Source organism: Balaenoptera borealis (assembly GCF_965194805.1).
Source record: "Balaenoptera borealis genome assembly, chromosome: 7".
In the NCBI taxonomy this organism is placed as follows: Eukaryota; Metazoa; Chordata; class Mammalia; order Artiodactyla; family Balaenopteridae; genus Balaenoptera; species Balaenoptera borealis.
Window position 1 is genome coordinate 124,600,343 of NC_138864.1, and position 72,089 is coordinate 124,672,431.

Genomic DNA, 72,089 nt, shown 5'->3' on the forward strand with positions numbered 1-72,089 from the left:
CACTCCAGTCTCTGCCTCTGTCCTCATATGGCGTTCTTCCTTCTGTGTATCTGTCTCTCTGAGTCCAGATTTCCGCTTTTTATAAGGACACTAGTCATTGGCTCAGGACCCACACTACTCTAGTATGACCTCATCCTAACTACGTCTCCAAAGACCCTATTTCCAGATGAGGTCACATTCACAGGTGCTGGGGATCAGCTACAACATAGATTTTGAGAGGACAGAATTCAATGCCCCTCAAGTCCCAGGCAAACCGGGGCGGTTGGTCACTCAGCATGCTCTCAAGTCCTGTAGTCATAGAACTCCTACCTGTGGTCCCCCCTCACTCTTAGGTATCATTGCCTAAGCGGTTCTCAAAATGTGGTCCCTGAACCACTAGTAATAGCAGCCCTGGAACTTGCCAGAAATCCAGATGTCTTCGCGGAATCAGAAACTCTGGGCGTGAACCCCCCACCCCACCCCTTGTGCCTTCCAGGTGGCTCTGGAACGTGTCAGAGTTTGAGAACCAGTGGCCAGCAGATGAGCCGGCCCCGCAGGCATCACAGGGGAGTCGGTGGCCGACTTGGAGCCGTTTCCATCCTTTTACAACGTCACGCAACGCTCCAGTTACAGGCACAGAAAAGGTTGTGCCTCTGAATGATTTCTGCTCTGGGATAATACAAATCCACACGTCAGGGCCTAGGAATGTAACCTTTCCAGCTGCACCAGCTGTCAACACCAGGCTGGCACTCTGCTTAAGCCTTTTAGGGTAAAGTTCAGGACGTGTCAACCTCGCAGCGATGCCTATAGAAAAGCCAGAGATTACCGTATGGATTCACTTGGATTCTGCGTTGATCTGGTAATGATGGGAGAAGGAGGAGGGGCTAAAATGATGAAACACTAGGAAGCCAGCGACTCTTGCAGAGGGCGGCTCTCCCTGTGGGAGCAGCAGCCGGGAAAGGGCTGCTTTGTTTTTGGAAGAAATAAATCAAAGCTCTGCCTGGGCCTTTCTTGGGCAGCAGTAAGAACTGGGTGAAAGGTCTTGACTGCTGAGGCCATAATATTTCCAGGATCCTATGCTATTTCTTGAGAAAATTCATAACTTAAAAAGATGAGCTGGGAATTCCCTGGCGGTCCAGTGGTTAGGACTCCGTGCTTTCGCTGCCGAGAGCGTGGGTTCGATCCCTGGCTGGTGAACTAAGATCCTGCAAGCTGCATGGCGCAGCCAAAAAAAAAAAGAAAAAAAATGAGCCAAGGCCATTTCCCAGGTTGTACTAGAACGTGGGAGCTGGAGGGGCCTTTGAGCGTGATGACGACCTCAGAGGAAGGACCGAGGTCCCCACTCGGAATCTGAAGGAACAAGCTGTCTGTCCCCCGACCAGGGCTCATCCACTGCACGGCCACAGGGTTCGACGGGACGTGTGTGGGACTGAGCCCTGCAGGTCCAGAGGGACCTTCAGTGCATGTGACCATGAACTGTGGCAGACCCGCATGTCTTTTATTATCATGTGTTCTTGATACCTCGGGCCAGACTGGAAGGAAACTTTTTTTTTTTTGGTGTGGTAAACTTGCTTGTGGAAGTAATTTGTGATTCTCCATCTTGCCTTTTTGGATGTGCAGCCCCGTGATGATACGGCAGCACTGCCGGAATTCGGAGTCACCGACTATGGCAGGGGACGCACAGTTGGGGACCTCGGGAGCTTCAGAAAGCAGTGGAGGCCCTGCCGTCAGGTGGAAAACTCAGGCCGGGGGTCTGGGTCAGCTCGTCATCCGCAGGGCAATGGTCTGCACTTGTATTTGGGCTTTGGGAACAGCGAAGGTTTTCATACTTGGGTCCATTACAACAATCCCTGACAAAGGGAGGTTTCCTAGGTGCAGGAATCAAGGCCAGAGACTATAAAGAAGTGACCCAAAGATACGCACTAGCTGCAGAGATGGGACCACAACGGCTACATTCTTAGTCCGAGGCTCCATTTATTTGGGGTTCCCTGTGGGTATTGGGGTTGTGTTCACACGTGGAGTAGTGCGAACAATGAACTAAGAGTTGGGGGGTCTCTCTGGGATCAGGCCCCTCCTCTGAAAACAGATGCTAAGTTAGCTCTCAGCATCTTTGCAGTCCTAACTCCAGAGCCGACTTCCCCAAGTCATTCTAGGAAGCTATCAAAGGTACGGAAAGGTAATAAGGATGGGTAACACAAAAATGTTACTCAATGTAAAGTTTTTCTGGCTTAATGTAAAACTGTCCCCTCTTGGGGAGGTGAAGGAGTGGGGTGATTCTGGAATTTTCTGAGAATGCTTCTGAAGGCGCCCTGGTTTCCTGCTGGCACAGCCTCCATGGCAGCCTCTGTTCACCTGCACAACAGTCTCGGTCAACTGGAGTCACCAGGGCAGCCAGAAGCCTTCTGCAAGCAAGGCTCTCACATGTGGCTGCAGCCCGCAGGAGCTGGAGACATTTTTCTCTGGAGTCTAGACTTCTCCAAGAATTGTTAAACCTTGTTTCCATTTAGCCGATCATCTAAAAGGCAGCGGGCATGGGGCTTCCCTGGTGGCGCAGTGGTTAAGAATCCGCCTGCCAATGCAGGGGACACCGGTTCAAGCCCTGGCCCAGGAAGATCCCACATGCCGTGGAGCAGCTAAGCCCGTGCGCCACAACTACTGAGCCTGCGCTCTAGAGCCCACAAGCCACAACTACTGAGCCTGCATGCCACAACTACTGAAGCCCACGCGCCTAGAGCCCGTGCTCCGCAACAAGAGAAGCCACCGCAATGAGAAGCCCGCGCACCACAACAAAGAGTAGCCCCCGCTCGCCGCAGCTAAAGCCCACGTGCAGCAACGAAGACCCAACGCAGCCAAAACTAAATAAATAAATCAAAAAATAAAAAATAAAAGGCAGCGGCATGTTCTGCATCCTGACTTACCGTTAACGAAGACTGCTGCCGTCTGAGTCCGAGGCTGGCTGCACCAACAATGGTAGGGGCGCCCGGTAGCTGCACTCTTTCCTTGTTAGGAGCCGATAAGGGGTGGACCCAAGATTAAAGGCCATCCCGGGGCACTGTGTGAATGGTGAGGATTTCCTCTACCTGCAGCAGACACAGGCCAAGTTCCACGGAACCCGTCTAGGAAGCGGCCCATGCGAGGGCTCAGCTACTCATCCATTCAACAGACAAACAGCTACTGCGGAGACCCTGGGGGGTCGCCATCGGGGAGAGCGCAGGAAGACCCTTCAAGAACTCGGTGAGAACCCTGGCAAAAAACTGTCCAAATATATCACTTTTTCATAGGTCTGGAAATTAAAGGCTTGCACCAATCCAAGGGTGTTTAAGGAAACTGGCTGATTCTCAGCACAGCGAGATTTGTGGCACTGTCACTTGCCCTATTGCCAGACCCCTCCTTAGCAGCTGCATGCAGGGTCAGGATGGGGTTGGTGCTTTCTCAGCCCCCTGATCAGAAAACTGTCATCATCTGCAGTGTCTGGTAGTTCCCTGGAAAACCCCATCTGCAAGGCTTGTCTTTGACCTGACTGCCTTTTCCCTGAGGGTGTTTGTCAAAAACAATCAGTGGCAATTTATTTGACATTGAGGCAATGACAAACTAACAAAAAACCTCTTCTTTTTTTAACAAGAAAAGCTGGAGAATGAGATGCCCTAGAGACCCTGAGCAGGCACAATTATTACTAAAGGATTTTAAGCAAGGGGGTAACACAAAACAATTTATGTTTTAAACAAGTTGACTTGGGGAATTCCCTGGTGGTCCAGGGGTTAAGACTTGGGCTTTCACTGCCATGGACCCAGGTTTGACCCCTGGTCGGGGAACTAAGATCCCACAAGTGATGCGGTGTGGCAAAAAAAAAAAAAAAAAAAGTTGACTTGGGCTGCAGTAAATGATTTGGAGGGTGTGCTGTTAGAGACTAGTATGCAGTGAAGATGGAGAAAAGTGGACAAAATATAAGATTTTTGAAGGCAGGGCCCTTAGGATTTGTTGATGGATTGGCTGGGAGGGGACACAAGGGAAGAGGTAGAGGATGGCTCCCAAACTCCTACCTTTAGTATCTAGTGGATAATGGTGCCATTTCCCGAAACAGGGTCCAGGGGAGACCACGTTTTTAGGGAAAATCAAGAATTTGGGCATGATAAATTTCAGATGCCTATGAGACATCTAAGAGAAGACAAGCCTGGAGCCCACAGAGGTCAGGGTGGGAGAAATGAATTTTGGTCTTCAGGAAACACGGCAGTGAGAGCTATGTGACAGGATGAAGTCAAGGAAGGGGAGAAGGAAAAATGGCCCATTGAGAGGTTAACGGAGGAGGAAACAGCCAAGGAGACTAAGGCAGCAACAGTGAGCTGGGAGGAAGACCAGAAGGCGGAAACAGAGACCTTCAAAGAGAAGTCACCAACCGCGTGCAATGCTGCTGGAGGGTCAGGAAAGAGGCCAGGAAACACCTACTGGATTTGGTGACAAGGAGGTGATGAGCAATTCCGGCAAGAGCACCATCAGTGACACGGCGGGGACACATGGCAGTCTAGAGAGGGCGGGGAGTGAACAGACAATTTAGTTTTAGCAAAATTCCATCACATTAATTTGAATTTGTCCTGTGATTTTACACTTTGCATCATGAGCTGCAAAATAGCCTTGGATATACACCGAGTTTAGTATTCGCACCTACTGTACTTCAATGAATCTAAGACTGCATTGTATGTCCCACTAAGAAAAATGCTAAAATGGTGGAGGTGACAAGACCTCTGCTGGCCCCAGTGACGATGGCATTGTTTCATGATGAGATGGAGATCAAGGACTTCCAATATGATGAGGGCTCGGAGACGTACTTCTACCCCTGCCCGTGTGGGGATAACTTCTGCATCACCAAGGAAGATACGGAGAATGGGGAAGATGCGGCAACGCGCCCTGGCTGCTCTCTCATTATAAAAGTGATTTATGACAAAGATCAGTTTACGTGTGGAGGGACAGTCCCAGCCCCTTCCCCCAGCAAAGAACTAGTTAAATGCTGAAGACTTAGGACTCCAGAGCCTGAACTTTGGGGAATGAGCCAAGCTGGAAAAATCAAATGCAAAGTCACTGTCGTCTTCACGGGGACAATCATTTTGCAGTTTGCCGTTTGTTAGAGTGTGGATTCTTTCCATCAGCTGCCAAGTTCACCTCCAGTTGAAGCAAGTCCACCGCGTGACATACCTGAATTTTGTGCTTAGAACTTTGAATTGGAAGTGTTTTTAAGTTTTTTTATAGTTTTCTTTAGAAGGATATTTATTTATTTATTTATTTATTTTTGGCTGCGTTGGGTCTTCGTTGCTGCGCGCGGGCTTTCTCTAGTTGCGGCGAGCGGGGGCTACTCTTCGTCACGGTGTGCGGGCTTCTCATCGCGGTGGCTTCTCTTGTTGCGGAGCACGGGCTCTAGGCCCGCGGGCTTCAGCAGCTGTGGCACGTGTACTCAGTAGTTGTGGCGCACGGGCCCAGTTGCTCCGCGGCATGTGGGATCTTCCCGGACCAGGGATCGAACCCGTGTTCCCCTGCATTGGCTGGCGGACTCTTAACCACTGCGCCACCAGGGAAGTTCCGGAAGTGTTCTTAATTTTCCGTCCGAACTTAAAAGAAAATTTCAAATCAGAAAAAAAAAAGAAAAATGCTAAAATGTAAGGAAAGGTCTTAGGAGTGATGAAATACACTATAAAATAACGACATTTAAGTCAAACCTGGCGGTTCTAGGAATTTCTTCAGAAGGCTCAGATAACACATCATTAGCATCACTGACACAGTGAACGTGGTTACTGACTGTCGCTGACGCCTCTAAGGCAGTTTCCTCCCTGTAAATAGGGCGGCACCTGCTTCACAGGGTGGATGTAAAGCAAACCAGAAGAGGTACTGCTGACCGCCTTCCAACACCACCTCCAGGTCACGTGCCTCCCATCACTGGAGAGTACCTCTCGGCAACATCACACTCGGAACACATCACAAGCTCAGCCCATCAGATAATCCAATCAACCGTCCTGTGGACGGGTCACCGCACTGGGAAGCGGGACTGCCCGCCCTGTGCTATTCAAGGGGCAAGGTCAGACGTAAGTTCTACAGGGTGCAGACTTCTGTTGTGTTCATGGCACTTAGAACGGTGTGTAGCACACAGCAGGTGCTCAGAAAACATCTGAATGAACAGCTGAGCCACACCATGTAAAGAGATCCACGTCACCCCCAAACAGGGCAGCTAGGCCTAGAGGACATTCCATGAGAGTCAAACTGTAGTTGCCGGTAAGAACAGGCTGTCCCAAGATTCCATTTACACAGAAATAACTTCTCAGATGTAAAATGTTGCCTGGAGGAACTGAATCCGGATTTAATATGGTTCCATCCAGTGAGTACTGACACATATTAGGCCTAAGAATAAACCCTGTTAATAAGGAATGATACTACATTGCTAAAACTTACTTTTATTTAAAAAGTATTTGGTGGAGGTCTTCTAAGGCTCAAATTTCATCCTGGAATGATAAGACACAAACACTACAAAGATTCAAAATAATGGCATATTCTTTTTCTTAAAATTAATTAATTGTTGGCCATGTTGGGCCTTCGTTGCTGCACGCAGGCTTTCTCTAGTTGCGGCGAGCAGGGGCTATTCTTGGTTGCGGTGTGCTGGCTTCTCATTGCGGTGGTTTCTCTTGTTGCGGAGCACGGGCTCTAGGCGCACGGGCTTCGGTAGTTGTGGCATGCAGGCTCAGTAGTTGTGGCTCGCGTGCTCTAGAGCGCAGGCTCAGTAGCTGTGGCACACGGGCTTAGTTGCTCCGCGGCTTGTGGGATCTTCCCGGACCAGGGCTCGAACCGGTGTCCCCTGCATTGGCAGGTGGATTCTCAAACCACTGTGCCACCAGGGAAGTCCATAATGGCATATTCTAAAAACATAATTTTTCATTAAAAAATCAGTTACAAAGCAATATTATTTTATCAGTGGACTCAATAACATTTCCCTAAATGTTAGAAATGGCCCTGTGAAATTTTAACTGGGAAGGGACATCATTTAAAAAACTTTGTTCTGGACCGAGATGTGAGTCCTCTGGCCTTCCTCTCCACCTCCCACCTTGCTGTCTCAAATACTGGGCGGATTTCCAGCTTGAAGGATTGCATCCGGCTGGGGGCTACATGGGCCTGTCAAAGACGTGTGCATCCTGCGTTCCTGGCTTCCCTTGTTCGGAGACTGCCCTTTCTAGAGGGCTCTGTGCCTGTGCCTTGAAGGAAACAACCATGGGAAGAAAACAAATGTGTGTAAACTGCTATCAATAAATGACACCCAGACCTTCCAAAAAAAAAAAAAAAAAAAAAAAAAAAAAAAAAAAACTTCGTTCAACTTGAACTCTTAGAGTTGAGGTGATGGCCACCAGGCAACTGAAATCCTCGATTCTCCCTCAAAGCTGCTCTTGGCAGAACGGGAGGTAGGCAGTCTGGGTCTGAGGGAGGTTCATGAAGCCCTGACACAGAACACTTCCAGGCAATCTTCCCCATCCTTTAAACTCCTGGAGGTTTTGGGATAGTGACAGGCCAATCTATTTTCTAAGTCAGATCCTGTCTGCCGTGGACACCAAGCTAAGTAAAAGGAGGGACGGTAAGTGTCCCTTTACGTCCCCTTTTCTTCAAGTAGCTAAGAGACAAGCAAGAGGGTGGCCAGAAGGCTCTAAGTAAGCCCGCAGCCCCACCTGCATGAAACACTCCAACCAAGGTGGGGCCTTTGGGGCTGGGTGGGGAGAACGGTCATTATTGGGGAGCAACTCCCCTCACAGACGCCCCCAAGGTCACTTGGCTTTAGTCAACAGGAACTGCCCCCCCCCCCCAATTCGGGCACTCTACCCCAACTGCCCACAGCCGCCTGGTGGGCCACATCCTCCACTGGCTCCTGGAATCCAACCTGGAGCCTCCCCGGAGGCAGGGAAAGAAGCCCTCAGGAGGACAGGTTTTCTTCTTTAAAAGCCACACTGAGGCGCACGAGGATTAGGGTTTGCAGCTATTTTATTTACAAGTATACATTTAACACAATGAAATAAACACTGAAATATCCAAGCCTAGTTAATAGTAGTGTAACAATATGTATCATTTGGATGATTACATTATTTTAAACAACAAACTACACTGAAAAATTAATGCAATAAAATTCTTGGTCATAATATTATTAAGAAATACAATATATAAATTGAAAATATGATTGCTCAAAATTTGAAAATGGAAGTGAACTCATTTGGACCGAGTCAGAGTTTAACATAATCTGAAAGGAGGGGGTGGGGGAGAAGCTCTGACCCAAATGAAATCTTTCAGGTTAACAGAAGAGAAAGGAAGCAGAGTTTATCTTAAAGGATAACGGGCAGGCTGCCTCCTCAGGCAGGCCAGGTTCCCAGTGCCCTCAGGTTTTGCAGTAGAATCACATCACTGAGCAGGAAGACTTCCCTTGTGAAGCGGCCCCATCAATTTTTTCTGCCTCCAAAATTATCCTTCTAAAAACATCAACCGCAGTCTGAAACCAAAGAGAAAACCAGGGACAACGTTAGTGTTACAAGCGGAGCCACGAGGAACACGGGTGCTGCCGGCGGGCCTGGAGAAGGCCCACGGCCCGCCCTGCCCGCGGAGGTCCAGGCGTGGAGGCCCACGAGGTGGCCCCAGAGCCGCAGCAGCCGGGGCTCCCTCCCTCCCCCACCCCCACGTGGTGACTGCAGACCACCAGGACTAACGTCAAATCACACTTCTGGCCCCGTTTCCGCCAGTCACAGGAGGCCCGAGGAGCCGTCAGCCCCGGGCTCCCGCCTACTCCGCCTCCTGCGGCGCCTCTGGGCCTCCAGGGTGGAGTATCCCCTGCTTGCTCGCTCCCCTCGCCCGCCGGTGCCCTGGGACTACAGCAGGTGCCCTGGGACTACAGCAGCGCAGGGGCTCTTCTGCCTGGCCCCGCACCCCACCCCCTGCCTGTCACACCCTTTCCCCTCCCACTTCCTGAAAACTCTCCGCTCTGACTCTTAGGCCGTGAGATGACACCCATCCCCTCCGAGCCTGCTTCCTCCTAGAGCCCCGAGTCACCCCCGGCCTCACCCCCCTCCTCCAGGGCAGCAGCTCCACCTCCGCCACCACTCGCGCCACCCTGGCCTTGCACACCCGCCGGGGACCTCCTCTCTCCCGACCGCACCTCCCAGCCCCAGGGACCAGCCCTTCACAAGGAGGAGCCGCTATCATTTAGGGCAGGAAATCCTCACTTGGGCCGAACGTCAGTCCCTGTCCTTTAAATGCGGTCATTGTGATAATCCGAAAATGCTCCTGTTTCCAAAAGCCTCGCAGGGCAGCACCTAGATCTTGTCATCACCAAGCAGCCGCCCCCCTCCAGCCCCCACCTTCCTTCTCTCGCCTCCCGGGCCAGCGCAGACGTCTCCAGGGCAGTCACCGTCCTCCTACTCCCTTCCCTGCCATCTGTCTGCCGGCTCGCTGCCTGCGCCACACAGCGGACACAGCCCACGGACACACCTCCAGGACCCTGAACCCAAAGGGGACCCCTGGTGCCCCAGCAGCCCAACCACATTTCTCTGGTCCAGTCACCCCCCGGGATGAAGGGGTCATGCCTCTTCCTTCCACTGGGATCGCTGAACCTCTTCCCCACTCTCACCCTCGGCTGACGACTGGGTTCTACATTTCACTGGGGAAACAGAAGCAGCGTTCATAAGCGAACTCGCCATACTCCGTCCACCAATGACCATGCCCTTGAATCTGGGCTCATCTACTCTGGTTCCCTCTTTCCTGCTGGCACAAAGGAGGCACCCCTAAGTGAGCCCAAGCCAGCCCCAGGCCCACCTCTCCTGTCTAATTGAGGCCACTGACTTCAGCAAGCACCCTCCTTTCTGCATTACCAATTCCCCTCCTTTCCCACGACTATGCAGGCAAGTTGTTATTTATTTCATCCTAAAAAAATGCACAGGGCTTCCCTGGTGGCGCAGTGGTTTAGAATCCACCTACCAATGCAGGGGACACGGGTTTGAGCCCTGGTCAGGGAAGATCCCACATGCCGCGGAGTCCTTAAGCCCGTGCGCCACAACTACTGAGCCTGCGCCCTAGAGCACGCGAGCCACAACTACTGAGCCTGCATGCTGCAACTACTGAAGCCCGCATGCCTAGAGCCTGTGCTCCGCAACAAGAGAAGCCACCACAATGAGAAGCCTGTGAACCGCAACCAAGAGTAGCCCCCGCTCGCCACAACTAGAGAAAGCCTGCGCGCAGCAATGAAGACCCAACACAGCCAAAAAAAAAAAAAAAAAAAAAAGCACAGAAAAATGTGTGGAAAGACGCATGCCAAACTCTTACAAAAAAAATACAGCGTGCCTGGAATCTGGCTTTCTAGATAAATCTTAGCATTCTCCTTGATTACCTGTGTGATCTGACTCTGCCAAAATGCATTCTCTTCCATCAAATTGCTGAAATACAATTTGTGAAGGCTTCCACAGAAAATAAGCCAGAACTGCAAACATATCCCATAGTTCAGTAATAGTCAAAGTGCAGTATTCTCACTGACTTGATAATTTTTACCACTGTGCACTTTGTTATCAACAAATCTGACTGAACTCCACTGAGGATGGTTTATTTTAAAATACTGGATTTTTGCTAAGTAATACAAAGCTACATTTGAAAATTTATCAATAAAAAATTTGAGTTCACAGAGATTGGTCTCTGATCACGTGACTACTGATGTGGATGTCTCTTTACTACACAAATTCTCTCTCTTCCTACTACACAGACCAAGAGTAGTAAGCATTCTAGTATATGTGTGGATTAGAATCAATCACACCTCTTAACATAAGGGATTAGAATTACTTGGTTTCTCCCCACCTGCTGGGGAAAAACTCACTAGGCTTAGGATCCAATTGTCTTCAGCACACTCAACAACAAGGTGAGCGGTGTCACAAGAGCCACAACCGAGGGCTGAGAAGTGTCTAGACAACTGGTCAGGACTGCTGCTTTCCAAGGATATGCATATCATCACTGTATTTACCTAATTTGGGTACAAGAATCTTTCTGCCTTTAAGGATTATTTCACGTCGAGTAAGGTATTTGTTGATCTGATGAAGGTGCTAAAGTTAACCGAGACAACAGTGAGTTGGGACATCTGATCTTCTAGCTTGTCTGGGATGTTTGAGGTCACCGTACTGCACCCTTGCCTTCTTTTAGAGTTTTGGTTAATATCAGATAAATCTACTAAATTTATCAAAACTTTAAAAGAATTACAGCAGTTGGAATTTTTTCATTTTAACTTTAAGCCTTGAGCACAATTTCATCTTTTATATGGGTACTGAAAAGGCAGTATCCTACCTTCTAAAGGAAACTAAAAGGTTAAAAAGTAAATCTATCCAGAACCATATTAAAAATCTTAAGCTACGGTAAAGTATAGCATAAACTAGATAGAGAAAAGGCCTGCATCCTCCGACCAAAAAGTAGTTTAATAACATACCCTAAGCATACCATTATAGGTCACTCTCAAAAGATAAATTAACCTGAGGCAACACGCCTTACTAAGCAATCCCTCTTAACTACATTCGAGGTAGGGTCCATAAGGTGTCTACACCTTTGAGGATGCTGGAAGGAATAATAAAGCAACTGCCAGAGACGCACAGAACAGTAACACACAATGCACAGGGGCTATGTGAACCTACATGAATAGTGAAACTGCAGATGATGCCTACATAATTATACAGTCAAACAGAATACTTGTTTTAGGATCCTCAGATTTTCACCAAAGAGAAACACAACAGAGCGAAGTCAGCAAGCAGAACCAAAGATAGCTTAGGGCCATTCAACTTCACTCCTCCACGTCAAAAAAATTTTTAAATTGAGATAGTTGTTACGTAGCATATATTAGTTCTAGGTGTACAACATAATGACTTGATGTATGTATGTATTGTGAAATGACCACCACAATAAGTCTGGTCACACATAGTTACAAACTTTTTTTTCTTGTGATGAGAACTTTTAAGATCTACTCTTAGCAGTCTTCAAATATACAATATTGTTAACCATAGTCACCATGCTATACATCACATCCTCAGGACTTCTTTATTTTATAACTGGAAGTTTGTACCTTCTGACCACCTTCAAATTTTTATTATGCAAGTTTTGAAGCATACAGAAAAATGGGGACAATTGTATAATAACACAGAGCCCTGCTATCTGAGTTCAACAAATGTTAACATCTTTGCTATATTTGCTTGCTCTCCTTCTGTCCATCCCCCCCATCTATCCCATCTGAAACTAAGCTGCAGACATTATGAAACTCGGCCCCTACATACTATGGTTTGCATTTTCTAAGAATAAGGATATTCTCTTCATAATCCCAACACCATCATTACACCTAAGACAATTAACACCATTTCCCTAATATATCTAAAACGTAATCAAATCTCCCCAATTGACCAAAAATGTCTTTTACACGAGGGATTTTAGAACCAGATTCCATTTAAGGTTCACACACAGACTTTTTAATACAGAACGGTCTCTCTCTCTCCCTCAGGAACACTCTAATCTCTATTACACTTTGGTTATGCATAAGGCCCTCTCTTCCCATCCATCAGAAAGCATGGTGGAGAGGAGAGAGGACTAAATTTGGGTTAAATTTAAAATTTAGTCCAAGTTCTTATACCATATGAAATATAGAGTGACCTTAGAAAAGTTATTTACCTCTCTGGATCTTAAAACGCCTCACTTCTAAAACGAGACAGTTCAACTGGACGATCTTAAGGATAGATTAGACACCCAATAAATGTCTGATTTAACTCAGTTAAGCAGGACAGGTATCTGTCACTATCTCAGCTCCTCTTATCTGAATTCTCGCTCTCTGCACCAAACGGATGCAGGTAAATCTCTTGCTCTCTGGAACCTGGGAGTCAATTGCACAGATTTAACTTCCCTCACCGGGGACACAGGGGCAAACAGATTTGCCTATCAAGGGATACCTGGGTTGACCGAGCACCTAGTAGATTTAAAACCACTGTGCCGGACATTATGGAGAAAATGAAGGCCAGTGATACGGCCTTGAATCTCAGAATGAATTAAAGGGGATAAGAGAGAAGAAACTACTATTAATTTTAGCCGGACGAATCATGCAGGGGTCCAGGAGAAAGTGGAATTTAAGCAGAACCTTGAGGGCTGGGGTCTCAGTGGTGAAAGGTGGCGGAGCTGGGGAAGGACAGCTGACTGTACTCAACCACATCAAGCCACCCACCCTCACTGAACTACAGTTTCCTCACAGAAATGAAAGCCAGTTCATCTTATTTGAAGATCAAACAAGAGCACATGTTGAAAATACTTTAAGTATGTAGTTAATTAGAGAAAGGATATTTCAAGTCTGAGAAGAATGAGAGTAAAGGGGAGGCATCTGGAAGTACCCCTTGTATTTAATGAAGTGGGAGGAATTTGGTGCGACTGAAAAGTACAGGGATACAGTGAAAGAAGAAACCAGAAAAGTTCGAATCACACACTGCACTCAACATCACGCTGAGGGCTTTGGGGTTTGTTCTATAGATGATGGGCAACCCACTGACAGTTTTTAGTTGAGGTGACATCATCTGATCTGTAGCTTCAGAAGGTGAATGGCAGCAAACAGAAATATACTGGTGAGAACATGGAGGCAGGAGACAAGCTTGGACGTTCTAGGTCTAAATTAACGCCACGGAGGAAAAGGGAAAAGGAGATACGGGAAGTCTTCTGCAATAGAAGTGACATCCTTCCTCGGATATGCCTTTAAAGGACATCCGCAGGGCTGAAATTGGGAAAAATGCTTGTAAAATGGTTCTTAACAGTTTCTGTGTTAAAACAACACATGCACCTAACTCAGTTCCACCCAACAGAAAAAGGGGGGAGGTAAGGGTACAAAATTATTGCCAAAGTGATGTAAGATCATTCTTGTTTCTTTTCTATGCCTGCACTTACTTCTGTACCAGCCTTTAGTATGAAACAAAAATAAGACTGTATGTTCTCAAAGGAAGTATTGCCTTTACTATTAATTTCTATTTATCCTAGAAATATTCTAGGTCCCATTTTAAGTAGAATACTGACTGAATTAAAACATCAATAGTATCGTCCTAAAACAACCCAGAGATGGGTATTAGAAATGGTGGAAGGATGAAGACTGAACAGGAGTGATGAAGATGGTGGTGAGATGCTGACTGAGAGGAACGTAGGCCCATTAATGATGGAATGCAGGGCAAAATGAAGTTTAAAAAACACGTACCTGATTTTCTTTAGCAGAAGATTCCAAAAAAGCTGCGTTCCAAGATTCTGCTAACGCTTTCCCTTCTTCATAACTGATCACCCTAATGGAAAAAGAAAACTCTAATTAAAGTACTTTGCTCTTTATTATATAGAACATCTATGATTGATTTATGAAACAGGCGCCACGTTAATCAGCTTTGTCCCTTATGAAGCAGAAGCACGCTCGGTTCAGTGCTCTCGTCCAGCGTGTAACGCAGAGAAGCATTTCCGTGACCCCTGACCTGGGGAACCGAGCGGACGCTGCCTCATGGGGTGGCCACGCCTGCTCCAGCGAGTAGAACAGGACGCCAACACGCCAGCGTCTGCAACAACGGACTATTCTGAAGCCAGCTCGGCTACAAGCACCCAAAGGCGGGGCAATCCCGAAAGGGCCCTCGGTGCCGTCCCGCCGGCGTTCGGCCAGTGAGCCTCTTCCTCTAGTGTCAGGCTCCTCCCCTGTTCACAGCTCTAATCCTAAGCCCGGGACTCAAAAAACTATTTGTTGAATAAATGAGTGCTACCACTGTCTTTTTAGAGTCTGCTTTATGCAAAATGGTAAAAGAATCTAAAGATAATTTTCTATAGTGTTTGCGCTCTTTTTTCAGAGGAAACATTTTCCAAGACAGGTGAGATTTTTACTGCAGTTTTGCTTCTGTGATGCACGGTCACCGCCACATTTCTGAACACAGAAAGACAGAGATATGCTACAGCTAAAAATATTCTTGCTATAAGAACAATGATTAAAAATGAAACTTCAGTGACTAAATCGTCTTAGACTTGACTTTATAAATCAGTATTTAGAAGCTACATACCTTTCCATATGTAGGTCTTTCTTATTCCCAACCAACATAATAGGTATCCTATTAATACAAGGGAAAAAAAAGCCAAAGTACCCTAGTCAGTGCCCGATTTGATTGTTCAGAAGATACTATTATCAGTATCTAACAAAAGAGATAAACTATCACTACTTACTGTACTTTCCCCACCATATCCAACAGTTTGCCATGGATAACTTTGATCACTTCAAAGCTATAAAACAAAAAGCATGAAATCAGACATCCATTTTAGTGGTGATGTTTTAAAACGTTTGTTATGTAATATTTATAGTGGGAAAAATGGAAAATGTCATAGACTCACCATTTTAATATAAAGTAAACCGAACACAAGGAATTCCTTTATTTTTTTCCTACCACTTTTTCACATGTGCGTATATTCAACACTCGGCAGCCCTTACTGAGAATATTCAAAGTAGAATAGGTGAGATATTTAAATGGGAAAGTCTACAACTGGGCTGATTTAATCTCTGAATAAACATTTGCAGAATGTTGCTTAGCGAGAGGGCCCTAGCAATCAGCCTGTGCTCCACACTAATATGGTGAAAACACGCAAAAAGTAAATTAATGCATTTCCCATTGCAATCAGCAGAAAAGCTCAGATCATGTTCAGTCACTATCTAGCTAGGCAGCCTGAGGTAAGAAATAAGAGTTTTTTACTCCATCAGTGTAAGAGAACACCTAAATGGGATAATTTTTTGCCCTTAACAACCTGTTTGTTCCACAAGACAACCACTAAAAACCATTAAAGTCTAGTTGTTACTACTGCCAATTCCAGCATTAATCCCTTAGAAGGATTAATGCCATCTAAGCACAGCAAATAAACTCAAGCAAGCAGAAGTGGGCCTTACCTTTTGATTGATGTAACAGAATACACAAGAATATAACCATTAATATCTATGGAGTATGTCTGAGGAAAGATGGAATATTCATCCTGTGAAAGAAAAAACAATTACATTTGAGTAGCAGAACAAGCAATCTCACATATCACATGGTCAAAGAAATCAACGTAAACAAAAAATGGATTAATCTGTTATTCTAGAGACATAGCCTACACACTCAAGATTTACTTAGGACTGGTTTGGGGGCAATAATATGCTTTAAGCCAATATTGAAAAATGACCCAGGCTATTCTAAGACCTTTTCTTCTTTCTTCCTTCCTTCCTCTCTTCCTCCCTCCCTCCCTCCCTCCCTTTCTCTCTTTCTTTTTGCCACGCAGAATGCAGGATCCTAATTCCCCAACCAGGGATCGAACCCATGTCCCCTGCATTGGGAGCGCAGAGTCCTAACCACTGGACCACCAGGGAAGTCCCTATTCTAAGACTTCTGAGGGACAGCTAACGTCTGCTGCAGTTCCTGGGAGAAGAAGATGGAAGGAATAAAAAGACTGGTTCCGTGATCTTGTATCAAGGGAAAAGCACCACCACCTCTTATTTATGGACCTAAAAGTCCAGAGTCCTTAGGCCTCACAGTAAATTCACAAGTGCTACTAGTTTATTCCCTAAGTGTGTATTTTCACCTATTTTCTGCACATGAGTCACAATGGCCTGAGCCCAAGGTACCAGTCATTAGTGGGTTGCTACCAGCGCTTGAAAAAGAGGAAGAGAGAAGAGAAACAAAACACTAGACTCAGTCGGTATATTCAGATTTTTAGGATCAAATGAGCTATATATTGAGCAACTTCAGGAATTAGAAAGACAGGTACGCATTATGCAATAGCCTGTTAGTACCAGTTTTACAATGCTTTAAGAAAAACCCTGCTGCTTTAGATGCAGAATTATCAAGGACTACAAGAGCATTTAATGTCAGTGCAGTACTCAAGAGTGCCACTGTATGGTACAAACATTTCCTTCTCAGTTGAAATATAATTGTTAATATACCACACATCCCAGGCACTGTTACAGAAAAATCACGGCAAGCCACCCTTACATTAAGTAACTAACTGTCTCTGTTAACTCTGCAATTCCATAGTGTGATTACGATGATGACCCTGAGTCACTGCCCTATGTTAAAGTGTCTTAAAAAAAAAAAATAAAGAAAAGTAAGTTTTACTATCAACTCTCTGATATTATAGTCATTAATCACAATAGCATTTCAACATCACAGAGCTTACTACATATGCAAAATAAAACCTTCTTTGATTTCATTAATAGTACAACTTTCATTAAGTTGAATTCATTTTAGTGTTGATGTTGAAAAACAAGTTGTTAATGGAATGAGAGATCTTTCGACCCAGATTAAAAACAAAATTTCAAATGATTTTAGTCACCAGCTCAGCTACAGCAGACCCAAAGTTCAAATTACCTTTTTCCTGAAGTCAAGATGTGGGAAAAAAGAAAAGGATAATCATATTCAAGAAGTACAGAGTAAAAAATAGAAAGTATAACAGAGGAAAAAGACCCTCAGCTTTAAAGCAACCAAAAAGGACAAAATTCCTAGTAATAAGCCTAAGAAAATAAAAGTATGTGATCCATCTGAAGAAATCTTAAAATACTCCCAAGAGATAAATCAGCGGAAGAGTGTGCCAGGGTCTTCAGCAAGAATATGTAGAATCATAAGGATATCCACTAATTAATCCTAAATTAATATACGAATGTCACATAATCCTGATAAAAAGTATACTTCCGGAGAAAGAATAGCAACTGCAGAGGCAGGTGGGTGGAAACCATAAAGCTACGGTAATTAAAATAGTGCAGTACTAGCTCATGAATGGAGCAGACAGGGAAATCTACAAAGACCCAAGTAGTCATGGGAAGTAGGTATATGATAATACTGGCATTTCAAACCGGTAAGGATAAAAAGTAACCCTCAACAAAATGTACAGGGAACAAATGCAGCGCCATCTGGGGGGAAATGGCTAAGTTGGATCTCTACCTCAAACCTTAGCAAAAATGTATTCCAGAGGAATAAAAGATCTGAAGATGAAAACTGAAACTAGGTACATAGTGGATGGGAGAATTTTAAAAAACTAGTATTGGTTAAAAAGAGATTAATAAATTCAACCACATGAAAATGAAGATGTTCTTCATGGCTGAAAACCTCCCAAACAAAAAACATAAACAAAAGACGGACTGAAAATAAAACAGAACCCTGCAGCTAATTTTCTTTTTTTAAGGTATATTTATTTATTTATTTATATTTTTTGGGCTGCGTCGGGTCTTAGTTGCGGCGCATCGGATCTTTTGTCATGGTATGCAGGCTTCTCTCTAGTTGTGGCGTGCGGGTTTTCTCTCTCTAGTTGTGGCGTGCGGGCTCTGTAGTTTGCAGCACACGGGCTCTCTAGTTGAGGCATGTGGGCTCAGTAGTTGCAGCATGCAGGCTTAGCTGCCTCACGGATGTGGGATCTTAGTTCCCCGACCAGGGATTGAACCCGTGTCCCCTGCATTGGAAGGTGGATTCTTTACCACTGGAACGTCAGGGAAGTTCCGCAGCTCATTTTCTAGTGCTAATTTTCTTCACACATTAAGTGATCTTTCAACTCAACAAGCAAAGACCATCCTCCCAATAGACAAGGGCGAAGTACATGAATAGACAGGATAATGTGCAGAAAGGAAATATAATACAAATGCCCTCAAACACAGGAAAATATGATCAAATTCCTTCATAAGAAGAAAAACACGACACTGAGATACTATTTTTTCACCCAGCAGATTGGCAAATATCAAAAGATGTGGTAACCCGTTGTGTTGGCGAGGGTGTAGGGAAACAGGCACGCCTATTCACTGCTGCCAAGAATGTGACCCTATGGTCCAGCAATCCCACACCCAGGACATCTTCTTACATACATACCATCCTTCTAAAGTAACACAAGATACTGGCTGTGGCACTGCTGGTGGTGGCACAACTGCAAACAACCTAACTGCTGATCAATAGTTAAATTACGATGTATCCAAACAATGGGACATTATGCAGCCATGGGGGGAAGAAAAGAGCCCGTATACACTGATACGGAATAACCTCCAAGATGGAGATATAGAGACACGCTACTTTTTGTGTAGAAAAGAAAAAAAATAGTTTAAAACTATATTTGCATGTTCACGTATAAAACAGCTTGGAAGCATTTACTAGAAACTGATAATGGGTTACTGTTGGCGGAGTGGAGCTAAGATAGCTACAGTGGAAAGATTTAATTTTGACTATTTACCTTTTTGTGTTATTTTATTTCTATAACATGTACATGTATTATTATTATTTTTTAAATGAATTTAAAACTTTTTTTTTTAAAAGGGAATTTGACAGTAAAATTGACTGTCTCTGAGTCACTTGTCATTGAGTTTACTTAAATTAGGTCAAAACAAAATATTTCAAGCAAACTAAAAATAATCCACTCACTCTGCTCATTATCACCCCTAGCTGGGCAATTAAATCAGCTGTGTAAAATAAACTGCTAAATGAACAGTACTTGCTATCATAATCATTTTTCCTTGCTACCAGCAGTCTCAACCCCATGATATGAATCCAATTTAAAAACAGTTCTTAGAGCAGTAAATATAAGTGTTATCTCAACCAATTTCTACAGAACGAGGGCAGGACCGTGGCATAAGGAAATACCACCCCTGTTGCACCATCGTGAATTGCAAATACCAGCATAACCTTTTACGGTCTCCCAACTGTGAATATAGCCTTTTGGAACTATTAGCTGCAATGAGAACAAATTATTCGAAGTAGCTAAATCTGAATATATTTTGTGCAAAAATTCTCTAAATATTCTTAGCCAGCGGTAACAAAGCCCGAAAGAGCGAGACAGCAGAGCCAGGAATTAACCTATGCTCTTTGCATACTCACACTGTACACTCATTCCCTGAGAGCTCTGATCCTTTTGGGGTCATTCTTTATATTGCTCTATCATTAAAACAGTTAAAGGCGTGTGATGTCCAAGTGTACATTTATGCTTTGGAGCAAAACAGAATCTCTGAGGAACACACGTTCTATTTTCATAAGGAGAGTCAATATAAAGAAATTTCTCTCCCGAGAAATGTTTTCAAGGACAGCTCTCCTTCAAGTATAACAGACTCCTGCCCGACTCCCACTCACATTGTGAACCTCAACTGAGTTTCCATGCTAGGCCACCACTCTAGCCTCAGTGGCATCAAAGAACTACAAGTAAGGATCAAGTTCTGTTGAAGCTCATAAATCGCCTCTAAAACATATAACAATCCTGTGAAGGCAGGCACCACAGTTATCACCATTATACAGATGAAACGTATGAGGCACAGAAAAGTTTGTTACCTTTCTCAAGGTCAACAAGTTAGTAAGAAAACCTAGGATTCAAATCCAGGCAGTGTGACTGCAGAGCCCAAGCTCCAAACAACTACAAAATACTGATTCTCCTTCTGGCCTATTATAAAATGAATTGCTATAGTTACGTTACGTGAAAGTAATTTATCAATCTGCATCCTTACCCTTACTTTCCACAAGCTTAATGAAAATTCAAAACAAAGATATAAAAGCAAACCGAAATCCCTTTTTTTTTTTTTTGGCCGCGTTGGGTCTTCATTGTTGCGTGCTGGCTTTCTCTAGTTGCGGCAAGCGGGGGCTATTCTTCATTGCAGTGCACGGGCTCTAGGTGCGCGGGCTCAGTAGCTGTGGCACACGGGCTTAGCTGCTCTGCGACATGTGGAATCTTCCCGGACCAGGGATCGAACCCGTGTGCCCTGCATTGGCAGGGGGATTCTTTCTTTTTTAATGGATTTTTAAAAATTGTTATACATACATACATACATATATTTATTTATGGCTGCGTTGGGTCTTCGTTGCTGCACGCGGGCTTTCTCTAGTTGCGGCAAGCGGGGGCTACTCTTCATTGCGGTGTGTGGGCTTCTCACTGCGATGGCTTCTCTTTGTTGCGGAGCACGGGCTCTAGGCGCGTGGGTTTCAGTAGTTGTGGCACGTGGGCTCAGTAGTTGTGGCTCACGGGCTCTAGAGCGCAGGCTTAGTAGTTGTGGCACATGGGCTTAGTTGCTCTGCAGTGTGTGGGATCTTCCCGGAACAGGGCTCGAACCCGTGTCCCCTGCATTGGCAGGAGGACTCCTAACCACCGCGCCACCAGGGAATTCACAGCAGGAGGATTCTTAACCGCTGCGCCACCAGGGAAGTCCCAAACCGAAATCTTGATCGTGTCAGACTCCCATATTTCTGCACCCAGGACACTCTCAGCTTATACTTGTTGTCCCAGCCTGACTGCTACCAGTGTCCCCCTTCACTCTTAGAAGTGTCTTGTTTTAGGTAATAAATTACACAACTGCCTGAACTATTATAAAAAATACCAACACTAAGAATCCAGAACAAGGTCCTAGCCCAGAGGCTCTTCCTACACTAACTTCTAAGATAAGCTGCGTTCTCTATGTCGTCAATCGCTAATGGAGACTTCTGTTATTTCCCTTGTTCCAACAGGCTCCCATTCTATCAATAGGCAGGTACCCCGTAGAGTAAAAGCCTAGGATGGCTCTGCTCCAAGAAAACCACCATGAGGTCTGAAGACGAAAGCCCAGCACATCCACCGTGGATGTGGAGTGAATGACTTATGTTATAGCTCTCTGACATACATATTTGACTTTTTTATTTGAAGCTTCCAGAATGGAAACTCCAGGGTTCCTCCAGTGCTCAAACGACCCAATACAGCTATTTTCTTGCTTCACTAGGGGGGTTACACTTTCCTTCTATGCTCACTTCAAAATATAAAGCAGAGGGAGTTCATTCCAAACCTGCAAGACAGGCCACATCTTTCTAGGTCTATGCCAGTTTCCCCAGGTTCCAGAAAAAAGCCTCCATTTAACACGGCAGACCAGTCTACCCTACACTCACCCTCTTGCTAGTCTGATCCTTTGTCGGTTATAAGATGCAAGGTGACATCCCAGCTTCTTTACATGCCCCACCCTCCAGTCAACAGTAATAAATCCAGCCGAACAAAATGGTTTCTAGTAAAAGCAGTACTGGGTGGCACGGAATGGGGAAGGTGAGCTGTCAAAAGGGTTCTCTAGGCTCCCTTCAGGTTCTCTTAACTTCCTTCATCCTCTGCTTCCAGTCAATTCCTCTGGCGATCCAGTCCCCACATCACTGCCACATTAACCTGTGCCTACCTTTTTTGGGGGTTACTCACCTTTGGCAGTTACTGTCTAGCAAATCAAATCGACACTCTTTAATCTTGTAATCCTATAATATATCCAATACAACCAGCTCATTTCTACCCTATGCCTTTCCCAGGCCTTTCCCCTAGAAAAGATCAACTTCTCTTCTTAATGTAGGAGGATACATATTACAAAGGGAGGAAAAGGGCTAATGTGATTCTCTGATACAGAATCAACCTTTAGAAAATAGAAAACAACTAACCTTTAATAAATATAAACCTTCACAATGTTATGATGAATATATTTAAAACCATTCTACAGTAGAAAAACAAGTTAATTATTTGAAAAACTTCCGTAAATATCTTAGAAAAGACAAAGTAGACAGCCTGTTAACATCCCAACACACATAAATCACGAGGGGTTTTCTTGGCAGTGCCATTGTGTTTAAGCGTCAGTGGCAGGGCTAGGACTGTCGGGTGCGCTATATGGGATTCTGACACACTTACCTGCCCAGCTGTATCTACAAGTTGAAGATGATATTCTTGTCCATTTACTGTGATCAATTTTGTGAAAGCTACAGTGAAAAAGGAATTAAATATTAGCTAGAAAAACGTGAACTTTGGATCACTGAAAGCTCAAACAATGACAACCAATTAAGCAGAGTCCTTAGTAATCTCATAAAAAGATCCCACAAAACAAAAAAGAATATCTGAGTTTATAGATTGTTCCTTACTTCCATTATTTAACTAAGCAACGCTGACTAAAACCAATGTTGGGTAAACCTTGAACCTTTTTCAAAGAAACAAAGTAGGCAACGCTTCCAATCTTATAAAAGTGATCTGAATGCTCTAGCTGTGGACAGTCTTTTCCTCTTGTGAAAAAGTGAAATATATTACATAAAGTCTGAGTTCTAGAATGAACCAAAAGCACACAACTTGTCATTAATTTATAGCAAGTCTGGTGCCAGAGCACCAAGAGCTGATGTTAACTGAAGCGCTAAGAACTTTCAGTACCTAGAAAATTAGCAATTTTATTGAGAGAGGACAGCAACAGAACATGTTCTGTGTGAAGCTATCATCTCCACTTAGCTGAAAGATGCAAGCAACTTGTCACAACAACCTTTCCCTATCTGGGGGGAAATCAGACTCAAATAACTTCGGGAAAATTCACAATTCTAAGGAGACAGACTTCAAATAAATGGAGAGGAAAGAACTATTAATAGTAACAGGATATTAAAAAGTAACCATCTGGAACCCTGATAATGAAATGGAACAGATTTCTTCCGTACACCCCGTCCCAGCCATCTTGACTCACAATGAGTCTTCAAATCTCCTGACTGGAACCGGGCAACAGAATGTATCCCTTGAACAGCTGAGAGAGGACCCACTTTTGCCCACTTTGTCCCACAGACAAAAGAGAAAGCAAAAAGAGACAGATGAAAATCAGGGGAGAAAACCCTTAACAAGGAGGAGAGAAAGATCTTATCTGAATGATGAATTCCACTGGGAGAGAAAGGATGGCTGAAAGAGAAGCAATAATCAAAGATACTCATACCAGCACCATACTTTTCTGATGTGGGCAGGGCTGCTAGAATCAGGGGAGTGAAAATTACAGACCAGACTACTCAAGCCAATTGCCACACTTTATATCATTCTTGTGCCCTTTCTGAAAATTATCACTGTAATGAAATAGTCAAACTAGATGAAAACTGAATGAGAATATATCAAGATAGGGAGTACCCAATATAAACTGTTTTCATCATTTCTAAGAAAGAAATTCTATTGGAATTTTTTTCCCCCACGTTGTAACCCCTCGGAACTTGGGACGCTTAGTGCCCTGACGGTGCTCTTGATCACCGTCGGCCAGGGGGCAGTCATGATGTTCCTGGGTGGAAACCTGCTCATCGACACCTCAGTCAGGTAAGATCAAAGGTGCGTCTTAGACTCGATGAAAATTCTGTAAGGAACGCTGGTGAGCAACAAACCTGTAACCTTCAATTAGAAGTAAGTAGTTGTGGTTATGAAGTGTAATGGAATTATTATGAAAAGATTATTGAAACAAAACATTCATTCATTCAAGAACTATTTTTTGAGCGCCTATGATCACCACCAGCATTGTTCTAGGTGTTCGAGACACTGCAGTCTCTGACCTCGGTGAGCTGACATCCCAGTAAAAGGAGGAAGAAGCAGACAGACAGAGAGGCAAACAAGACATACACACAGTCAGGTATCTTCTCTGTGAGAAGCATCCAGGCAGAGCCTAAACTGCAAGTGAAGAAGTAAGAAAGGCAAGGAAAAGTGAGAAGGCAAAGCAGCTGAGCCTGCGAGAGAACGGCTGGAGACGAGGCAGGAGACGTTATTAGGACACGGTGAGGACCGCAGGTTTTTATTCAGAATGTGACGGGAAAACCAAGGGTTTTGAGCACGGAGTAACCTGGTCTGATTTATATTTTAGAAAGATCACTCTGGCTATGCTGTGAATAACTGAAACGGACAAAAGTGGCTAAGGGACATCAGTAGGAGCCCACAATATAGTGGCTACGTAGACTATCGTGATGGAAGGATGACGGTGGCCTGGACTAGCGGGGCGGAGACGGAGGCGTGAGAAATGCTGGGTTCTGGATGTGCTGCACAGGTAGGACCCGAAGGATTTTCTGGTCGACTGGAAGTAGGTGCGAGAGAAAGGGGATCAGGGTGACTCCAAAGTACAAACGCACGATGTACCATCCATCAACAGAGGGAAAGCCTGGAGGAGCAGCACGGGGTGGGGGGGGGTGGGGGGGAGGGAGCAGGGGCTGGGTTTAGGTATGTTCAGTTGGAAAGCCCACGAAATACCATTTCAGGGGAGAGGAGAGGCTGGGGGCTGTGGTGAGCCAAGCAAGTTCTTGGAGAGCGAGGGTCACAAGAAAGCAAGTGCAGGGAGAGCCAGAGGGGCACCTGTGATGCCGGGTCAGAAAAACACGAAAATTCAGCCAAGGAGGCTGGGGGAGTACTGGCTAGTGAGGGAAGAGACACACAAGAAATAAGATATTAATAAACGTTTTAGTATTTCGTTGCATATAAAAAGGATGTAAATCCTCCTACACATGGCAGTGAAATGAAATTGAAGACCTTCCATCTGCCACAGGAAAACTGCCTCTTCTTGTTACTATAGAAAAAAGGGAAGTGTAATGAGAGGTATGTCTGTCAGTTCCATAAACCAGGAACAGATTCTCCTACGCCCTCCTTGTGTAGAAAGGCAAAGCTGGCTCTCTCCGGGTATCACTTTCCTCTCTCCCTCCCTTTTTCAATCGCTGGAGAAATTAATCCAATTTCCAACCTAAAACCCCGAGACTGCCCTAAGCAGACTAATAGCCACTTACTAGTTAAACCTACTAATAAGCAAGGTAATAAGAGATTTCTAAAATTGGATATTCACAAAGTAAGATTTGTATTACTAAAGTGTATTGAGAACTCCTAATTCATATCCTACTGAGAAGTCTACCCACCATGCAATGCTTGATAATGCTGCAAAACTCCTAATGAGAATTCCCCAACTTTCTGAGAGCAGCTTTATTAATTCATCAACAGGGCTACCTTGAGACGGCAGAAACTGTGAACTGCTGCTATTTTTTTCCTTTAAATTATAAACCACCATTAGTTAAATTTCATCATATCAATTTAGTTTGCAATGAGTTGTTTATACACTACAGTATATAAAAAAGCTACATCTGCATAACAGTATTTGGTCTAGAAATTTCCCCAAACTAGAAAATATTATTATGGTTTCATTGATATTATTCTCCTATACCCCTATGTTAAAAGATGACATAGTTGCAGCATTTTTGCTTTTGCAGTGATACTTCACAGAGACGTGTTACTACTGAACGTTTGATAGAAACAACCTGTTCTGTATTATAAAGTTAAGTGTGAAAAGAATCCCCAGATTTACAGAGTACTGTGTTTTTTAAAACCATAAAACTACCCATTCATTTATGTTGCTAGCAATGAGTTTATGATACCATTCCCTTTCTCATTCCTTGTTATCTCTGAACAATGTTTTCCTACTAAATCATGGGGGAAAGGGTGGAGGAAGGGTTTCTGCCCTGTGTTAGACGGTCAGAAGCCTGGTAAATGGAACGTGATGTCTGTATATGTCTCATGAACTTTTAAGGGATTCACATACTCTGACAGTCATTTCTGCCCTTGCCTAAAGATTTAATAAATACTGTTAATTCATTCTTTACTATTTAACAGTAAGTATTAGATAGGTAAACATTAAAATCATGATTAAAGTTGATGCTGACAGGCTTCAAAGTAGGGTCATATCATTCTGCTTCTGAGATACTATCAAGGTAATAAAGTTGTACTTTCACTGGGTCCATTCCTTACATATAAAGAAAATGTATTTATATTCAACACCATGACTCTCCTTCCAACTCGATTTTAAAGAGCACAAAGATACACAATCCTAAGAACCACTTTTATGGGCAGAGCTTACCAGGAAAACTATCTTCTACTGTTCTATGACTAAAATTCCCAAATGAGCCTTATCTCTTTAAGGACACAAAATTAAAAATTGCTACATACAGCAAATATTAAGGGCAAGATCACGGCTTTCTTATGTTCTTATCCCAGTGGCGGACAACCAAACTTGTTCAGGTAGCATTAAAATGAGTCTGCCTCTCACACCTGCAGACTATCATGTGCCAGCTAACAAATCAACACCGCATGCGGTCAGGACCCCTCCTTCCTGATACCGGCAGGGGTTACTTCAAACTCTCTTCCCAGAGTTAGTTTAGCAACCAACAGCTTTCCTTCCCTGCCACCAGCACACCAGGACACGAAGGACAGCTTAATATTTTAAGCCAGAGGCTGGCAAACCCTTCCTGAAAAGGGCCAGACAGTAACTATTTTAGGCTTTGTGGGCCATATGGTCTCTGCGGCAACTACTCAACAGCTCTGCTACGGTAGAGCAAAGACAGCCATAGACGGTATAGTGTAAGGGAACAAGCAGGGCCGTGTTCTGATAAATCTCTAGGGTGCTGAAATCTAAAATTCACAGAACACTCACATGTCACAAACATTATTCCTTTTCAAATATTAAAAATGTAAAAACCATTCTTTGCTCATGGGCTGTACAAAAAGGCAGTGGGGCCTTTGTGACCTGCAGGCCATAGTGTGTCCACCCCCCTGTTGGAAGCTCCTTTTTAAGTCTCTCTCTTGCAAGCTTTGGGCAGGTGAAGTCTGTGAATCCAGCTGTTAAAGTCCATGAACCTGGCTGTTAAGTCGGCTTCATGTCTAACATGCCAATCAGGGTTTGACGAATCCCACCTTTAAATCTATGTGCTCCTGGTGATAAATCCTAGGTAAGTCCTGGTGCCCAGAACCTAAGAAGACTGGTTCCAGGGCCTACCTACGGTTCTAAGATAGCACAAAACAAGACCAACTTCCCTGGATGGAAGTGTTTCAGGTTCTCTTTCATGATCCCTAGAATCAAGACTTGTGTCCTAGTCCTAGAATCCTTCCGGAAGATTCTGAAACCAGGGACTGAAACTAGATGAGGTAAAGGCTGTGACTGGTTCTGGTCTTGGGTGCTTTTTCCTGCACGTGGCCTGAGATGCCAATAGGCTTTGGAGCCAACTTCTCAGGAAATGCGGCGAGGGCTCTCTCCAATCCCCGACAGCTCACTTCTGCACAGCCCCCTCTCAAGTCTTCAGAACTAGAAAGGGCTGGGGGACTAGCGCTTCTACAAGAGTAAGGTACAAAGGATCCGGAGTGTGTTCATCCTTTCTTTTTAAGCTTGGAATCCCTAAAAAGGGCTACTGTTGAGAAGGAAAAAAAAAAAAAAAAAGATTCTGCTCTCTACTTGTTTTCTTAAAGCAGCATCTCTAATATGAGGTTCCAATGTAAAACTGGGTTCCAATGGAGATGAGTAACAATTTCTAGATGGTGGGACCTGGACACTGAATAAAATTCATTCAGTGTAAAGTGGGTAAAGCTGTTGGAAGCTTTTTTGGGCCCCCAGTTGGAGATCTATACGTTTAACTGAACACCCCCTGCAACCAGAGCCTCCAGGAATATACAGTGGCTGTTTGTAGGCAAAAAGCAGGCTTCTCAGTTTATAAATCCTTGAAAACAATACTTACTGTTTTCTATGGTTGGATCGTAGGAATCAACAAATTGGCCTTCGACAAACTGAATCGTCAATGAGGATTTCCCTATAAGAGAGAGCAATAGCTGAGTACGCACTGGCATATTAAGGTAAAAATACTTTAATTCTACTATTTTACCAAGAAATACTCTAAATTCCATATATACTACAGGAATTTAAGCAATTACGCTATTATGAATTACACATGTCTGTGACATTAACAAACAGTACTGACCGGTACGCATATCACATAGTTTGTCAAAAGTAAACAAACTCTTAAATAAGGTTTAAGCTAAGCTAAGTTAATTTCCTCTGGTGTCCCTGAAATCTGGCTATTAATTTTGAACTCGAAATTAATAAAGCATGATCAGTTTCTTTGGGCTCTTTCACTTATGGCTGTTATAAGTGTTACCAAGTAGTTTTTAAAGAGGATAATCTGAAAATATGTGATAAAAGTCGGTTTTTAAAACTTCTTGAAGGTAGAAATTCTCTCTCAATCATTCAGTATTGAAGGCCTCACAATGTCTGGAACACAGAAGACAATAAAGAAATGCTCTGACTTCACAAAATCACCAGTAATAGTTGAGCCTGTATGTTAACAAATCAAGAACCAGAGCCCCAGGTTCTCACCCCCCTGTTGTCAGTAAATTTCTCCTGGAGGACTTTAGAAGAGGGTACCCTGTGAAGACACCCTGCAAGAACACAGGCCACATTACAGCCATCCCTCCCCTCAGACACCAAAATCCGAGGATACTCAAGTCCCTTACATAAAACGGTGCAGTATTAATGAACTTATTTACAAAGCAGAAACATACTCACAGACACAGAAAACAAATTTATGGGTACCAAAGGGGGAAGGTGGGAGGAGGGATAAATTAGGAGTTTGGGATTAGCAGATACATACTGCTAAACAGATAAACAACAAAGTCCCACTGTACAGCACAGGGAACTATAATCAATATCCTGTAATAAACCATAATGGGAAAGAATATGAAAAATAATATATATGTATAACTGAATCACTTTGCTGTACACTTGAAACTAACACAACGTTGTAAATCAACTATACCACAATAAAAAAAAAAAAGGCGTAGTATTTGCATATAACCTAGCACATTTTCCCACATACTTTTAAATCTCTAGATTACTTATAATACCCAATAATACAATGTAAATGCCATGTAAACAGTTGCCAGCATGCAATAAATTCAAGTTTTGCATTTTGGAACTTTCTGCCCCCTGCCCGCCATATTTTCCATCCGAGGTTGGTTGACCCCCGGATGTGGGGCGAATACGAAGCGCAGACTGATTTTATCAGCAGGAAATAGGAAGTGGTCCCTCCCTAATTTCACCCCAAACCCTTCCTTCTCTCCGCGCCCTCAGAGCATTATAAAGCACACACACTACATGCTCGCTGTATCTCACGGAACTTCCATCTCAAAGGAGGTGCAGGGAGAGCCAAGGAGAGAGGTTTGGTAACACGAGTTTTACACTCCTGGGGTTTGGGTTGGGCCTGTCCTCCTCCAGACCACGGAGGGGTGCGGTCCACAGGGGGCACAGTGTTTTCACACCAAAGGCAGTCCCCATACACTCAAATTAACTAATACGCGAGCTTATAAGTAGGGGCTGCTGGGAGACAACGAGAAGAGCCCCGAGTTGGCAGGCCTGCCGGCTCCTCACGAGCAGCTAAGCACCGTTCAGAGCGTCTCCAGAATGACAAACAACTGAAATCCTTCTCTACAAAGCAGCCTACAAGAGCTTTTGAAAATTAAACATTACTTCCCTGCTTAAAATCCTCACCGCCATCAGAATAACCCCCAGCTCCTAACCCTGCCCACAGCCCCGGGCTCTCCCCGTGGGTGCCCTGCTCTGCCCCCTTCCCTACCTCATCTGCTGCCCTCCCTCCTCCTCCCGGGCCCTCCCAGGCTCCAGTCACATCCTTCTGTCCCTGCCAAGTTCCTGCCCGCCTTTGTGCCTTTGTCCCAGCCACCCCGCATCTCTGAATGTACAGACTCACTTTTATCGTTATTCTGGCCTGAGCTCAAACATCCCTTCCCCGAGACCGCCCAACCGAAGGTGGCGCCAGCTCCCTAACAGTCACGCTCTCATAGCCATCTTGTTTTATTTCTTTTTAGTGCTTAAAGTTATCTAAAATTTTCTTCTTTCACTAATTAGTCTACCAAGACCAGCGCAGTGCCCGACACACTGTAGACATGTGGGCTCAGACCTCCGAAGGGCACGCTCACCCTCAGATACTACAGAAGATGTCCATTTACACACATGACTAGGAAACACAGTTCTAGTCTGTGTTGGTGTCCAAGCACGGGCCTGCCTGTGACACAGGGATACAGTGGCAATCCAGGAATGTCACACACTTCAAGCGGACTGTGTTCAAAAGAAACCATGTTATATAAGCTAGCCCATAAAGGAGCATTTAGCTCAAAACACAGCAAAGCTATTTTATGTAATGAAAGCAGCAAGGGAAAAAACCCTCTCTTGTAAGTTAGCAAAACTGAAAAATTTTAGAAAGAAAATAAACTTCTTTAGAGCTTTTGAAGAATTAAAAACAAAAGGAATTAAAAATGATTTTGAAAACTTTTAAAAAGCAGAACTGGATTAAAAATAGTGAAAGAAAGAGGGTGTGATATACATACTACGTTCCCCCAAAGAGGACGGAAACCGGTAGCAAACACTGGATTAGACCGTAATGAACCATTATGTACCGGCACCAGCTAAGTCTCAACAGCCTTACTTGCAGGGGTGAGGGGAGGGGGAGAAGAGCCTCAGGACTTACCGCGCGAAATTTCAGAAGCCACAACCAAAAGCAAGTTACGCACAGTAAACAAGACAGCATGAGATAAAGTGCAAAGATGGAGTTATAGATAACAACTGGACCACACTTAAAGATACAATTATTGGCACATATCCCAAGAAGACTTCCTCATTTGTACCTTTATAAAGGGCATAAATTATTTGACAGGCTAAACGGACATTTAACTTGAAAACACAAGTAATTATTCTGGCAAAAGCAGACAATGTAGTTCAACCCAAATCACAATGCAGGTTGACAGCAAACTATCACCTTCACAAGTAACTGGGACACCAGATTTAAAACTGCAGTTCCTCAGGGGGCAAGCTGGACTTCTCAATCAGATCGGTCCTCGGAAAAAGGGATTATTCATTAGCAGAAGCAGGACTGAAGAAAAGCTAGGTCTCCCTCGGGTCTCTCATCCTTGGACTCTCCCCTAAGGGAGATCATTAATTCCTTAAATTAAGGAGGGACAGGGAGGCTACATTTGCAGACTTGACACAGTGGTTTTCTACGGTTTCCATGAAAAAGGAGAATTATATAGAAGACAACTAGTGCCGAAATCTTTACAAGTCAGCACTAAACGATAATTATTCTTAGTAAATAAAGCCCACTGCTCATAGTGTTCTCAGTCCTGGTTCTAGTAATTTCTGGCTTTCAGAGATGTCCTTACCATCCTCATCCTCCAAAGCAGCAATTCAGCTCTTTGGTCAAGTTTCGCAAGCAGTTTGCTTGCAGCAGCTCCAAGAGACTTTGTTCATCTACAGCAAATTATGTTCTTTACTTGAGCACCTTTAAAATTTTCCCCTCATAATAAGTTCATACATTTATTTGGCTTTTGTCCTTATCAAATTCAGATTCTGAAACACTAGTTATGATCATGTTTCAGCAATGATCATGCTCTCGAAAGGTGCATTAATTTGTACAATCTGAAGAGAATCTCAACTCCAGATCAACTCTTTGGAGAAATGTTATATGAAAGCAATATAGGAGTGATCTGAAACAAACGGAAAAGCAGCACGTGCCCAGATGTGTGTTTATCAACACAGACATAAATCACTCGTTTTATGATATAACAGTACTGTAAGAGGTTTGAAAATATATCTCAACATCCCACAATTAACTTCCAAATATTTTCCCTCCAAACTAAGAACCGCCTTAGTTTTAAAAGTCATAAAAATTATTAAAAAAAAAGTTTCTTCTGAACTTTTACTATGTAAAAACAGCATTGTTATATATACATTTTTTGCAATGGTAATTTAGCACAGTAAGTTTTTTCACCCAGTATTTTCACAACAGAAGATATACCTTCAAGGTTGTTAACTGAACCTCTCACACTTCACAATTGTTATAAAATAGGCACTATTTATACAAACGTTTTAATACTTTTCAGATTAATTTTGAACAACTTTTCATGCTTATTCTCCATAAAGAAAAAAAATTACTTATATATCTCTCCCCACCCCGAAACCAGCATCCTCTGGAACAGCAGACAGTCACTCGTTCACGGGGATAAAATGGGGAGGAGTAGGTCTCAATCTGCTGGGCTATCACATCGTTGGGCAGAAGGGTCCGCTGGACCAACGTCACGCACCTAGCATACAACCCATCCCAAGAACTGCTTTCATTTTTACCTTGAGTCCTTAAGCTTGCCTTATGGGACTTCTTTGTCCATGCAGACGAACTGACTAACAGTTTAGCTTCCAAGCTCACGGGTCTTGCCACCAATAATAACCACCTCCACACACTTCAGCGACTGCCTCCTGAGCACGACAGGAAACACCCAGACGACTCCACCTCCAACCCTGCACCTCCCGCGAACCAATCAATAAGCAGGTGGTGAGTCTTCCCAGCGTCCTCACCTTCTGACTCCCATCACCTAATCCAGACCATCTCTGGAAGCAATGTTTTCAAACCAGGGGTTGTATCCCACCAGATCATGAAATCAACATACTGAGCTAGGACCAGCACCGTTTTTAAAGAAATAGGAACACCAGAGTGGACTGCAAATAATAAAGTCATCATGGAACTTTTCAGTTACATAAACATTTATGACTGGGTCACAACGTACAATGTATTTCTTACTACAGACTGAGGCCCAAAAAGTTAGATATACCCTGCGCTCTACGAGTCTCCTGAATCTCCAATCTCTACCACTGTTCACTTCCTTCCTGATCAGTTTAAGTCCCAAGATAAATCACTGTGCCCCACGCACTACTCTTTCATCAGAACCTGTCAATTTCCTTTCTCTGGGCTGATAAATTCTATGATCTTAATCTCATCTTTGGCCTTTTGTGAGCCTGTTGAGCTCAGCTGCAGAAAACCCCCAACCCTGTGGCTTGGCAACCATTCTCAAGCTGTGGCCTTTCCCCCCCGCTCTGTCCTCTGTCTTTAGGAATCTTTAGGAATCCTTTCTGTGAGTGTCCCTTTCCCAACAAAGCAGCGAAGTGTGGTTCCAGCAGCATCCCAGGGCAACCTACTGCAACTGCAAATTCCTAAGCCCCACCCAAACCTCCCAGGCAGGAGTATTAACAAGCCCCCACTCATGTGCTTCACCCTAAAGTTTAATTACCACTCCCCCCTCAGGTGCCAAGTTCAAATGTGACCATTCTAAATCACCTACCTCCCCCTGTCTGCAGGGTGTTCCCAAATCCTCCAGTTCCTCCCAGCAGCTCAGATCATAAGCATTTAAAGAACACACAACATGGGCCAGGAACTGGGACACAGCCATGACTACAAGCTGGGGCTGAACCTTAGAGGTAACTACTGTGACACCGCTGTCTTCCACTCACCTTTGCCTTGGCTCTGTGCACGTCAGACAGTGTGAAGGGAGCCCCTGGGCTGTGCAATGCAGCCCGTCTGCCTGGCCCTCTTCACATCATCACCACGGCGCAGAGGAAGCGGGCAGCACACCCTTCTTTCCACAGAAGCGATTCCAGCCCCTGGGCTCTACATCCCATCCCCGCTCCTGGGCTCTACATCCCATCCCCGCTCCTGGGCTCTACATCCCATCCCCGCTCCTGGGCTCTACATCCCATCCCCGCTCCTGGGCTCTACATCCCATCCCCGCTCCTGGTCTCCTCCAAATCTTCCTCCTGAAACAGTTCTGAACACATTCTTCATTTCTCTACTGGTTTAACTCCAATCCATCTGGTTTGTTCACATGCCTCTGACATACTTATTAAATATGTTTAAAAATCCAGGGGAGTACATCCTGACTTACGTTCCCCTTCTGCTCTCAGTGCTATAGAAAGACTTGGTTGGGTGTTGCAGCCGTTGGGTGCTATATCCCTGACCACAGAGATGAGCGCATGCTCTAGAAAATGATCTCAGTCGCTTAAAGCTCTACCCCACTAACCCAAATCAAACGCAACCGTGGGGATGCACGTGACCTGCATGTCCGGTAGTAATCTGACTACAATACCTGACAAAAAGTGTGTAGCCTCTGGTTTGAGGAGCCTTGAAGTAAAAAGTCAGGAACATAGAGGCTAAAGCTACAGAGGCAATTAAGGAAGAGCAGCAGCTCTTTCACTTAACAAAAGAAATCAAAGAACAGTGAAGCATGCAACGTATAACAACAATTCCAAGAAACTACTGGCCAGAGGCACGTTGTGACTTCGGGATGTCTGCCTCCATAGGGACCAGATGCTGACACAGCCACCAAGCTGCAGGTGGTCTACTCTCCCCTCCAGTTCCCCGGAGCTAAATGGTTACACTACCCACACTGAAACCTGGACTTGTAGCTTCATCAGTTACAGACAGAAGAGCTGGACTATTCACTTTGTAAAATAAGGAGATGCGCTCCCCAACCTGTCCAAACACCTTTTTCCCTCCCGGTTCTGCCTCACAACAGCTGTATTTTTAACAGTGTCAAGCTTGGTAACATTTCATTCCATCTGAATCCCGAGTTTTCAAATCCCTGACTATGGATTAACTCATTAATCTCTCAAATAGCTATTAAGCAGCTATTGTGTTCCACGCATGGTTCTAGGCGCTGGGATATATCAGCGAACAAACAGAAATTGCTTGGTACATAAATTCTAATAGTGAGAAGTATATTAAAATAAAAAAGCACAATAAATGCAATAAATTGGAGGAAATATGTATCTATTCCTTGTAAACAAAGGAACATAACAAATAATTACCATGATTTTTTAAACTAATGAATGAATGGATCTAAGCAATGATGAGGAGCAGCTATTAATGCCGCAAAAAGAGAAATAACCAGATATTATGGGTCTCCTAGTAGCAATTTTAAGGAGGGTGGGGAAGGAAAAAGAGAAAGAAACCGCCTAAATCTGACCAAACTGCTAGATTTAACTACCAATTTACAGGAAATAACGGGGGACAAATGAACATCTTGAATACTATAGGATGCAATAGCAAAACCCAGATTCTAGGTAACACTTCAGGTAACCCCTATATACCAGAATTTCTAGGGTGGGGCCCATGCTTCACTCAGTATTTTTCAAACTCCTCCAGTGATTCCAGCGTATCTGGAAGTTTGAAAACCAGTGTTCTAAAGCAGGGCTTCCCTAATGTTAAAGAATAAGCAGTTCTCCTAGGGACCACGTTAAAGTGTAGATTGTTGATCTATTTGATCTGGGGTGGGGTGTGGGATTTTCCATTTCTACCAAGATCCCTGGTGATACTGATCTCCAAACCAAGTTCTAAAGTTTAGAACACTGGTTCACAAACTTAGCTGCACTCCGGAAACACAGAGGGAATTCCAAAAACTACTGGCTGGGCCTCATCCTCAAGTAATTCTGATTTAATTACTACAAGGTGCAGCCAGGGCACGGGGATTGTTAAAAAGATCCCCGAGTGATTCCAATGTGCCACAGGTTTGAGAACCCCTGGACCAAGGTCAAGGCTGGCAGGAAAAAAGAGATGGAAGAAACTCTGTTCTTGAGTTGACTGACTAGTCAACCGCTAGTCTTCCATTTATGTGAATGAATAAACCTTATTCTTTAAGCCAGCATGAGACAAATTATTTCGCAGTCAAAAGCATACTAACTGATTGCAATATTATTGCAATAGAACTGAAAATTTTAGTATCTTCTTATAAAGATCACTCAAATCACTCTTCTATTTGATAAATTCATATTTTAGAGTGATAGGAGTCTTCTCTGCTTTAAGAAACATTACTTATCACTTGACTCTACACCCACTCTTAACTGACACAATCTGGAAGTAAAATTTCTCAAGGGGGACTTCCCTGGTGGTGCAGTGGTTAAGAGTCCGCCTGCCAATGCAGGGGACACGGGTTCGAGCCCTGGTCCGGGAAGATCCCACATGCCGCGGAGCAACTAAGCCCGTGTGCCACAACTACTGAGCCTGCGCTCTAGAGGCTGCGAGCCACAACTACTGAGCCCACGTGCCACAACTACTGAAGCCCGCTCACCTAGAGCCCGTGCTCCGCAACAAGAGATGCCACTGCAATGAGAAGCCCGCGCACTGCAACGAAGAGTAGACCCCGCTTGCTGCAACTAGAGAAAGCCCGCACGCAGCAACGAAGACCCAACGCAGCCAAAAATAAATAAATAAATAAACAATTATATATATAAAAAAAATTTCTCAAGGAACAAACATCAGTGATGCCTTTTAATAATTGACTTCAATGATCCTTGGAAGAGGCCAGAGCCAGAAACTTAAAGAAAGCTGCTAACCAAGCACTGGGGTCATATTTTTTACGTGTCTGGGATGGGGGTGGCAAATGGGACAGGACACGGTCCTACCAGGAACCAAGCAAGCTCCCCACAAGAGGATTGTGGACTGGGGCCAGATGATGGCCAGTGAAAAAACCCAACAGAAAAGAGTGAGTAAAGATGGGAAGAGGGCAGAGGAAGTAAGAGGAAAACAACTCAAACACCAACCTGTAATCCCAAATTCCCAACCACACAAAAACTCTATTACTAAGAAAAAGCAGCCATCAGAATAATTGGAATAGGTGAAATTAATCTTATAAAGGTCTGGGAAGACTGTAACTAAACATGCCCAGAGTTCCCAGAGATTATCCAAGGAATTGCTTCTACTGTAAAAAACTTATGAAAAAACAGATTAAACATGATCAAGTGAATATGAAAAAACTTTTTTTTCACAAATACTCTGTTTAAAAAAAATCCAGGTAACATCTTTTGAAATAAGTTCCTACTATTTCACATAAAATACATTTCAAGTAAATAATGGAATAACTGTGGTTATGGCCACAGGGCAAAAAGTATTCGCCACGTAATAATCAACTTTTCCCGTTTCCAGGACTCCATTTATTCTAAGAAACATCATCTGTTAACGGCAGCTTCGCGGGGCAGGGGTTGATGAGAACACACTAGTAAATTAAAACCACAATACATCCTGGCATTGAGGAAATATAATTAATAGAAACAGGACTGAGGGTTAAGGTTCAGGATTTGAATTCAGATTACGGTGTGAACCCCAGCTGTGTCTCTGGGGAAGTTAATGCCTTTGTGCCTTGGAACCCTCATGCGTGTGATGACTAAACACAGTACACCTTCAGTCCACACACATCGACTGATCCTATTCCATAACAGGATTCTATGATCACCTGAATTCTGAAAAAGATGTCAGCATGATACACCTGACTGCCATCTACAAGGATCCTGTAATCTTAACAGAAAGGAAGGCACCTATGTGAAAGGTCAAGTACACCCCTCCCCCCCACAGGATTAGAAAGTGGTGGTGGTGTTTTGTAAAAAAGAACTGCCAGGGAGTTCCCCGGTGCTCCAGTGGTTAAGACTCTGCGATTCCACTGCAGGGGGCATGGGTTTGACCCCCGGCTGGGGAACTAAGATCCTGCATACCACACAGTGCGGCCAGAAAAAAAAAAAGAAGAACCACCACTGGAGAATTTCTACTGAGGAGAGGGAAGTGAGAGGAGGAAACACTAGGGAGATCAGGAGGAAATTCTGAAAAATGGACTAGAAATGAAAAATGGGCATTTTAACCTGCTTCAAAATAGGTATTTAATACAAACCAAAAAGGAAAAAAATGGAAAAACTGATCTGTAAGGGAAACAAGAACCTCAGACAATTTAAAAAAGAAACAAGTATGTACTTGATTTCAAGACTTAATAGGAGACTACAGTTATCAAGACAGTATGGTATTGGCATAAAAACAGACATATAGATTAATGGAACAAAATACAGGCTCCAGAAATAAACCCACACATATAAATGATCAGCTGATTTTGGATAAAGGTGCAAAGGCAATTCAAGGGAGAAAGAACAGTCTTTTTCAACAAGTGGTGCTGACACAACTGGATATCAATATTAAAGAGAAAGAACCTGACCATATCCCATATAAAAGTACAGGATAAAAAATGGATCACAGACCAACTGCAAAACCTAAACTATGAAACTTCTGGAAGAAAACACAGGAGAAAATCTCTGTGACCTTGAGTTAATGAGAAAGATTTCAACAGCACAATCCAAGAAGAAAAGGGTACATTGGACTCTTCATCGGGATTAAAACTGGTCAGCCAAAGATCCTTGTTAAGGGGATGAAAAGACAAACCACAGACCTGGAGAACACATGTGCAAAACACATTATCCAACAAAGGGCATGAATCAGGACATATAACAAACTCTCAAAATTCAACAATGAAAAAACCACCCAATTAAGCATACGAGCAAAAGATTTGAACACTTTAACAAAGAAAATATTCAAACGGCAAGTAAGGACTTCCCTGGTGGTGCAGTGGTTAAGAATCCGCCTGCCAATGCAGGCGACATGGGTTCGAGCCCTGGTCCGGGAAGATCCCACATGCCGCGGAGCAGCTAAGCCTCTGCGCCACAACTACTGAGCCCGCGTGCCACAACTACTGAAGCCTGTCCACCTAGAGCCCGAGCTCCACAACAAGAGAAGCCACCACAACGAGAAGCCCGCGCACCGCAACGACGAGTAGCCCCAGCTCCACTGCAACTACAGAAAGCCTGTGTGCAGCAACAAAGACCCAATGCAGACAAAAATAAATTTATTAAAAAAAATAAAACCGCTGCTAATCAAATTATATAAAAAAAAAGGCAAGTAAGCCCATGAAATGATGCTTATCATTATTCATTAGGAAAATGCAAATATAATTACAGTGAGATATAACACATCTAATTAAAAATGTCTACAATAAAAAAATACTGACAATACCAGTACTGGAGAGGATGTGGAGCAACTGTTCTCTTTGGACGGGGTGCAAAATGGTACAGTCACTTTGGAAAAAGTTTTTTAAAAATAAAACACATTTATCAGATGACCCAGCAGTCCCATTCTTAGGTATTTTTCCAAGAGAAATGAAAACTATGGTCACCCAAAAACTTGTATGCATATACCTATAACAGCTTTATTCATAACTGTCCCAAAGTAGAAACAAACCAAATGTCCTTCAACCTGTTACTAGATAAACAAATTATATTAAATCCACACAAAGGAACACTACTCAGCAGTAAAAAGGAATGAACTACTGATAGACACAACAACACGGATAAATCTCAAATGTGATTCCATTTATATTACATTCTGGAAAAGACAAAACTACAGGGACAGAAAACAGAAGGGGGGTAAGGGCTGACTACAGAGGGGCACAAGGGCATTGTGCGGGGTTGATGGAACTGTTCTGTGTCTTGTGGTTGTGGTTACATAACTATAGAGTATTTACTTGTTAAAACCGAGCCATACACAAAAAGGGATAAATTTTACTGTATGTAAATTGTACTTCAAGTTTAAAAAAGAATCTTAACCTTTACCTCAGACACAAAAACTAGCTGGAAATGGATCATAGACCTGAACTTAAGAGCTAAAACAATTATACTTCTAGAAGTAAACATGAGAAAATTTTTATGATCTTCAGATAGGCAAAGATTCCTTACATGATAAAAGAATGAGTAAACCATAAGCAAAAGAACTGATAAACTGGGCTTTAACAAAATTACAAATTTCTGTTCTTTGAAATGTAATGAAAAGGAAGCCATGAACTAGGAGAAAATATTATATATATATGAAAAAGAACTATTATTCAGAATACATAACTCAATAAAAAGAACCCAATAACAAAGGCAAAACACTTGGACACTTCACAAAAGAAGATATATACAAATGGTCAAGAGGTATATGAAAAGACGCTCAATGTCATTAGTCATTGGGAAAACTCAAATTTCCATGGCCTACCACATCCGTACTGCTGAAGAGTTAGAAAACTGACAATATCAGATATCAGTGAGGATGGGTCTCATTTGTTGCTGGTGGAGTGTAAAATGGCACAAATGCTTTGGGAAACTGGTAGTTGCACAGAAAATTATAAACTTCATACATGTGACCCAGCAACTCCATTCCAAGGGGTGCTTACCAAAGAGAAATGACAGTGTCAACAAACACATAACAAATGCTCATCAAAGCTTTATTCTTAGCAGTGAAACACTGGAAACAACAAATGACTGGAGAAACAAATTATGGTATATGCACACAACAGAATACTACTCAGCAATAAAAAGAAACTCCTTATATATGTGACAACATGGATGGATCTCAAAACATTATACTAATTGAAAGAAGTCACACAGTAAGAGTATTTATTGTGTGATTCTATTTATGCAAAATTTTTTAACAAGAAAAACTAATCGATAGTAATGGAAAGCAGATCAGTGTTTGCCTGGGAGTGCGGTGGGGTATGAGGGAACTTTCGGGATGAAAATGTTTTTTATTTTGATTGGAGTAATGGTTTTACACAGGTGAATAAATCTGTCAAAACCCATCTAACTTTACACTTAAAAATGGGAACTTTATTAGACATAAATTATACCTCAATAAAACTTGATTTTTCTTTGTTTTATTGAAGTATAGTTGATGTACAATATTACCTAAGTTATAGATGTATAATATAGTGATTCACAATTTCTAAAGGTTATACTCCATTTATAGTCACTATAAAATATTGGCTATATTCCCTGTGTTGTACAATATATCCTTGTAGCTTATTTTATATGTAATAGTTTGTACATCTTAATCCCCTACCTCTAGGTTGCCCCTCCGCCCTTCCGTCTCCCCACTGGTAACCACTAGTTTGTTCTCTGTAACTGTGAGTCTGCTTCTTTTTTGTTATATTCACTACTCTGTTGTATTTTTTAGTTTTTAAAATTTTTATCATTATTTTAAAATTTTGGCTGCGTCAGATTTTCGTTGCGGCATGCGGGACCTTCATTGCGGCAGGCGGGATCTTTTCGTTGAGGCAAGTGGGCTCTTTGTTGCGGGGCGTGGGCTTCTCTCCGGCTGTGGCGCACAGGCTCCAGGGCGCGTGGGCTCTGTAGTTTGTGGCACATGGGCTCTCTAGTTGAGGAGCACGGGCGTAGTTGCCCCGCAACATGTGGAATCTTAGTTCCCCAACCAGGGATCGAACCGCGTCCCCTGCATTGGAGGGCGGATTCTTTACCACTGGACCACCTGGGAAGTCCCTGTTGCATTTTTTATATTCCACATACAAGTGATAGCATACAGTATTTGTCTGGGAGGGTATTATGCTAAGTGAAATAAGTCAGATAGAGAAAGACAAAACTTGATTTTAAAACAAGTATTAAAAAGGGAAGATATTTATTTTTTTTAACCAAGCATAACAGGATAGTGATTAGCTATGTGACAGTTGGCAGTTTTCCTGGTCTGTTTCCTCAACTGTAAAATAGATATAATAACAGCTCATACTTTATAGGTAGTTGTGAAGATTAAATGAAAATATCGATACATGCAGAATATCTGCTATGTAATAATAATGACATTTATTAAGAACTTATTACATAACCACATTCTAGACATTTTCATTTAATCCTAGTCTCACATCCTAATAATTATATCTAATATATTAACTTGAAATCTAAGAAAATGATATACAGTAACAACTACTGAAGCTAAATCCTCAAACTCACATGAAAAAATATCAAGAAATATAAGAATACACACACATACCCCTAATGCAGAAAATTACTGTTTCAGTAATCACTGCGTAACAAACACCTCAAAACTTAGTGGTTGAAATCAACAACTATTTCATTTGTTCCCGATACTACAATCAAGGCTGGGCTCGGCTGGCTCCTCTGCTGGTCTTAAAGTCACCCCTTGGCTGCCTCTGCTGGTGGGAGGCTGGGGGCCAGACTCAGCTGGGAGGGCTGGACCTTCTCCCTTCCCACATGTCTTCTCCTAAGGTCTCTCCCCCGTGTTCCTCGAAGCTCCAGAGAACACAGAAGCAGAAGCTGCCGACTTCTTACGGCCTGAGCCCGGCACTGGCCCATCATCGTCTCTGCAGCGTCTTGCGGGTCAGGAGTGCCACAGGGCCAGGACATGAATAAGTACCAGGAAGGTGCTTCTCTGGGAGCCACTGATGGAAGGACATCAATAAAAGGGACCAGGTTTGCAAACAGCAGAGAAAGACTACAGAATCACCTGGGGTTGTAAACGGACGCCAACCTGAATATCATCATTGTTAAAAGGGCTAGAATAACAACGAACCCTATGAAGGTTTCTTTAACAATGTGTTTCTTACACAATACATGATACCAATTACATGCTGACTAAAAAAATGTGTAGTGGCGCAGTGGTTAAGAATCCGGTGGCGCAGTGGTTAAGAATCCGCCTGCCAATGCGGGGCACATGGGTTTGAGCCCTGGCCCGGGAAGATCCCACATGCCGCGGAGCAACTAAGCCCATGCGCCACAACTACTGAGCCCGCACACCTAGAGCCCGTGCTCCGCAACAAGAGAAGCCAGCGCAATGAGAAGCCCTCACACTGCGACGAAGAGTAGCCCCTGCTCGCCGCAACTAGAGAAAGCCCGCGCGCAACAAAGACCCAATGCAGCCGAAAAAAAAGAAAAAAAAGTGTAGTTCTGTCAATAGCAGCATTGGTTATTGTTGCTTTTTTGAGGGGGCAGGGTGAGATGTATATATATCAGGGTCACCAAGGAATCTTTTGGAAAAAAAACCACAAAATACCTCACCATTCTAATTTTAAAAAGGGTGCCTAAGGAGTTCCCGTGTGCTCTGCAGAAGTGCTTCCTGTGATTCTAATATGCACCCCCATCCCCACATCTCCGCCACATACGGAGTCAGATGAGGGCATGTGATACAGAGAATCCAACTTTTAATTGTTCACCAGCACCTACAAGTGAGACACTGTTTTAAGCGTTTATGACCCAATTCCTGGAAATCTCCGCCCCTTCCCCAAAATAGTTGGAATAATTCTCCCACTCATTAGCCTATGAAATTACCCAACCTATAAAAACTAACCACCGCATATTTCGGGGCCTCTCAACTTCTAAGACGGCCCATACTCTGTCTATGGAGTGTGTATCTCCCTGAGTAAACCTTCTTTCACTTAAAAAAAAAAAAAGTTTACAAAACATTTTCACATGAATTATCTCACTTGTTCCTATGAATTAAGCAGGGCTGACATCATCTTATTCTCTCTCACACTCCCTCAGCAATTTTCAAACAACAGATAGTAGGAGAGAAAAAAATTAAGGTGCAATTATTATTTTGACAAAGAGAATAACCACGTAAAACTGGTTCATAAAGTTATTACTCATTCAAATACTTTTTTTTTATATATAAATTTATTTATTTTATTTATTTATTTTTGGCTGCGTTGGGTCTTTGTTGCTGCATGCCATGCAGGCTTTCTCTAGTTGCAGTGAGCGGGGCTACTCTTCATTGCCGTGTGCGGGCTTCTCATTGCAGTGGCTTCTCTTGTTGCGGAGCATGGGCTCTAGGTGCGCGGGCTTCAGTAGTTGTGGCTCACGGGCTCTAGAGCGCAGGCTCAGTAGTTGTGGCATGTGGGCTCTAGAGAGCAGGCTCAGTAGTTGTGGCACTCGGGCTTAGCTGCTCCGTGGCATGTGGGATCTTCCCGGACCAGGGCTCGAACCCGTGTCCCCTGCATTAGCAGGCGGATTCTTAACCACTGCGCCACCAGGGAAGCCCTCAAATACTTATTAGGTGCTTACTATTGCCAAGCACTAAGCTACCAGATACATTCCACCGAGGAAAATAAGAGAAGTAAGTTTGTACCATAACATGAAGATCTGAGTTACATAAATGAAGAAGTTTGTTAACTATCTGGGTTATTAAGCTAAAAGGAAAAAAAGAAAGTGCTGACAAGAAGGGCCATGGACCTGCTTCTCTAAAGATTTTAAAAACAGGATATTCATCTCTCTGGGATGATTTATAGGTAAAGCCAAGATGGAAGGTAAGGGAATAGAACTGATAAACTGCAGTCAATTAAATGTTTGGCAACAATGAAGAATGAATTTTGCTAGATTTGTGGCCAAAATTGGGGAGAAGGCTGGGGGTCGGGTGGGAAAGAGCTAGAGAAAAGCAAACAAGAGATAAATACCTAAATTATAAAACAATCTTTAATGAGAACATGGAGTTTAAGATTGATCAAAACTAGTAATAAAAAAAAATTAGGAAAATGAATTGAGACATAAAGCATATTTATCAATCAGCATGAATGGTTATTAATAAAGATTATTTCTTCAACAGCTCTTTAAAACTGCATTGACCCCACATACTAACACCAATCCATCCCTCACCATACCTGTGCTACCTCATGGAGTTTAAAGATATCCCACACCAGTAAATGCTTTAAAAACACCAGCCAATCATTGTTAATAGTAGTAACTGTATACTGTGGCTGCCTCACTAGACTGGAGCTCCCTGCGGGCAGAGATCAGGGCCGCCCTGGCCTTGGTGGCTAAGTACACAGCACCTGGCACGTAGTAGGGACTTAGGTTACTCAAACATGTAATGAACACCTATTTGAATAACATGTGATACACTTAACTCACACACACTGCCCTCTTCAACCAGTCATTTCAGCAATTCAGTCTTTTGAGGGTCTGAAATCCTCTGGATAGCTGATAAAAGTCCTGGATTCTTTCCCCAGAAAATATGCACCCAGTCTCAGGCAAAGCTCATGAAGTCCAAGTTAAGAACCACTACTCGAAGTGGGCACCAGAACTGAAGACAGCGCTCTGCCTGGGGTTCAGAGTTCGGCCGAGCTAGTTTACGATGAGAACCCGTCAACTGAACTGCTCAGAAAATTAATCGAGGTCTCTCCACCTGTATACGCACAGGAGATTCTTCTGAAATGTAAACGTAAGACTTCACATCTGTGGCCCTCCTTTCCTCCAGCAGCCACCTCAGCGATGTTCTGTTCCGAACTTCTGCACGGCTCTCCTCTGTGGTCAGGCACTCCTGCCCCCTGGTGTACTCAAGGCCATACTCACATCTAGTTTCTTCCCAGAAGGTGGGTTGGAAACCCCGCTTCTACCCCCCCCCCCCCCCACAGAGCGCCATATTTCAGTGTGGTGCGTCCAGGCTTCCAGAGTCACTTTGAACCCTCCTCCATCTTGATGTCAGTCACCATGCTTGAATTTTGCCAACTAGGTTTTTCGTTCAGTCACTCATATAAGTCATGAACAAGACTGAAGAGAAACTATATTTTTAAATACTCTCTTTAAAATAAATTCCGAAAGTGATGTAGATTTGAAAACCAGCAAAATACTGGCCAGATGCATTTATATCCAAGACATACAGGTCTTAGAAAAGCATTTTCATGTCCTAAAACTATATTAACTGTACAAGTCACAGTTAATTTCATCTCCATGTTCACAAATTATTTACCATGCCTTCATGTAGCTAACATTCAACTTTGAATCCTGCAAAAAGCAAGATCATAACATGGCTTGTTAAAATACCTATTTCTATTTCAAAAGTCCCTGAGGAGTAAGAAAGCTCAACAAAAAGAGAAATGGGGGAGGGGAAGCAGGGAGGTAAGAGGGAACTCAATTATATCACGGTGAGGACACCAACCAACCAAGGACCCACAGGAGTGAATTTTATTAGGATCCTTAAATCACCCTGCTTTCACTTGCCCACAGAGTGCAAGGTTTCCGGCGCTTCTGTTCTAAACTAATACCAATTTAGACTTCAAATTCCAACGCCTTACGTGGCGCTCTCTTTTATCAGATGCCCAATATATATTTAAGGTTATTAAAACACTAAAATAGTAATCCCCGGACCTTTGTGTTTGAGATATTAAATTAAATTTCTAAATCAATCAAGCAATTCATGTCAAAGGTACCCAAGAGTTTACATTCTCATGGTTATCAGTTTAAGAGACTGTTAAGACTTAATTTGGTCCTTCAAAATCAATTAGAACTAAGAATAAAGGTTCTCTCAAGTGTGAGCACTAGAGATTTCATAATGCTTTTAACTTGCACAATCAAGTCCATGTTCAGTTGTGATTTATTCAAATAAACAAGTACAATCCACTCATGGACAGTATTAAAGTTATTAATATTAACCCTCTCTTCCAGACCCTAAGCTAAGGAAACTGTTGTACCTTTTTGACTTCATAATCACAGGTAGAGATGGCTATTTCTCATTTTGTGATAAAGTTGCTGATACTTGTACTTGAAAACCATGTTAATTAGCATACAGATCCTGCTGTGCTGCCACCCTGAAATTTTTGTTACTCTTTGGGAGCTGCACTACTACCAGGTCAAAAACCAAGACTTCACCCCAAACTACACAACAATCAGAGGCCAAGTCAACCAGCATTTAGACATCCTAACTCTCCCCAGGCTTCAGTGATTCACTGCTTATGACCCAGGAGGAAAGTTTCCCTACAGTCCCTGTACAGCCAGCTCCTGACCACCTTTTCCAACCCCACTTCGTCTTCCCACCTGGCAACGCTCAGCCGCCCCAGTCCCTTCCGTTGCCCACATGCCAAGTTCCTTCCCGCCTCACCATCCCGGCCTCGGCCAGTGCTGCAGGGCCTCTCCTGGAGTCTCCTCGAAGACCGCGGTCACCGCATCCCCTTGAGCAGGAGTGAGTAGCAGTCTAGCAAGATCCTGCACACCATGCTTCGATGGTTCCCAAGTACAGTCTGCACAACTCTGGGGGTCCCTTGAGACTTTTTCAGGGGGCTCACAAGTCAAAACTATTTCCATAATACCATATATTATTTGCCTTTTCCACTATGTTCACATATGCACGAATGGTGCTAAACCAGTGGCGCGTAAAACTGCTAGACTGGTGCCCCTTAGCACAAAGCAAGACAGTGGTCACAAACTGTAGAGGACAGTCATTGTATTCTTCACCACCGTGCACTCACAGCAAAAAAGGAAAAAAAAAGCCAAGCCATTTTTACTTAACAATGTCCTTGAGGAAGCGGTAAAAATTATTAATTTTATTAAATCTTGACCTTTAAATACATGTCTTTTTGATGTTCTGCAGACAAAGTGGGATGTATGCATAAAGCATGGCTGCTACCCACTGAAGTGTGACACTGTCTGCGAGAAAAGCACTTGTGCAACTGTTTGGGAAGTGGTCTGAAACAGACACTTTTATCATGGAACACCATTTTTACTTGTAAGAATGACCAACAAACTATCATTGTTTCAGATGTGGGTATCTGGCAGACATCTTCTTGGAAATGAAAGAAATGAGACTCGTTTTAAGTAAAACTGGTAGCATTTTGCCAACAATCAAATTCGAACTCTCAAGAGGAAGTAGAATTCTGCATCACTCAGGGTGAACTTAACAGCTTCCCAATATTTAGATTTTTCTGAGATTGATGGTGATATTAAAAAATGTCATTTAAAGAAATATCTGTATATTGAAATGCGTCAATATGTGGAAGGATCTGCATAACAGTGAACCAATATTTTCCAAATGACCAACGTACGATGTTCCCAAATCAGGTATGGGTAGCAGATCCATTCAGAGTGCAAACAAACCAACAGAGTTCAGTGTAATAGAGTAAAAAAAACTTCATCCACGTGAGTTTAGATGCTCCAACTAACTTCTAACAAACTACCACTTATGGAGTCTTGGTTCGATGGTGTCAAATACCCACAATTACCTGAAAAAGTAGTATTAAAATGCTCCTTCCTTTCCCAGGTATGTATCTGTGCAGGCTCATATACTTTATTAAAGTAACATATTACAATGGAATGAATTCAGAAGCACATATGAGAATTCAGCTGTTTTTTAAACCAGGTATTGAAGATACTTGCAAAACTGTAAAACACCATCAAAATGCCAGTTGCTTTTTTTTCTTTGGCAGAAATTGATAAGCCAGTCCTAAAATTCATATGAAAATACAAGGGACTCAGAATAATCAAACAATCTTAAAAAAGAATTAAGTTAGGGGGCTCACACTTCCGTATTTTGAAACTTACCATAAAACAACAGTAATCTAGACAGTGTGATACAGGCACAAGGACCATATAGATCAAAGGAACAGAGTCCAGAAGTAAACCCGTACATTTATGGTCACATGGTTTTTGACAAGGATGTCAAGACAATTCAGTGAGGAAAGAATAGTCTTTTAACAAAAGGTGCTGGGACAACTTGATATCTACATATGAAAGAATCAAGTTGTACTCCTATCTCCCAACACATACAAAATTTAACTCTGAATAGATCATAGACCCAAATATAAGAAATAAAAGTATAAAACATTTAGAAGAAAACATAGTGGTAAATCTACATAGCAATGGTTTCTTAAATATGACACCAAAAGTACAAGTGACAAAAGAAAAAATAAATTGGACTTTGTCAAAATTTAAAATTTTTGGTTCCAAGGCCACCATCAAGAAAGTGAAAAGACAACCCAAAGAATGGAAGAAATTATTTGCAAATAGTATATGATACTTCACACCCAGAAGGACGGCTGGTACAAGAAAAACAGATGAGCTAATTAATTATTAGAGAAATGCAAATCAAAACTACAATGAGGTACCACTTCACACAGGTCAGAATGGCTATTATTAAAAAGTCTACAAATAACAAATGTTGGAGAGGGTGTGGAGAAAAGGGAACCCTCCTACACTGTTGGTGGGAATGTAAGTTGGTGCAGCCACTATGGAGAACAGTATGGAGATTCCTTAAAAAACTAAAAATAGAACTACTGTGTGACCCTGCAATCCCACTCCTGGACATACATCTGGAAAAGACGAAAATTCTAATTTGAAAAGATACATGCACCCCTATGTACACAGCAGCACTATTTACAATAGCCAAGACATGGAAACAACCTAAACGTCCATCGACAGATAAATGGATAAAGAAGATGCGATACATATATACAATGGAATATTACTCAGCCATAAAAAAGAATGAAATGATATTATTTGCAGCAACATGGATGGACCAAGAGATTATCAAACTAAGTGAATTTAAGCCAGACAGAAAGACAAATACTCTATATCACTTATATGTGGAATCTAAAATATGACACAAATGAACTTTTTTACGAAGCAGAAACCGACTCACAGACATACAAAACAAACTTATGGTCACCAAAGGGGAAAGGAGGTGGGGGGAGGGATAAATTAGGAGTTTGGGATTAGCAGATACAAACTATTATATATAAAATAAACAACAAGGTCCCACTGCGTAGCACAGGGAACTATATTCAATACACTATAATAAACCACAATCAAAAAGAATATGAATATATATATATATCAGAATCACTTTCCTGTACACCAGAAACTAACACAACACTGTAAGTCAACTGTATTATATGTCAATAAAAAAATAAATAAAAAATAATAAAAATTAAATAAAAAGACAGATAACAAGTGTTGGTGAGGATGTGGAAAAATTGAAACCAACTTCAACTGTTGGTCGGAATGTAAAATGGTTGGAAAACAGTCTGACAGTTCTTCAAAATATTAAACATAAAATTACAATACGACCCAGCAATTACACTCCTAGGAGTATACCTAAAAGAAGCGAAAACATGTCTACACAAAAATCACACACACAAAATATGAAATATGAATGCTCAGAACAGCATTACTTCTAATAGCTCAAATGTAGAAACAGCCTGCATGTCCATTAATTGACAAATGTATGAACAGAACGTGGTATATTCAAATAATGCAATATTATTTGGCAACCAAAAGGAATGAATTACTGATACATGCTACAACATGGATGAACCTTGAAAATATTTGTTAAATGATAAATGCCAGGCACAAAATACCATGTATACGTGATTCCATTTATATGAAATGTCCAGAATAGGTAAATTCATATAAACAGAAAGTAGATCAGTGGATGACAGGGGCTGAGGTGAGGAGAGGATGGGAAGTGACTGACTGCTAATGAGTACAAAGTTTCTTTTTGGGGAGATGAAGGTAAGTAGGGATCGATATAACCCACATGGACATCAAAGTAACATCTGATATAACAAAAAAGAAGCAGACTCACAGATATACAGAACTAACGGTTAGCAGTAGGGAGAGGCAATACAGGGGTAGGGGACTAAGCCGTACAAACTTTTATGTACAAAATAAGCTACAAGGATATATTGTACAACACGGGCAATACAGCCAATGTTTTATAGTAACTATAAATAGAGTATAACCTTTAAAAATTGTTAATTACTTTGTTGTACACCTGTAACTTATATAAACATTGTACGTCAGCTATACTTAAAAAAAAAGTCTAAAAAATTACATTAAGCACTGGGAAGTCATAATCACAAATGCAAGCTCTGATTATTCTCTTGTACAAAAACAATGTATGACACTGAAAAAAAAGTTAATTTCAAGCTTCAACACAAGGTGGTCACTACAGGACTATCCCCTCCCACAGGTACACAACTTTTTACTTTAAAAATTTTCAATGCAATGTGTTAGAAAAGGATAGGATAATTAAAAAATATACAGTAAATCAGAATACAATTGGACTATATTATACCAGAAACAAATTTAATGACATCTTTCCCTCTGAAGTATCCAAATCAAAGGATGCATGTTCTTTACTACCTAAAATATTCTGACAAGGTAGGTAATAATTTGAGTTACTATTACTGAATTGCCTTTTACCAAACCACAGAATTGTTTCATTTCCTCTCTTAAGATCTTTCACATTCTTGTGATTCCCTCCTGCTTGTTAACCCCTGAGGCTTATTATATATGACAGTCTTTTGATGATGGTCTAATGGTAAACTCGATTATCAAAGCTCTCTGTAGAACATTCCAGTGAAAAAGGTGCCAGATTTTATTTGAAGATAATTAAATGACACTATAGCTTTAATTCAATTAAGTTTAGTTACCTCCTATCATGGGACTACTCGTTTGTGTTAGAAACAATAGATGTTAGGGAGCTGGTACATTTGGCCACCACTAAAACAATTACTACAAAGCACTCCCTGAAAGCCGGCCTGCGTTACAGGTGACGTGTCCTTAAAAGCTTAACATTGTAAATAACAGGAAAAGTACTTCAGGGGAAAAAAAAAAAAAAAAGAGTTGTATAAATTACCTGAGAATTATATTTTCCTCACTGGTAGTTTTATCAATGTTTTTTAAAAATACAAAATTTGAATGCCAAGTAGTAAAACAATCATTGCACTTGCTAGTTTTATCTGAAGGCAAACTTTTAAAATAAACTTACAAGTATTTTACTAGTCAAACTGGCATGAGATATTTAACCAAAAGAACATTCTAGGAAAGGTGTGCTTTCTAGCTTAGCCTTTTCCCACCCCCAGTCAATATGACACAACAGCTTAGTATCACAAAGTAACACAACCTAGAAAAGAAACACAGATACTCAAATTTCTCTAGTATAGCACCACTCGCAAGCAAGCGTGTCAGTAAACTCGTAAGTCTGAATACTGAATAATTCTCTGAAGGGTAGCGACTACATGGAATCAGGGAGTTATCTCCTTTTTTGATGCTGGCAAAACAAAAGAGCCCACAACTACAAAATGTCCTGGTTCATAACAAAGGTAAACAATTGTAAAATCAAATGCAAAGACTGGGAATAATTTAACCTCTGCAAAATACATTTCACTTTAATCACCACATATGAAAATGAATACGGAGAAAATGGCGTAGGATATAGCAATATGATATATTGAAGGCACAGAAAATAGGGACTGAACTTACTCTGTATGCCACTGGAGGCTAATTTAGCACAGTATTTTATTTTATTTATTTATTTATTTTTTTTAATTTTAATTTTTTTAAAAAATAAATTTATTTATTTATTTATTTAGTTTTGGCTGTGTTGGGTCTCCGTTTCTGTGCGAGGGCTTTCTCTAGTTGCGGCGAGCAGAGGCCACTCTTCATCGCGGTGCGCGGGCCTCTCACTGTCGCGGCCTCTCTTGTTGCGGAGCACAGGCTCCAGACGCGCAGGCTCAGTAGTTGTGGCTCACGGGCCCAGTTGTTCCGCGGCATGTGGGACCTTCCCAGACCAGGGCTCGAACCCGTGTCCCCTGCATTGGCAGGCAGACTCTCAACCACTGCGCCACCAGGGAAGCCCCAGCACAGTATTTTATTAACAGCAGTTTAAAATAAACGTGAAGTGAAGGCAAAGGGGTGACGTGTCACATCTGGGTCTTTAGGAGGCTGACGACTAGAAGGCAGGTGAGACAGAATGGGTTTCAACTGGACATAAGGAACTTCTTTAGCAAAACAGCTAGACTCGCTTACTGAAGACTGGATCACCAGCTCCAGAATTTCAAGGGGTCAATAAGTCGGGATCTTTGGGGCATTCTCTCAGTTGAGACCAGGTAGCCCAGGTACAGGTCACCTGTAACTTGATTATTCAGAGACTGCTACGTTTAATTAGTGGGCGCTCTGTATCTGATTAGATAGAACTCACTCAAGAGCCAGGATATGTTATAGTCCCACACTTCAAAATGCAGAGAAGCAAAGGGCTCCGTGGTTCAGACTGCCAATCAAGGTGGGATGCCGGCTTCCATACGGGCATTCGGGACGGTCAGGGACTTCAAAAGCCTCCAGCTGAGGCACGGTTCTTTCATGGCTGCAGCTGTTAAGGCTGTCACCTGTTCTTCCCCCACACGATTTGGCATTGCACCCTACAGGAGTCACCCCCCATCTCTACACAAGCGTCTCTCAGCCTCTGATCTTGACTCCCCCCTACACCCCCCAGCCCTTTGACGGAGAGAGATGATAAAAGGATGAGTAAGCACGCTGTAGCTAGTCTTGGGCAAAGAGCACAGACCTTGGCACCGGCCGTGGAAAATGGGGGTGAAGAAGCAGAACAGAAAGCGAGCGAGCTCGGGGAGTCCGTCCAATGAGCAGCCGGCAGTTACAAGCTTTCCTCCTCCTGCAATCACCAGAGACTCCAAACCTGCTTTCACACACCCCACCCCCGCCCCACTGTGGTCAAGCACACATTCTCCTGAGGCTCATTTACTTCTTAAAAACAATACGAAAAGATAAAGGTAATTTCTCCAGGCTGCCCGTTGTCAAAGACCATAAAGGCTCACCCTGAAGCATGGCTAAGTCCAACGGTTCTCTTTTCTCACTCGTCTTCTAGCACCCCGTCCATCCATCCCCACTCAACCCCAGACCACCTCCGTTCGGCAAAAAAGCGACTGCCACCAACAGTTGCAAATATATGTCAACCTTTTTCGAGGGGGAAAAAAAAACTTTTTAATTACTTCAACAGCCTGGTTACAAGTACCTGACCTTATTTTTTTCCCAAAGAAAAATAGGACACCGAGAGATCAGAAATTGCTCTTTCTGTGCCCTCCTACTTCGGCCGCTGGCAGCATCTAAGGGGCTTCCGAAGAGGATTCTTCCGAGTTTCTTCCGTAGAAAACTTGCCCTCACTAGCCAAACGTCCTTTAGGTCCCTGGTTTTCTTTAAAATGCTGAACTTCACAGACAGAAAAACCCCAAGTGCTATTTCCTTTGTTAAAATCCCACGGACTTTAATTTGGAGTGGAAAGGCTAGCAACGATCACGACAGCTCGCCGCGGGGAGGTGCAGAGGGACAGGTGCGACTCCTGCCTGTGGGCGCCCCGCGGCAGTCGGCCGAGAGGCAGACCCCGCACCGCCTCCCCGGCACCGGACCAACCTGAGCTCCCCGTCCGCCCGCGGCCTCCCAGACACTTCCCGCCGCGCCCGGGCCGCCCGCCGCCGCCCCGCGGGCCCGGCCGCGCCGCCGCCTCCCCTCAAGATGGAGGTGGCGGCGGCGGCGGGCGGCTGGTTACGAAACGCGCGGCCGCCACATGGCCGCGCCGGCCCCAAACTTGGCCGGGCCCGCCGCGTCCCGGCGCCCAGGCGAGGCCGGGCCCGGACGCGAGGAGGCCGCGCGGCGCCCGCCACTCACCCACAGACCGGTAGCCCAGGATCGCGATCTTCCGGGACTTGGACTGCGGCATCTTAGCGGCCTCCTCAGCCCCGGGCCAACCACATCAACCGTGGCGGCGGCGGCTCCTGTGCTGCGATCGGTGGCGGCCGCGCCGGGGCACAGCGGCATCCAGGGGCGGGGCGGGCGGGCGCGGCTGCCTCTGCTCCTCGCTCGCGCGCCCAACCGCCCGGAACCGCCGCGCGGCCCCGCCCCCAAACACGCCCACGTGACCGCGCGCCGCCGCAGGGCCCCCCTACAGAGGCTCGCGTCAGCGTCGTCCTCCCGCTGCGGCGGCCGCCCTCGCCCCCGAAACGCACGAGGTTGCGTCGGGCGGTGTTTCACTTTAAACGGAAAAAGAGAGGACGCCGAGATGCCCCTGTAAAAGTCACAACTGAAACTCGCTGCGTCATGACCCTCCCACCGGCTTCCGCCGCTTTTTAATTACGCCAATTCTCTCCGAGCGCCGATTGGGCAGTTCTAACCCGCCCGCACGATGACGCGACGGAAACTCCTTCTCCCATTGGGGGCGGTGGAGGGGAGGAGCCAGAGGCGGGGCTGCTTGCCCGGGAGCTAAAAATAAATTCGGACTGGGACCGCGCGGTTGGGCACCAGTGAGATTTGAAGCTTCGAACTTCGTAAGGGTCGGTGGCTGACGGGAGGGGCGGATAGAAGCTAGCTCCCCAGTGATTGGTTAGGTCGGGGTGAGGAGGCGGGGCAAGATGTGGAAGATGCGGTGATTGGTGGGACGCTGAGCGGTTCGTGGACTCGCGCCCGCTGAGCCTTTAAAAGGCGCGAGGCGCGTGGCGGTTGCTCGTTGGGCTGTTGGTTGGGTAGTACGTTACTCGTGTGTGTGGTTTTTTAAAAAACTCTTTGCTATATTAGCGTTAGTAAGTCTGGGTTTGAGTCTGCAGGTGATGACTAAGTATCATCCATGGGTGAAGGACCGTGGGAAGAATGGAATATGCGTTAATTCAAAATGTTATGCATTTCATTGAGCCCAGTTCTGGTCTCAGCCCTGGGATTTGCGGATCCCGCACACCTCACGGGAAATAAATAGCGCAAGTCGACACATCTTTAACTGTCAACACCTGCGTGGCTAATTAAGTAGGCAAACGTAAACACCAGCCGTTGTTGGTTGAGAACTCTCCAGAACCATCCTTCGGGGAGGGCGGGATTTAAGACTTTTGCGCCTGCGCTCTGGTGTGGGTTGACCTCTCCGGTAATGGGACGCTGCTGTATTTCCCACAAAAGGCGCACCTACAACCCCTTTTTCCAGTGGTGCTGGTGAAGGGCCCTGGGGGTGGCACCAATGTTGGGGTACGAGAAGGGACGCCAGCCCGGGAGGCCTGGGTCCTGCAAAAAGAAGGTGAAAGCCGGGCCCGAGAAAAGAGGAGGCGATCGGAGCTTTCCGTCATGGTAGGTATTCTTGTCCATGGCGGTTGCCAAAGAAGCAGATACCCACTGATTCTACCGATGTCCCCTGTTGTCCTCGGGCTGTTTGGCAGCGTTGTCCTGCGTGGCTGAGTGGGACCACCGCTCTCTCGTCCTGGCCTCTCCCAGTGAGCACAGAGGAGGAGCCCCCAGGAAGCTGAGCGGCAGGATAGGATTCCTGGTATGAAGATTTAGAGGTGACAGTCTCGTACAGAGGCCTTGTTGAGTTAGAACACTAGCGTTACGGCAGAATCCTTCCACGATCCCGCTGAAGTACTCAACAGGAGAGGGGGCGTGCACATATTCATGTCCTGGGGGGTCTACAGATTGAAGCACCAGGCCACCAGCTGGAAGTGAGAAATGCCTTTAAAGTTGTATTTTATCTTGATGGATTTTTGCATTTCTACTCTGTAATTTGTTGAAATATTTAAAAAAATTCAGGTCAAATGTATAATTTTTATCCTGTGAATTTGGATGCACCTACTGCAGTATCTTGAACTGATGGTACTAGACTGTCTAGTGCGTTGTGAAATCAGCTTAGTGGGCGTTTTTTGTCATTTTAAATAGAAGAACAATAAAAAAGAGTACCTTGCATAGTAAGGGTGAGTATTGTTTCATGACATTTCTGTTTATAGTATTTATAGTTATGCTATATATGTGTATTGTATACTGAGTTCCATTGTAAAATGTATTTCTTACTGTGCATTGCCTCAGAAAGTTTGAAAGCACTGTCCTAGCCTGGGAGTTTTAGGAGTCCAGACTGGGAAATGCAGTTGTAAAGGACAAATTCATTCAAGAAATGTTTCAGTTGTGTTAAAGCCCTTTAAGGCCAGACCCAGGAGTTCTGAAAATTCCTTTATTCCAGAATGGGGAGAATTTCTTTGGTTTAAGAAATGACTCAGATTACCTAAAATATTTGGGATTGATGTATGAATTCACATAGAAATAACTGACCGCAGCCAGACCATATAGAAAATGGACTCGCTTCTGAATTCAAAGTAGAGTTGACCTCGAACAACACTGGTTTGAACTGCAGGATCCACTTACACCCGGATGTTTTCAATAGCAAATACTATAGTATACTACACAATCCAAGGTTGGTTGGATCTGTGGTTGCCGGGTCGCAGATACAGAGGAACCACAGATCCGGAGGGCCATTCTCGGATTTTCCACTCAGCAGAGGATCCTTGCCGCTAACCCCTGTGATGTTCAAGGATCAATTGTAGTTCTTCTGATTGAGAACACTTGTTAACCTTTTCAGCAGTAGGGAGTTCTGCCACCAATCAATTTCTCCTGTGCAGGTTCTGCTCTGTCTTATGGCCTCTGCATACTGCCTTCTCTCTGTGTGTCCTTCTGTTTCCCTGGGAACCAAGAATTCGGTCTCTTCCGTTTAAATTCCAGAGAGGAGACGTGGTGAGTTCAGCTAATTAACATTATCTCTTGAGTGAGGAGCTCATGCTAAACCTATAGATTGGCCAGGTAAGGCTCCCTTGGCCCAAACCTCCTGTGTAGCTGGTCATGGCAGTTATTTGAAGCTTGAACTGTTCGTTATTTGGGATTATATTGTGGGATGTCATTTCTAAGGCCAGTGACATCTGACTTCTAGTTGGAACTAATTCCTGGAGGTAATGTACAAAACTTCTTTTTTTCTCCATTGGGTTAGACTAAGAAAGAGAGGAGTGAAAATCACTACTATGCTTATTTTTCCTAGAAAGACATTTGTGAAATTATTTTACCTTTTCACACGTGAAAGGGTGACCCTAAATGAAAGTAGGCATGAAGGCGTTTTGTTGTTGTTTTGCTTTCTGAATATTTGATGAAGGAAGACTAGAAAAAGAACTAGGCTCACCTTAACCTTGGTACAAGCCGAATCAGACTGTCTGTTATGCCTCACATAGGGTATTGTTAAAAATCAAACAATCCAGATTTGGGCAGCATGCCAAGGTCACTTCATTGTGTGGTCTTGTAAATGAGAGAGCGGTTTCCTCGGCAGGGCCTTGGTAGGCCTGTCCTCAGTGTCCTAGCATGAGGCCATCATGCGGAAGCCACGCCCCCGACTTACCCGGGGATGAAAGAAGATCCTCTTTTTTTCCAAAGCCAGGGGATCAGCCTGGCCCAAGCCCTGAGGTTTCGTGAGGTGCTCTCAGAAGCGGGAAGTGGAGTGAGCCGGGGTGGCCCTCAGTCCATGGAGTGGGCTGAGCGTGAGAAAGGAAGTCAGCTCAGCAGGAGCTCTGAGGACAGGTCAGGCCTCTGCAGTAGCTGTAGATTATTCCTGATGTGAGGGGATGAATTATTACCGACCAGGGTTCTTGCACTCTTTAATGAGTAGAAATTGATAGGAGGTCAGATGAGAAATTCAGACAAGGCTTCACTGGGACTTGTGCTGTATCACGAGGGAGCGAGAACAAGTAACAGGTGCCTTTGCTCGCTCCCTGAGGGGGGGTGAGTTGGTCCCTTAAATGGGGAGAGGATGGGGGCCGATTGGTGGGTCGGGCTGGAGAGGTGGCTTAGGTGATCTGCCTACCCCCTTGGTGATGCTGTGTGCAGGGGTCATGCTTTTGCTCCTGGTACCTCAGATGTGGCAGTTGGGTTTTGGCTTTTTTGTATCTTATTGTTCATAATTGGCCCCAACAATACATGCTTGCAGGTATTTTTAGTCCCTTTTAGTTTCTTTGTATTCTGTTGCTCCAGGACTGGGGAGAGGAGATGTTTGTCCAGGTGCAAGCACTGCAGGAAAGGGTCCCAGGTCCCAGCCTATCTCAGAATGTGTCCCCCACAAAGATATGTTGAAGTCCTAACGCTCTCAGAATGTAATCCTCTTTGGAAATAGAGCTGTTGATGATGTAATTAGTTAGGATGAGGTCATACTGGAGTAGGGTGGGCCCGAGTCCAATATGACTGGTTTCCTCCTAAGAGAAGAGGAGATGCAGACACACACACAGAGGGAGGTGGAGACTGGAGTGATGCTGCCACAAGCCGAGGAACACCTGGCGCTCCCAGGAGCTGGAAGAGGCAAGGAAGCGCCCTCCGCTAGAGACTTCAGAGGGAGCGTTTTAGACTTCCGGCCACCAGAACTATGAGAAAATAAATTTACTTTTTTTTTTCCCACGGGTTGTGGGATCGTAGTTCCCCGACGGGGGATTGAACCCAGGCCCTCGGCAGTGAGAGCACAGAGTCCTAGGCACTGGACCGCCACATAATTCCCTTTATGTTTTTTGTAGTACTTTGTTAGCAGCAGCTCTAGAAAACGAACCCATCAGCTGTCCTCAAATTATCAGTAAAGTTTCGTTTAAAGTTTGAATCTAGTTTGTGCTGGGCTGTGGGTGAAACTGGCCTTCTTGCCAACGTCCCAAGCCAGCTTGTGCCACCAGCAGAGTGCTAGCTGCCCGGCAGGGCAGGTCCTGAGGGTCCCTGTGTGGTCGTCAGGCATGATGGCTGGGGGAGCAGCGGCTCCTAAGAGCCTGTGCGCTGCAGCAGCATCTGGGGATGCCCCGGGGGCCGGGTCCTCGCAGTAAAACCAGGCGATGGCTTGGCCACCGAGGCTTTGATTACATATGCCCTTCAAATGTGCCTTAGATGTGGAATTTAGTCACAGCGCTCATAAGCCACCGAAAGTTATAATTACCATTTGAGGGACGTAGTCACCATTGGTTCCTCCTCCTATGTGAAGAGTTCTCCGTGTTGGGTTTTATCCAGCCTGTTGGGATCCAGGGTTTCTACCATTGGTGTGCAGGGAAAAAAAAAAAAAGAACTTCTTGTGTTTTTTTAACATTTTTATTTTAAAAATAAAATAATTGAGCTTTGCTAATATGTAATGCTGTGTATGGACTGACCATGGCACCGTCGTGGCAGACGGTGGCATGTGGTGCCTGGGGTGAGAGGTGTCCTGGGGGGGTTCCACGGCAGGGAGGGGCCGGCAGTGTTGTCCTCACCGTTTAGCGTTCAGAATGTTATAATGTATTGCTTTTCACATGTCTGGTTCTGAGGAATTACAGAATGTATTATCTAAGTTCTGCTAAACTGAATCTCACAAAGTGGTCATGGGTCTTAAAAGATTTCCTTCAAAGAAACCAGGAATTAATGATGAGAATAAAAATGCGATGTAAGCACACACTAAAAAAAATAGCAGGGCTGCCATCTCTTCCTTGTATGAGCTTTTTGCCAGCTACATTAAAGGTAAACGTGATAATCTAATCACATTTTACAAGAAAATGACCAAAAATTTTTACAGAAAGGTAAAAATTGAGAGCATTTAAAATATGGATTCACATCCACTATCATTAATGATGTCTAAGTGTAATTACACCTTGATATTAGCTGATAATATAGGGAATATCCCTTAACAAATAATGAGACGTTTAAAAGCTAAGCATCCAAAACACTAAGGCAGATTTTACAAATTTTTCTGCAGCTTTTTTTCTTTGGAAAATTTCAAGCGTATATGAAAGTAGATTGGTACAATGAACCCCAGACCCATCACTTGCTTCATTCAATATTTACCAAGTCATGGACCATCCTGTTTCATGCTACCCATTACCCACCCACACATGGATTGTTTTGAAGTAAATCCTAGACATCATACCATTTCATTCATAAGTGTTTCAGTATTTTCTCTGAAAGATGACTCTTTAAAAAAAAAGTAACATGCCATTTTTACTCTGAAAACAAAGAAAGCCAATTAAGGAATCGTTAATAACACCAAATAGCCAGACTATTCAAATGTCTCTTAATGTGTCATAATTTTCTTTGCAGTTTGTTCAAATCAGAATCTAAAGTCCATAGGGTGCAATTGGTTGCTATAGCTCTTAAGTCTTTTTTTAAAAAACAAACTTTATTTTTTAGAAGTATAGAAAAATTGGGAAGATAGTGTAGAGAATTCCCACATGCCTTGCACCCAGTTCCCCCGTTATTAACATCTCACACTAGTGTGGTACTGTTAGAATTAATTAACCAATATTGATTCATTATTATTAGCTAAAGTTCATACAGTATTCAGATTTCCTCAGTTTTCCCCTAACACCCTTTTTTGGGTCCGGGGTCCCATCCAGGACACCCCGTTACATTTAGTTGTCATGTCTCCTTAGGCTCCCCTTGGATGTGACCGTTTCTGAGACTTTTCTTGTTTTTGATGACCTTGAACATTTGAGGAATGCTGATCAGGTGTTTTGTAGGTTGTTCCTCAATTGGGATTTGTCTGATGCTTTTCTCAGGTTTTGGGAGGAAGAGCACAGAGGTAAAGTGCCATGTTCATCACATCAAAGGTGCATCGTATCCATGTGAACGACCACTGTGGTGGCTGTCCTTGGTCACCTGTCTGAGGTGGTGACTGTCAGCTTCCCCACAGGTAAGTTACTCTTCTTTCTCCCTTTCCATGCTGTCCTCTTTGGAAGGAGGTCACTGTGTGCAGCCCTCACGGACGGGGCTTTATGCTTTACCCTAGTTTCCTCCTGCCTGAAGAATTTCCTTTAGCATTTCTTATAGTCTCCGGCAACAAATTCGACATTTATTTATCTGAAAATTGTCTTTATTCTATTTCTTTAACTTTTTATTTTGAAATAACTATTAACAGATAGTTTAAAAATAGCACAGAGAGGTCCTGTGTACCATTCTCCTGATGGTAACATCTTACATAAATGGGGCACAATCTCAAAACCAGGAAATTGGTACAATCCACAGAACTCATTCAGAATTCACCAATTTTACATGCACTCATTTGTGTGTGTGTGTTCTATTCAGTTTTATTACCTGTGTGGATTTGTGTAACCAAAACCACAATCATAATTCAGAGCTGTCCTATCACCACAAAGATCTCCCTCATGTTATTTTATTCTTCTACATTTTTGAAAGACTTTTTATTTTGCTGGATATAGAATTTTAAGTAGACAGCGGGTGTGTGTGTGTGTGTGTGTGTGTGTGTGTGTGTGTATGCGTGTGTATTTAGTATTAAAGATGTTCCATTTTCTTCTGGCCTCCATTTTTTTTCTGTTGAGAAGTCAGCTATCATCTTGTTAATTCCTTTATGTAATATGTTCCCCACTACCCTTCTGCTTTTCAGATTTTGTCTTTATTTTTGGTGTTTAGAGTTTGACTGTGATGTGTTTGTGTGTAGTTTTCTTTGCTTTAATGCTGTTTGAGATTTACTGAGCTTCGTAGATTTGTGAGTTACTGTTTTTGATCCAATTTGGAAAACTTCCCTGCCAACATTTCTTCAGGTGTTTTTTTCTGCCCTCATACTCTCTCCTCTCTTATTCTGGGACTCCAATTTCACACATATTAGACAGTTTGATAGCTTTCTACCAGTCACTAAGCCTCTGTTTTTCTGATTTATAGTTTAATAATTTAAAAAATTTTGGACAACATATTCTTCAGTTCTAGGATTTCCATTTGGTTCCCTTTTATAGTTTCCACCTCTCTCCTGAAGTTCTCCCATCTCTCCCCAGCATACCCTTGTTTTCTGTAAGTTCTTTAACATGCTTATCATAGTTATTTTAAAATCTTTGTCTGCTAATTGTAATGTCTGGATCATTCATAGGTCTGCTTTTATAGAATGACTTTTCTCTTGATTATAGGTCATTTTTGTTTCTTTTCACATTTAGTAATTTATAGTGGCCATTATAGATGAAATGTTATAAAAATTCTGCATTGTGTATCTTCTTTTGAAGCCTGTTGAGTTTTGAGTTAATATTTGTATGTGGTGGAAAGTATGGATCAAAGTTTCTTTTATTTTTTGCACATGAATATCCAGTTGTTCCAGCACCATTCATTGAAAAGACTCTTCTTTCTCCACTGAATTGCTTTTGCATCTTTGTCAAAATTCAGTTGTCCATATATGTGTGGGTCTATTTCTGGACGCTCTTCTGTTCTGTTGATATATTTGTCTGTCATTACATCAACATTATATTGTTTTGATTATCATAGCTTTATAATAAATCTTGACATAAGGTAGTTTTATTCCTCTGATCTTGTTCTTTTTCAGAGTTGTTGTGACTAATCTAAGACCTTTGCATTTTCATATGCATTTTACAATCAGTTTGTCAGTTTCTACAAAAAAGCCTGCTGGAATTTTGATTGGCATTGTTTTGAATCTATAATCAATTTTGGGAGGACTTACATTTTAGTGATACTGAGTCTTCTGACCCATGAGCAAGGTGTGTCACTCCCCTTATTTAGGTCTTCATTAATTTCTCAGCAGTATTTAGTACTTTTCAGTGTATAGGCTGTATATATCTTTTATCAGATTTACTCTAAGTAGTTCATATTTTGATGCTGTTATAAATGGGATTTAAATTTTTTGATTTTTTGATTGCTTGTTGCTTGTATATAGAAATGCAATTGATTTTTGACTATTGATTTCTTATCCTAAAACATTGCTAAACTCACTAGTTTTAGTAGATTTTTTGTAGAAGTCCATTCGCTTCTCTACGTAGATAATCATGTAGTTTTCGTTGCTTTTCATTTTGGATGCTTTATATAATTTTCTTGCCTTACTGCACTATGATTCTGAATAGAAGTGGTGAGAGCAGATACCCTTGTCTTGTCCTCTCCTTGATCTTAGGAAGTAAGCAGGACAAATTTCATCATTAAGTGTGGTGTTGCTTGAGGACAAGATACAATTGGTTCAGACTCCCCTACCTTAGCAAGAGATGTTTATATCTTAAATCATTATGAAAAAAGCAGCATTGACTGGTATGCCAGTTTTATTCCAGAAATGGCCCATCAGCAAGGCAAGGACTTCAGTTTCGAGTACCCCTAGGTTTGAACTCCTGCTCTGTCTCCTAAAATCTGCACAGCCCTGGGCAAGCCACGCGACCTCCATGTGCCTCCCGGGCCCAGTGATGGGGCTGGGTGAGCCAACACTTGGGAAGGCTTAGCCTGTCATCTTGTCCCTTTACTGTGCTTCTTTTCTCTTTTGAGATCAGATTAAATGCTTGATTCTGTCCTCAGTGTGACATACAGTATGTGATATGGCACTGAATATAAAGTTTCTTCTTAGCCTTGTTTTCAAATTATTCTATGATACTTACTTTTCTCTGAATTCTTTCATAATATCAGTTCATTTCTTGTTACTTGGTCTTTAATGTGGTTTTTGTTAAAGATTTCATTTCCAAGGAAAGGCCAACTTTCCTTTGATTTTGATGGAGGAAAGATTAGCTACATAAGTCTTTTGAAATTAAAGCGAGTCAACCAAAACACAAACATGAAAGGAGTATCAAATGCTTCCCTGAACTAAAAAGGTTCCCATCCCAGAGCTTCTAAAGTTGGGAGGGCTCTTTTGCTCGATCTTTAAGGAGGTAGCCCAGAAGAAAAGAAAACCAGCTACAGTAGTTAAGAGGAGAGAGAACAGCCAGCTGGAGACAAACCAATGAAAAGCCTTAGAGGCAGCACTTGGCTGAAGGAAGAAAGAGATCTGACCTCAGTGTGCTATACAGAGGTCTTCCCTGAACTGGGCAGTGCCAGGCTTGGTTCAGAAGTCTCCTTTGTTAGTCGGATGTCAGCATGACCAAGGTCAGGGTCGAAGAGGAAACTTACAAAATGGGTTGGATGTTAAAAAACAAAAACACAACAAAACAGGTGATGTGCCCAGATAAACTATAAGAAAGAAGCCAGCTTGAATTTATTGTGTGTAAGAAAATTTGGCTGTGAATTTTCCATGAGAATTATAATTTTGAAGATTAACGCAAGCATACAATTAGCCAGCTGTCAAGAGTTCAAGAAGATTTGTCATTTAGTGTGCCGTATACTAAACAGTAAAAATATTCAAACAGGAGAATGTTGGGAATAAGCATTGTGCCCTGGTTGAACAGTAGATTACCTTATAAAACCTCACTTAACAGTACATAAATTCTGAACTGAAATATCCCATCCTGATTTGGAGTATAGCTTTGTCTCAGTGTTTGCTGAAATGTAGAAGCTCATTAGTAACTTGAGCTAATATTAGATCAAAGTCATTACGTTAGTACATTGAGTCTGTATGGATAGTTTTATTTTCAGCTCTAGCGAGCAGAACAGGCAGGGTGCTCGCTGGGTAATTATACAGCTGCTTTCTGGGGAGACCTTGGAAGGCTCTTCATGCCCATAGGGCGCTACGGGGGGGTTCTTCCTGCACAGGTGGGCATGGTCTGTGTGACGTGACTCTGCAGTGCTGGCCTGGCGCTGGCTGGGTCAGGGTGGCACCTGACCCCGGGGTGGCCTGCTCAAAGCCCGGCTCGGAAGGGTGATCTCTTCCGCGCGATTGGCTCAGCTTTCCCAGCCCCTCGGAGCTTGAGTGTAAGATGCGTCAAGTCGGAAGCAGGGTAGAGGCTGAAAGACACACAGGGAAACAGGAGCCATAAGCCGCCGAAGACACACAGCGGAGAGGGGCGCAGCAGGTAGAAACAGGGGACAACTGCTGCTCTTGGGGGCAGCGGAACCCACGTGGGAGAGCAGCACTGCCCTCCAGAGCCCGCTGGGCCTCACCTTTCCGTGTAACCTGTCACCAAGGCAGTCAACCTATGGCTTTTCTCAGGAGCCAGGACGCAAGGCAAGGCCTTTGCTTATTAACTGGCTGGTTCTCAGGAGCAGCTCTTGTGTCATTGCGTGAACTTGGTACAGAGTTGGCCATTGTCAGTATTTAGTCAGAATACTTACAGAGGGAGAGGTGGATGGGCCAGCCAGTAATACAGTCAAGAAAAATATCAGGGGGTAGAGTACTTAAATTCTATAAAATTGGAAGGCATATCTTAGGAATTATGGTAATTTGGTACTTTTCAAATTTCAGATTGTGTAAGTAGATTTCCATTAAACAAGAATTATTGATTATGACAATTGTCAACATTTTGTAACTTTAGTTTTGCAGTTTTTTTTCCACTCATGGTCCCCCTTCCCCATTTAAGTAATTGCTGCAAATTGGGTAAACCGCGGAGGCAGTCAGGATTACTCACCATCACTGGATAGACCCATACAACCAAAGGCTTATTAGCTCAGATTCAGGCTTTTTCTTAAGTAACCCTGTCTTAGCCCATTTGGGCTGCTGTAACAAAGTGTCACAGGCCGGGTGGCTTATAAACAACAGAGATATATTTCTCCTGGAGGCTGGAAGTCTGAGATCAGGGTGCCAGCAGGGTTGGGTGAGGGCCCTCTTCTGGGTAGCAGATTTCCTATTGTATACTCACATGGTGGAAGAAATAATAATTTTTTAAAAATCTCTTGAAATTCCATTATCCAGAGGTAACTGCTGTTGGTACTTTGGTATAGCGTATTTCTAGACTTTTTTTCTAATCACAGATCTATACATTTGTAACCTACAAAAATGAAATACTGTCCATGCCATTTTATGCCATTTTTCTTTGGCAAATACGTATCCATCTACAGCATAATTCTGACCGTCTATGTAGTATTCCATTGTATGACTCTATCATGATCTATGATAATAGCAGTTTATGGAGCTTTTACTTGGTTCCAACTGCTTTGTATGCATTATCTCGGTTAATTCTCACACCAACTCTGTGAGGATGGGTTTGATGCAGTATCTCCACTTAACACACAGAAAACTGAGGTTTAGGGCTGCCGACCTGCTCCAGATGGCACATCCGTCAAGTGGAGCCTAGAATGCCAGCACCCACACATATTTTTATTCCAGCACCTACACTTCTAACAACTGTGCTTTTGTGCTTCCTATTGTGCATTTTGGTGGCTTCTAGAAAGCCACGTGCCAATCATTATTTTGGTAAAAATATAATTTTTTATTAAGCTGAATGAACATTTAAATTTCATAGAACAAGTTTTTAAAGTGAAAGCAGTAAGATTTTATACCTTTCCCACTGATATTTAATAAACTCAAATTACAATTTACGCTAATTCTCTTTTTTTAATTTTTAAAATTTTAATTAATTAATTTATGGCTGCATTGGGTCTTTGTTGCTGCATGCGGGCTTTCTCTAGTTGCGGCGAGCGGGGGCTACTCTTCGTTGCGGTGCGCGGGCTTCTCAGTGCGGTGGCTTCTCTTGTTGCAGAGCACGGGCTCTAGGCGCGTGGGCTTCAGTAGTTGTGGCTCGCGGGCTCTAGAGCGCAAGCTCAGTAGTTGTGGTGCACGGGCTTAGTTGCTCTGCGGCATGTGGGATCTTCCCGGACCGGGGCTTGAACCCGTGTCCCCTGCATTGGCAGGCAGATTCTTAACCACTGCGCCACCAGGGAAGCCCAACTAATTCTATTGTTGATGAGCTTGCTGTGTTAACTCCCTCCACACAGCTCCTGTTGGCAGACCTTCCCAGGTTCAGGGCACCACGTGGTCCTGAGGCAGCTCTCCTTCACTGAGGGCCCTGGTGGAGTTCCTCCCTGCTGGCAGTGTCTCCTCCTCCCCAGGCGTAGCCGAGAGGGGAAGCGCTGCCTAGAAGACGAGAAGGACATGGGCCGCTCCTCTCCGGGGCCCTGTTCTAGGACCTCTGCCCCACCCCACCCCCTGCATCTTCCCCCCATGCCGTAAAGTCAGAGATTAAAGACCATCCCTACATACACTGCGCAAGACCCACTCTGCCCACCCCCCCTTTCCCCAGTAGGAAAGCAGTCATTTCCCACTTGCAGAAGAGCATAGTACCTTTCCACACAAAGGTTATTTCGAGCAACTGCTATCTGGTGTAACTTGAACCCAACACAATACTTGTACAGAGTGAGTTTCATAAGCTGGTAAAGGGCTGACTTCCAGTACTGTTAAATTGTGATGCTAAATGAGGTTGGCATACACTTTCCAATTTGATTCAGATTATCTCTGAGAAATGGTCAGTTTAACCCAGATTTCCTAGGATGACGCCCTGAGGGCACTCTCATTTAGGTTTCTGAGTGTGTTCTGTCAGCTGGTAGAAACCTAGGGAATGTACTTAAAAGGGGGCGAAATTGATTCTAGTCTCCTGTGGTATCAGCATACACTTAAAAATTGGAGGTCTTCAAATAAGAGCACGGGTAACCCGAGGAGGATGCAGAAGCTTTCCAAGAGACACACAAGAACAGATAATTTAAAGAGAATCAACTTCCGGATTTTCAGCTTAAATGTATACTATTTCCTAGATGGAGCTGTCTGGGAATATACCTGAGTTCATCGTAGCTTTTTCCCCACTTTACAAAAGAAGTTAGCCCCTTCACCAGCCCTAAATCTTACCAGGTTGCATTATTTCAGGTGTACAAAACACTGGGGTGCCAAGTAAAGGGAAAAACTCCTTGAGTGATTAATGGAAACATGGCAAACCCCTAGTGTTTCCTGTATTCTTCCTTCTTATGTACATTTATGTTAAGGTTGAAGCCTGGTGTTAGAACTGAGGTATTTTGACCTGAGTTGAGATATTCAAAAAGAGGACAGAAAGGGATGGAGAGAATGACAACTTTCCTTTATTTCACTCTTCTATCCCTGGGCTGTTGTCAATATATATCCATCTTGAGGGAGAGTTTCATGACAGCAAAGCAAAGAGAGCATTGATAAGAAATAATATATGTAAAAACCAGCTTTGAAGAAAACTTATCAGGACATAATTTTTTTTTTATAAATTTATTTATTTATTTATTTGGCTGCGTTGGGTCTTCGTTGCTGCTCACGGGCTTTCTCTTGTGTGGCAAGCAGTGGCTACTCTTCGTTGTGGTGCGTGGGCTTCTCATTGCAGTGGCTTCTCTTGTTGTGGAGCATGGGCTCTAGGCGCGAGGTCTTCAGTAGTTGTGGCACGAGGGCTCAGTAGCTGTGGCTCGCGGGTTCTAGAGCACAGGCTCAGTAGTTGTGGTGCACGGGCTTAGTTGCTCCGCGGCAGATGGGATCTTCCTGGCCTAGGGCTTGAACCCGTGTCCCCTGCACTGGCAGGCAGATTCTTAACCACTGCCCCATGAGGGAAGCCCCAGAACATAATTCTTTTCAACTGCTCTCAATACTCATCTCTTGGCTGTATCATTAACTAGAAAGAAAAGAACTTTAAATAGCCAAAGCAGTATGATAGTTAAGCTGATTCTGTTAATTACAGCTGAAAAAATTTCTTGAGCCACCAAAATTTTCAACGTATATTGGATAAAATCCAAGGATAAAGCTTTGATACTTCTTTAATAGTTGGAGTGCATTGTTCAGAAATGGTACTTAAAACCCATTTTACCAAATGATCGTGAAATATTTATATGTATTTTAATCATTTTTATTTCATCCTTTAAATGTTTAAATATTCTTACCTCCAAAGAGCCAAAAATAGAAGTTTATGCTAGCTGCTGGACTGACTAGTGATAGTATTATGTGGTCATACTTTTCTCTTTCACTGAATACATAGGAAAATTTTTATCATGATATCTCACAAAATAAACATTTCTTTTAAAATATTCTTATTTAATTATTTTCAAATAAATGAAAGATGAAAATGGATGGTCTAAAATAAGACTAAAGATTCTGGAATGTTAAGTTTTTTTGTTTATGCCAGACTGGAGCAACAGTGGAATATTTGAGGCTTTTTTTTTGGCTGTGTTGGGTCTTTGTTGCTGAGCGTGGGCTTTCTCTAGTTGTGGCGAGCGGGGGCTACTCTTCGTTGCGGTGCGCGGGCCTCTCATTGCAGTGGCTTCTCTTGTTGCGGAGCATGGGCTCTAGGTGTGTGGGCTTCAGTAGTTGTGGTGCATGGGCTCTAGAGCACAGACTCAGTAGTTGTGGCGCCCGGGCTTAGTTGCTCCGCGGAATGTGGGATCTTCCCAGACCAGGGCTTGAACCCGTGTCCCCTGCATTGGCAGGTGGATTCTTAACCACTGCGCCACCAGGGAAGCCCTTTCTGAGGCTTTTTGACACTCCATTTCTTGTTTTTGAGTGTTTGCTTTCTGGTTTTTTTGCTGAATTGCATGTCAGGAAACACACAATGTCTGACTGTCTTGTAATAGGAAGTACAAGTCCCATCTATGAAATGTTTTTGCCAAAAAATGAAACCTGAGTCTGAAGAAGGCCCAGGTCTAACTACTGGGATAGAGGAACATGCTAAATGACACCCAGTGAAACATCAGCAATCCAGAATGTGCAGAGATCTATCGGATAAGCCTCTCGATTTCTTCAACAACTAAATGACCTGGAAAAAAAGGAGGTGGGTAGAGAATTCTTACAGCTTAAAAGAGCTGAGAGAGAAATCAACCAACTCCAACATGTGGCTCTTGTTTAGATCCTGATTTGAACACACCAAATGTGTGTTGCATTGGGGATGTTTGAAACTGAAGGGTATTACATGATATTAAGGGATTTTGTTAATTATGTTCAGTTGGGGTAACTGCATGATAGTTAAATGTCTTAAAAAGTTCCTATCTATTTGAGACAGTGTTGAAATATGAACAAATTCCAAATAGAAGGAGAAAATGGAATAAGAAATGGAGTGGAATGAGAAAAAAATAATCAAAAGAATAGGAGGGAAAAAGAAACAAAATAAGGCCATGAAAATAGAAAACACAAAGTAAACCCAAATACAAATATATCAGTAATTATAACAAATGGACCTAAAATGTTCTAAAGACAAAAATTGACAGAATGTATTTTAAAAGAAATCTATCCATATGACGATTATAAGAGAAACATCTAAAACATACAAAAAATTGAAAGTACATGTTGGAAAAGGATATACCAAATACTAACCAAAAGAAAGTTTGTGAAGCTACATTGATGAAAAAAAAATCCAAAATAGGTTTTAAAGCAAAAACATTATTATGGATAGAGAGTCTCTAAATAATGATAAAAGGTTTAAATCACTAGGAACATATTACAGTGCTAAACTTATATAAGAAATAACATTCTATTCAGGTAAAATATATTAAGCAAAACTTGACAAAACTACAAGGAGAAAAAGAAATCATATAGGATATTTTAATACCTTTCAGTAATTGATAGGTGAAATAGTTTTTAAAAATCATTGAGGAGAGGAAAGATTTGAGGAGCAGAATTAACAAACTTGTGTAATAACCACCTATCAGACATTGCTCTCAACAAACGAAAAGAAATACATTCAAGCCATTTATGAAACTGGCCATGTAGTGGGGTCATGAAGCAAGTCTCAGCAGATTTCCAAGAATTTCTCACATCGGCCACATTCTCTGACCATGGTGCAGTTAAGTCGGAAATCAATAACAAAAACATAGAAAGAGAACCCCATACGTTTGGGAAATAGGAAATATACTTCCATATAATTCATGGGTCAAAAAGAAACCATAAGGGAAATTAGAAAATATTTAACCTGAATGATAAGAAAAATGCTACAAATAAACACTACACATCAAGGCTTATGGGATGCCATAAAAGGGAAATTTTAATCTTAAATGCTTACATTAGAACAACAACAGAAAAGCCTGAATATTAATGGTTTTAGTGATCTATTTAAGAACTTGGGATAAGAACACAAACTCAAGGAAAGCAGAAGGAGGGAAAAATAATGAGCTGAAATTAAAAATATACAAAACAAAAATTAAATATTACCAACAAAGGAAAATGTTGGTTTCGGGAAGAACTAATAAAATCGACAAGCATCCGGCTAGGCAGCAGGTCTAGAAAAGTCACTGGTCCAGGCTGAGCAGGAAGATGGCAAGGCCCAGGAGGGGTGCCTCTCAGAACACGGACAGGTGGGTTAGCTCATGTTTTTTTTGTTTGTTTTGTTTTGTTTTTTTAAAAATTTTATTTATTTATTTATTTTTATTTTTGGCTGTGTTGGGTCTTCATTTCTGTGCGAGGGCTTTCTCTAGTTGCGGCGAGCAGGGGGCCACTCTTCATTGCGGTGTGCGGGCCTCTCACTGTCGTGGCCTCTCCCATTGCGGAGCACAGGCTCCAGACGTGCAGGCTCAGTAGTTGTGGCTCACGGGCCCAGTTGCTCCGCGGCATGTGGGATCTTCCCAGACCAGGGCTCGAACCCGTGTCCCCTGAATTGCCAGGCGGATTCTTAACCACTGCGCCACCAGGGAAGCCTAGCTCATGTTTTTGAACTCAGTGTGAGGGGACTAGCATTTCTTGCTGAGTGTTTGGAGCTGAATTAATGATCGGTGATGAAAAACTAAGCAGATGAAGAAGTGACAGCTGCGGTCAGCCAAGGCAGAGCATGAGGCCATCCAGGGCTGGGGTTTTTCAGGAGGAGAGGGGCAGGGGGTTGGTGCGGTCTGGACTGGAATCTAGGCTGGACGCGGAGGGCAGCGAGGCAGGAGGGGCAGACAGCGGGGGCTGTGGACTCACAGGGCCCCGAGCACGGGGCTGGGGGAGGAGGAGGGCTGCTCTGCAGGTCAGTGACCCCCTCACCTGAAAATGATCGTGGACCAGCAGAAGGGTCCGAGGGTGCCGGTGAGCTGCTGTGGGGGAGACCATTTCCCATCGTTTCACTTCCTTGCAAGGTGTGCTCCCCACTTGCTCCCGCCATCATTTCTGTTTCACAGCAGAGGTGGGGAGCATTCTTCAAGACAATTTGCA

At 43.3% G+C, this 72,089-nt stretch overlaps 1 protein-coding gene, 1 long non-coding RNA gene and 1 pseudogene across 4 annotated transcripts; 1 reads left to right on the plus strand and 2 right to left on the minus strand.

The window, feature by feature from the left end:
* Window positions 1-848: 848 nt before the first annotated feature.
* LOC309631989 (diphthamide biosynthesis protein 3 pseudogene) lies at window positions 849-7,842 on the plus strand (annotated as a pseudogene). Its single transcript has one exon. The product of its transcript is annotated as a diphthamide biosynthesis protein 3 pseudogene (transcript).
* Window positions 7,843-7,962: 120 nt separating this feature from the next.
* On the minus strand, window positions 7,963-54,583 carry RHEB (Ras homolog, mTORC1 binding). Of its 2 annotated transcripts, XM_082399013.1 has the most exons (8): window positions 54,233-54,420; window positions 28,266-28,337; window positions 22,645-22,712; window positions 15,923-16,005; window positions 15,211-15,267; window positions 15,051-15,098; window positions 14,219-14,300; window positions 7,963-8,479 (listed from the first exon to the last, which is right to left on the minus strand). In XM_082399013.1, the coding sequence occupies exons 1-8, from the start codon at window positions 54,282-54,284 to the stop codon at window positions 8,387-8,389; spliced, it is 555 nt and encodes a 184-aa protein (XP_082255139.1). In that variant the 5' UTR covers window positions 54,285-54,420; the 3' UTR covers window positions 7,963-8,386. The 2 variants fall into 2 exon arrangements, with proteins under 2 accessions (XP_082255139.1, XP_082255140.1); XM_082399014.1 differs by lacking the exons at window positions 22,645-22,712; window positions 28,266-28,337 and having other exon boundaries at window positions 54,233-54,583.
* On the minus strand, window positions 20,807-22,638 carry LOC309632005. Its single transcript, XR_014246694.1, has 2 exons — window positions 22,171-22,638; window positions 20,807-21,081 (listed from the first exon to the last, which is right to left on the minus strand). It is a non-coding gene; the product is annotated as an uncharacterized lncRNA (long non-coding RNA).
* Window positions 54,584-72,089: the final 17,506 nt, after the last annotated feature.

What these genes read in the sequence shown, in the direction of transcription:
- RHEB (XM_082399013.1), bottom strand. Translation starts at nt 54,284, where the DNA reads ATGCCGCAGTCCAAGTCCCGGAAGATCGCGATCCTGGGCTACCGGTCT. An exon ending in TCTGTTACATCAATCAAAAG is followed by an intron (nt 15,268 to 15,922) that starts GTAAGGCCCACT and finishes TTTGTTTTATAG; the next exon opens with CTTTGAAGTGATCAAAGTTA. An exon ending in AAAGACCTACATATGGAAAG is followed by an intron (nt 14,301 to 15,050) that starts GTATGTAGCTTC and finishes TTTTTCCATTAG; the next exon opens with GGTGATCAGTTATGAAGAAG.